This window comes from Condylostylus longicornis, unplaced genomic scaffold (assembly GCF_029603195.1).
Source record: "Condylostylus longicornis isolate FDR11 unplaced genomic scaffold, ASM2960319v2 ptg000125l, whole genome shotgun sequence".
Taxonomy (NCBI): domain Eukaryota; kingdom Metazoa; phylum Arthropoda; class Insecta; order Diptera; family Dolichopodidae; genus Condylostylus; species Condylostylus longicornis.
The window spans coordinates 719777-791865 of NW_026578093.1; the positions used below are offsets into that span (position 1 = coordinate 719777).

Here is a 72089-nt window from a genome sequence, read left to right on the forward strand (position 1 = left end):
TTTTCTTCTCTTAAGGTAAAAATGAAATTTAAAAAAATACTTTACACATGCTTTCTGTTATTTCTGGTTACCAGGTAAATTAAAATATAAAGATAATGTATTTTAACTACGTACACCTGACTGCTCTTCAAGAGAACCCCGGCAAGTCCAACAAACTCTTGTTTTCTTCCCTTAATAAATTTCACCGAATAAGTTCGGACCAACAAACCACTATCTCCTTCTCTACACCGACACCAGTTCACTCAACACCTTACAAATACAACAACTTTACAGGCAAGATCAACAAACAACTCATCAACAACCTTAACCGGAAGTTCTGTTATTCTTAAAGTTTAATACTTATCATTCTCGGATTGCGAAATCTGGTTTTTCAGTTCTTTCTTGCTATTCGAATTGTTTCAAAATTGAGAGGGTCGGTTCTTTCAAATATTTAGGCTTGCTAATTGACTCAAAATTTAATTGGTCATAAAACAACTTTACCACATTGGTTTGTATTGTTCCTATAATATTTCCAAAAATATCTATTATGCTCTATTTCGCCTTAAATTATAGTTTCCCATTGTATGTTTGGGTTGGTTCATGTGTCAAAAAGGTGCGCTTAGGCTAATTTGTAGGAAGCCGCGGCTTACTGCAAGCTTTGATTTATTTGTTGATGGGCGCATATTACCACTCACAACCTTATATTATTTCAGAGTTTTGCTCATTTTTTTAATGAGGTCTGTCATATACATACATAAATATTCCTAATTACAGAAGATCTTATTTTTGTAACTTTTACTGTATAATGAAATAGTACAAATTTAAAACAGCTTGCCTCACATCGTAAGAAAAATTCGTATATTCCCTTTTTTTCTTAATAAGATTAGAATCTGGTTACGGGGCTTGAACTTTAATGTACGAGAAGATTTGGTTAGAAGAAATCTTGTATATTAAAGTTCAAAAAAATGTAGTATAATTAATTGTTGGTTACTCTTATAGTTTTCTTATGAGTCGAAAGTTATTTCTTATACTTTCTAAAAAATTGTTCATGGATTTTTTTTCATTATAGTTAGAGTTTGTAACTACTTGAAGGAGTCATCTGCGGTATGGACATATATATATATATTCTTGCTCAGCGTAAAATTCTGCGTCGATTTAGACATGTCCGTCTGTCCGTCCATCCGTCCGTCCGTCCGTCCGATCGCACGATAACTCAAAAACGAATAATGCAATCGACACCAAACTTTCATAAGTTTTTTCTTTTGTGCCAAGGACGAGTCCTATTGTTATTGGTTTAATCCGGACAACGGGTTCGGGTAGCTGCCATACAACTCAAAGAGTTTATTTTACATATTTCAAAAACTAATAAAGCTATAAATATAAAATTTTGTATACATGTGTCCAATTATATTCTACATATGCTCTGAAAATTATAATGGGATAGCTGCACCGGTTCGGGTGGCTGCCATACAACTCCAACAGCAAATTTTTTATATTCGGAAAAATAATAAAGTCAGATTCATGAAACTTGGCAGTCATGTGTCCAATTATAGGTCAAATATATTTGTGAAGTTTTAGAGGAATTGCCTGACAGGTTCGGGTACCTGCCATACAACTCCAGAAGCTAATTTTAAATATTTGGAAAAATAATTTAGTCAGATACATGAAACTTGACAGTTGTGTGTCGAGTTATAGGTCAGATATATTTCTGAATTTGGTTAAATTGTTCTACAGCTACGAGTAGCTCCCATACAAGTCCAAAAGTTTAAATATTTGGAAAAATAAAGTCAGATTCATGAAACTTGGCAGTTGTGTGTCCAGTTATAAATCTGACATGTCCGTGAAATTTCTATAGAATGGTTTCACAGGTTTGAGTAATTGCTATAAAACAACGAAAGGTGCAGGGTATAATTCAGTCGGTTTATACCGACTGAAACGTTTTTACTTGTTTTTATTTTATTTTGAATGATGAAAAGAGGAAAAAAATTAAAATAAATTATATTATGATTTTGTATTATCATTTTTTCCCATCAATATTATTATTGTTAAAATTTTATTTAGATAGTCATGTTTTAGTCGTTCGCCACGTATTATTTTATCAATGGAACGATATTTAATATTTCATTATTATAAATTTGTTAGTTTTCCTAAATATGTACATACATATGTATATATTTAGCTTGCAATATTATTGTATTTTTTAATAATGAAATAAAGATTAACTGAATTATATAATACATATATTAATACATTCAACAAAATGCGGAAAAAATAATGTAATTATTTTGATTTACCACTTGTTATTAACCTGGTGACCTAGTTAAAAATTTCCCCATGTCCGAGTGCCAGAATCTCTATTAAGGACGATCTACATTCATAAAACTAAAATTTAGATATTATCATATTTTCTACAATTTAGATTTTAAATTTTAGGTTTATGAAACATTTTAGGTTGAATTGAAAGTATAATAAACAAACACGATTATTTTTGTAGCTATTGACTGAAATACAATTAATACTGAGAAAAATAATAAAATCGAAAAATAGCTTTTGCTGCCCAAATGTAAAGCAATACCTTATTTTTTGAATTAATCATTCTTGTCAACGTAATATTGTATGATATTCCAATTGGTTTCTTAATTTATTTTTTATGGAAACCAAAAAATGAAAATTAAAAATAATAATTTACATTTCAATTATTTTTATATTTTTATATAATAATTGAAATGTAAATTATTATATAAAAATAATTTACATGTGCCTTAATAAAAAAACATATACATAAAGAACCAAATGATGAATTGTCATACAAAAATTTGTTTTAAAATGAACTAAATTTAAATGTACAAGATAATCCATTTTGAAAGACATATTCCTAAACGTCAACCCTAATAAGAAATTTTCAGGAACATCAAGAAATAAAGTTACTTCAGTAAGATTTTAACCTGTATAACAATTATGTTATCTATTTTTGAAATTGAAGAAAAAAATCAACTTAATAGATATAATTATGAATTTTAAATATTCTTATTTGCTCTAGGTGCCTAAAATTTAAAAATTTTCGAATTTCGACTACATCTGAGGCTCAAGGAAGGGTAGGACTCAGGACCACATCAAAATACTGGCCGCCGTATCAAAATACATGAATGCAGTTTCATGCACCCTATTCATATATTCAACGGTTTTATACTTATAATACACCTTTCTTTGCAATCGTAATTAATTAGTACCACTCCTACTTAACAAATTCCAAGGCTGACGGCCAGATACTGCGATGACCGAAGGATCTTCGTGGAAGTCTTATGAAGTTCAACATACTTTGTCCTATACCAGAAATGTAATTTATAAAATAAAACATGTTTTCCTTTTTTATATTTACTTCTCTTACTATGTATAATAATAAAGACATAAGTTTATTATCATCTACATTTTAAAAATCGAAATACAAAACATTTCTCAAAAATATAAAAAAAACAAAATAAAAAAATCTTTGATATATAGCTAAATGATTGTTAATGATAATTTCTTTAGCAACTTGATGATAAATACATATGAATGTATTTATAACCTAGCTCTACCGTTTTGAACATCATCAAAATCTTTTTGCGTGAATTCTTTATATATACCATCATTATGTAAAAAAAATAATTTATCTTTGATTTTATGTAAATTATATCCTTCAGTTTGTAAATCACGTTTTTTTAATTTGAATGTTCCGGTCATAGACAGCTCTGGTAATATTCTAATGAATATTGGCCTGGCATATGGTGGTAAACTACCTTTAATACCAGCTGATAGTTCTTCGATATTTAATTGATTATCGGCGTCAACAATTGCTGCCATACCGGCTCGACCTTCGACATGTGGGATCTGTAAAAACCAAAATAAACTAACGTTTGAAAATAACTGTTTTTGATATTACTTTTCTACCTCAACACCATAAACAACACAATCATGTAATCCAGCTACATTACTTATAACGGCTTCAACTTCAGATGTTGCAACATTCTCACCACGCCATCTAAATGTGTCACCAGTACGGTCTTTAAAGTAAAAGTACCCAAGAATATCTTGGACAAGAATATCTCCTGAATTGAAATACATATCACCTTTAGTGAACACATCTCGAATTATTTTTTTTTCGGAAGCTTTCTAAGTATAGGAATTAAAAAAATCATTCATGTTAGCTAAAACATATTTTTTAATAATACCTCATCTGCATATCCGTTAAATGCACTAACAGCAACTCTAGGGTTAATTCTTCCAATAAAGACACCTGCCTCACCGGGTCGGCATTGTATACACCTTCCTTTACTGTTCCTAATAGGTTCGCCACTGCCTTCATCACATTTAATCAAACTAAGCGGATAAAATGGCTTGGCAAAATTTGGGCAAAACCCGACGGCACCGACATGGTTATCCAAATTTACTGGTAGTTTACAAATAATTAAGGTTTTTGTCAATAAACACAAGCAAAATTATATTTACATAAATTGGAGTTTCCTTCTGTTGAACCATAAAATTCCGCGACGCGCGGAATATTAAACCGACCAACGAATTGTTTCCATATTTGCGGCCTTAGACCATTGCCTAAAATCACTTCAATATTATGTTTTGTATCTGTTGGCTTCGGTGGCACGGCTAACAAATATCGGCATAATTCGCCAATATATTGAGCAATATTGCAATTATATTTAATACAATCGGTCCAGTAATTCGAAGCAGAAAACTTTCGGCGAACGGTCATAGATGAACCAACACACAAAACTGCTCCAACACCTAGAACGCCACCGGCGGTGTGGTATAATGGTAATGGATTATATATATTATCTCTTGCAGTTACGCGTATCATATGTGTAAAGCCGGTGGTCATGAACATGTATCTGTAAAATATAAATAATTATTTCAAATTGGAAATAAATTTTTATTCCCATTTGATTTTTCAATTGACAAAAAAAAAGTCAAGAACCTTAAATTTGTTATCACAGCTGCTTTGGGCATACCAGTTGTACCAGATGTATATATGTAAACTAATTTGTCTCGTGGTTGTGTTTTATTAATTTCTTCATTTAAATCTGTAGTTTTATGTTCCTTTAATTCTTCTAATAAATCAATTGATCCTAATAATAAAAAAATAAGTAAGAAAAAACATTTTATGCAATGATTCAACTAAATTAGCCATACCATTATATGTTGGAAGCTTTGGATCATCCCTTTGCTTTTCATCTGTAAATTGAAATACTGGAATATTTTTAATTCCATCGTCATTTTTAATATCGTTTAAGGCTGTAATTGAGATAAATAATTTTTTTATTCCGTACGATCTTGGTTAAAACATTTACCGTCTATTAGTTCAGCGCCAACAATAATGGCTTTTGAATTTACGACTTTTATTGAATGTAATAAGGTTTCCTTACGTAAATTATGGTTTATTAAAGCTGTTACAATACCAATTTTCGACAAACCTAACCATAAAAATGGATATTCTGGACGAGTTTCACATAATAGAGCAACTGTATCTCCTCTCTTGAAGTTTTTCATTTTGAAATATGATCCCAATTTGTTACTTAAATCTTCCCCATCCTGAAATGTTACACGTACATCATCCATAACGAATGCTGTTTTTGTTGGATATCTTATAGCTGTTCTTTTATATAATTTTGCAACATTTAATTTTTTGTACTCCCATATGGCTAATTTAATATTAAAAGTAATGAATAAGGCAGCCGCACTAAAATATAATATAAAAAAATAAATATTATCATTATACCATGTAAGTACGAGGACGATTTTATAACGTTGAATTTCGTGGCTCTAAAAAGATGACTCTTATTATTACGAGCTCACTTTATGAAAGTAGAGAAAACTAATCGAAGGTTTTTTTTTAAAGGTAGAGAAAGATAATTTCGGTTCATCGCAAAACATTAATTTTAGCAAAAGAAAAATTTTAAAAAATAAATGGAAACATATAAGTTGTTTAAGGAGTTTCCTTTAGAATTATATCAATGAATCATATAAGTTGTTTAAGGAGTTTCCTTTAGAATTAGCAAATGCAGAATTTTTGAGTGGAGAAATAATGTGAAAAGACCGCAATGTGAAAGTATAGTGTTTTGATTTAATATTAACTCTATAAACTCTTATATAAATAACATGAGTTTGCGATGAAACAACGCTTGTGTGGAAATCTAATTTTTTAAATGAATTAAAAACGTTAGGAAATTATTGAAAAAAGATTCTCCAAAAACAAATTTCATTTTGGTACACTCATACAAAATGTTATTTAAAGTAGCAGAATAATTAAATCGGTCACATATTTCTACACAAAAAGAACAATATTTACGATAAATAAATACTCACCATGCATTTCTTGGTAATGTTACAACATTAGCATAAACATATTTAATACGATCACCAGTTAACAAATAACATAAAAATACTAAATGCAAAGCTAATAATATTGGGTTGTTATAAAGAACCAATAAGCTAATTAACCCATACATAACTACACCGAGGAATGTAGCATTTTTTTGTTTAAAGTTCAGTTCCAGCAACATGCTGTACTAAAATGCTAGAAGAAATATTTGAACCAACTTTCAACCTCTTAATGATTTAACTATTGCAATTAATATAACTGTTTAAATGTATCACACTATCGTTGATGCCACTGGAAAAAAAAAAATAAAAACATTAATTTAGTTAATGTATAAATAAAAAATAAATATCAATTATAATCAATGTACATAGATATGTTAATGTACTTGGGCACATAAGAGGTTCAATAATGAGTAAAATATTATCACAAATAAACACACTGAAAAGATGTTCAATATATGCCGGAAAATGCATCTTACAAAAAAAAAGTTACTAAAAAAGACACAAAATATGTCTTTTATAAAACAAGTTTCACTCATTTTTAGTATAAAAAGTAATTAAAATTTGCTATTTTTTTGCTACGAAATTTATAAAGATTACAGATTACTTTTACATAAATAGTCGCATGAAATCAACATATTGAAAGTGAATTCAAAAACAAACACCAGAATAAGGTAACATAGAATAATTCATAAAAGGTGACAAGGTTAAGTTCCGTCATGAATACACAATTTTGAATATAAGATAACATAAATTTGGAAAACTTTTTACGTTAGTGTACTATAAATAATAAAGTAAAAACAATGATTCAAGTTCAAATTTAATAGTAGACTAATACTGAATGTGTATAAATGTATAATAACAATTTAGTCTTACAGTAGTCTCCTGATAATTGCGACCTCCTGAAACATTCAATGGTATTCCACTTTTAAAATAAGGAGCAACTTTAGTTTTAATATATACATACATACATATATTTTACAGCTAAATATTCCTGGATCGATGAATTGTTCAACATGATTTTACAATTTATGGTCCAATATACTTTCCGTAAAATAAAATTAATTTTATCGCTTTGCTTTATTTTATATGTTTTTGTTTTAATTTATTTTATAAATTTTTGATTAATCAATGTCTTCCACAAATATTTTTCAACCGCAGAAAAGTTTGTGACAAAATTTGTAAGGGTAGTTTTAGGACAGTTACCAATGTATCGAAAATCCTCAACATTTATTTGAAAAGATGAAGAAGAGTAAGATTCGGCGAAAAAGTTACGCAAAAATTCAGAAATAGTTTGGGAATTATTACTTGTATTCTCGCAGAATTTTAAAAATGTTGGATAACTATCAATAATAACTAGCTTTGGTGATATCACCTGTATCAAGATTTAATATTACTCTAAATCAGTGATGAGCAACCAGCGGCCCGACAAATTTTTTTTTTGCGACTTAAAAAAACATTACGTTTGTTTCACTTATTCACTTATTTACTTATTGTTTAAAAAAAAGATTTCTCAAAGACAATATTTTTTTTGGTTAAATGTTGGCTTTTCGCAGTATGCTCAATGCGTACTCAGATATTTTGTACACTGTTTTGTTTCAACACAGTCTAAAAAATTTAATTCAATATACATACATATGTATTTCTTATACGAATTATTAACTTTAGCATGGTTTGAATCGGTTAATTTTCATCAATACAAAAAAATAATAAAATAAATTTGATAAAATTTTAAAAAAATTTAAAAACCACGTTTAAATTACGCTCAATATTGTAACATATTTTTACAGCACTTTTGGGTAGTGTCTTCGGAAGTACGTATCCTTGCGAACCGCTTTTTTCAAAAATGAAAATTATCAAAAACTCAGCTGGAAATCGACTGAATGATAAAAGGTTGGAAAGCTGTTTACGTGTCGCAGTTTCTAATGCACCGCAAATATTTCTAAACTTGTCGACAAGAAACAGTGTCAAATTTCTCATTAAAACTTTTAATACTTATTTTTATTTTTTCTTATTATAATTTTTCAATCACTATTTTTATAAATGTGTAAACTTAAACACAAGAGAATAATTATAATATCTAAGACACATTCAATAAACATTTAAAAAAAACTACAAAATGTCTTGAAATTATTTATTACTGAAATTAAATTTACTTATTACTGAAACTAGAAAATAAATCTGCTATAATTGCGGCCCGTGAAATGATTGCTTTTTCTCATTTAGCCCAATTTAAAAAAAAGGTTGTTTATCACTCCTCTAGATGGTTCATTGTTTGCAGTTTTCACAGATAGAAATATAAGCGATGTAATCGGGCGTTTATTTTCTCCATTATTTTAATTGTGACTACTATAATTTATTCTTCACATGTGAGTTAGGTATCGCCAATAGTTTTTGAGAGATGACGTTTTACATCCATGCAAAGTCAACATCTATGTGAATAAATGGTTTGGAAATGGTTATTCTGGCCACAGATAGATCACTAATACGTAATGTGTTTGAATGAGCGTTATATCGGCGATATGTGACACTCTGCTTTTTTCATTTCTTGTTTATATCCTTATGTGCTGATAACAGCACTGGTTTTTCCACTTTTTAAAAAGGGAAACGCTTTTGATGTAACAATTATAGGCTTATATAAATTTTTATGCAGAAATGCAGAAAGCAGACAAGAGTAAACAAAGGTCTGCCTTCTAAAAAATTTTTGAGAGGGCAATAAAAAGTGGTTTTGTGAGTTACTTAGAGAAACACTTCACTTCTAGAATTCAGTAATATTCCATTTAGTTTCAGGAGTAGCATGTCAATTCAGCAGGCTTCGCTTGAATTCTGTGGCGAGTTGTATACGAATACCAATTGTATATCAATTCTACATGTTCCGCTCTAGTTGCAGATATCACGAAAGCGTTTGATACAGTTCGGCATTGCTTCTTTCTAATAGAAAACAAATGATGCCCCTAAATTATTGTTCTAGGTCTGTTATGTATCTGAAAGTGGATGTGCCCCCGGGATTTTATTTTTAATTTTCATTGATTCAATTTTAAGCCTCCCTTTTAGGGATAATGTTACTGCATTTGCCGATATCGTGGCATTTTCTTATTGCTTATTAATGTGGATGATATAAATCATAATCTGGATCTTGTATACTAAAACTATCCTAAAACTAGATCATAATCTGGATCTACTTTTTTGACATTGAGCTAGTTATAAGTAATAAAACTAAAGTAATGCATTTTGGTTTTATTGGCTATTTACTTTCGGATTTTCATGTCAAATATCTCTGTCCAATTTGTGATAAATTTCCACCTTTTAATAATTTTGAAGTTTGTTCCTACGATGAGTCTAGATCTTGTAGCGATGGTTGCTCCGCAATTGAATATGCAAGTGAATTTAAATGCCTGGGTCTCTTTTTTGAATAATTGGTCACATAATTGTAATTATTCAAGAAATATTTTATGAATATTACAAGAAATCTGTACAATTTGAGGTTTCATTGTTCTGCCAAAGCATTGGGGGTGTTTTCCTATGCTATTGTTTGTTGAGGTGGATGTTATTTCAGTAAAATTTATTCTTTCGTGGTCCCCCAAAAGCGGGCTGACTCTGAGTAAAAATAGGCGTGCGCATAGTTTCACTTTTTTAACTTTAAATAATTTGCTTTAATCTGGTTCTTTAGTTTTTTTATATTTTTACCGACCGTATTGTTTAAACAATAGGTAGGTTATGTGATGGCAACAAATTTTGCATATCGAGTTTTCGGTGGGAATGCACTTCTCCATAGTAGGGAAGTGTAAGTAAACTATTTTTAGCAACCTGTCGGTCCGTCGGTCTGTCGGTCTGTGTGTGCACGCGTGTATTTCAAGTTCGGCTGAACCGATTTTGATGAAATTTTATATGTAAGTTTATTTCCACCATGGCACGGGTTGATCAAACTTTGGTATATCTCAGGCCTCGGGAACTTCACTTTTTAGCGGGACTGTTTTACATTTTTGACCATTTCAAAGAAACTATTGAACCGATTTGCTTGAAATTTCATATATAAGCTTCGCTCGACCGGCCGCGAAAATTCCTATGTTTTGGAAGAAATCAGGCATCGGCAACTAGATGTTTACTACGGGCCAAGCATACACTTTTGTGTATATAAAGAGAAATAATCAACCGATTTCATTGAAACTTAATACATAAATTCCTCGTATTGAAACAATGAACATATATATTTTTTGGAAAGATCAGAGCTCGAAAACTGATTTGCGGGCCGATTTTACATTTTTTACCATTTTGAAGAAAATATTCAATCGATTTACTTGAAATTTCATATGTGAGCTTTGCTCGATCGTCCGCGAAAATTCCTAACTTTTGAAAGAAATCAGGCATCAGCAACTGGACGTTTACTACGGGCCAAATATACATTTTTGTGTATATAAAGAGAAATATTCAACCGATTTCATTGAAATTTAATATTTGAATTCTTCATATTAAAACAATGAACATGTAAGTTTTTTGGAAAGATCAGGGCTCGACAACTGATCTGCGGGCCGATTTTACATGTTTCACCATATCTTCGGAACGAATTGATGGAATTTCTTGAAATTTGATATTTGAGTTCTGGTTGTTACCGAAACTATGGTGAGCATTTCAGGGAATTCGAGTAGCACAAAGCGAAATTCTACTAAGAGCCAAATTTACATTTTTCTAGGTATGTTAACTATAAGCTTGCTAATGTCCTAAAAATTGGAAAGAAGTATTTAACAGACATTTTTATAATATTCTCTAACACTTTCATTTAACTGGACAATACACAATGCGGTCGGTTATGTGCTGACCACATCAGGTTTTTTAAATTTTATATCATTATTGAATTTAGTCGACATTTTTCAATTGATTTCAATTACTTTTTCATCTTCAATTTCATTTTTATTTTCAAAATTTTATTTTTCTTTTTATTTCATATTACTGTTATAATGAATTTCTTTTTTTTTTTGATAAAGCTAAATATTTTTAATACGTATTAGCTAATAACATTGTTAATTAATTTTGTTTATTAATATTAAAAATATATTATTCGCAACTGGTTAAATGATAATAACAAAAACTGTTTTACAACTTATTTTGCTTTTTCTATTTATATATTTTGTGTTTCTGAAATGTTATAGTTGTAAGGTGGAAATGTTATGTGAAATGGAAAAATAATTGTGTTTGAAATTATTGTCGATATTTGCTCTTCGCAATCTTCCTCTCACTCATATAATGTTCTTGCGTTTTGAACTGGTACCATTCTTGTAATTCGGTGTTGTACATTCTATTTTAGCTACTTCACCTTGTCATAGTATTCAGTTTTGAAATACGTGTGGTCACTCCAGAACTCGTTTATTACTAAGTCGTTGATGTTGAACGGTTTCCGTAATTTGTTGAGTTTCTCTAGTCTAGATGTTCTGCGGGCTCCTTTAAAGTGAATCAGTAACTCTTCGATGTCTTTTCCAAACACCTTCTGTTTGGCAGCAGTTTCATCCAGATTTAAATTTTATGAAATTTTTTAATAGAGCCCCCACAATGTTAAAAAGTTTAAATGAGAAACTTCTTGTTGTTTGGTTCGACATTAATTAATTTATTTATTATAAATCTGACTTATTTATACGAAAATTATACTACTTAAACTAATTGTTTCCCACAGAAATAGATCAGTAAGCAATTTGATGTGTTTATAAAGTTCATAAATATCCCATATTAACTTACGTATAATACCGGTTTCAATTTTACTTAGGGTAAAATTAACAAACAAAAAGTTATAAATTGACTCCTACGGGAAATATTATGTATGGGAAAATATTTACAACGACTAACTTTAACTTTTGCAAATACATGTGTGTTAATATTAAACTACCACAAATTAAAGTTTTAGCCATTTTTTTTGGAGTTTAAATTAATGAAAAAATAATAATAATAAAAAAAACTTAGAATTGTGTTAATATTTGTTGTTACACAGCATTCATGTATAGCAAAAAACACAACACCTCTAGTATAGTTCTTTGCGGAACTTCATTACCGATAAATTCAGTGCGTGATAAATAACCATTCACATTAACTCTTTGCATTTCGCCTTTCAAGTAACTTTCGCACCAATGCTATTCAGTGTCACTTATACTTTGAATTTGGACAGCAACGCATTTATGTCTTTAATGCTCTTTTAAAAGTCAGAAAACCTGCAGTTATAGATGAATTGTTCTTTTTTTCCAACTTCCAATCATATAAAAAGAAAATAAAGACGATTTCGCAAGAACTTTCGTAATTACCCCTGAATCCATGCTGTTTGTTAATAATGTATTGCTTCATTCAAGTGTTGACAAAATTGTAAATTTACAAGCTCTTCTAAAATTTTTGTATGAGATGGTCTAAACTCATTTGTTACTTTTGGATGATTTATTTTTGGTATAAACAAAATAAAAAGCACAGGTCAAATAAGCAAAAGCATATAACCAAAGCATCACTATAGTGTCCTTCCATGGTAAAGGGAAAACCCCTAGCTTCATCGAAAAATTAATAATGTGCAACAAAATGTCTCCTAAATAATTAAAAATCTATCATTAACTTCTACCCATTCTTTATTAGCCCAATTTTTTATGCATTGCTTTAAGTATGAATTCAATAAAAATTTAAAGAGGGATTTAGCTTATTAAGGAAATTATTATTGACAAAAATTTAAAAAAACGATCGTTTTTTAAACGTACTGCTTCGAAGCAGTACATTATGTCCAGGTTTATGTTGATGATATAGTTATCATCGTTAGGGATAAGTTAAAGGGGACTCTCTGCGACAAAGTCCAGATGCACCAACGGATCGCGCAGGATTGGTGTGGCATTATTGGTTTCAGACTTAACCCGAGCAAGGATCATATTGTGGATGTATACCATGGTGGGGTTGTCGATTTTTACATATGGAGCAGTGACATGAGGGAGAATGGTGGCATTTGTAAGCTTTTAGCTAACATACCTAGAATAATGTAAATTTGGCTCTTGGTAGAGATTCGCTTTGTGCCATTCGAATTCGCTGAAAAGCTCGTCTATTAGTTTCGGTTATATCTAAAATCAAATATCAAATTTCAAAAAATTCCATGAATCCATTCCGTAGATATGGTGAAAATTGTGAAGTCGGCCCCCAGTTCGGTTTCCGAGCCCTAATCGTTCCAAAAAATTTATATGTTCATTGTTTTAACACTCCAAATTCAAATAATCAATTTCAAGAAAATTGATTGATTATTTCTTTTTATATGGGCAAAAATCTAAAATTGGCCCGGAAAAAAGTTCAGTTCGTTAGGCCTGGTATATCCCAAAAGTTGATGAATCCGTGGCATAGTCAAAACAAACTCACATATAAAATTTCATGAAAATCGGTTCAGGCGAACTTGAGATACACGTCTGTGTATCTCTTATTTATGCTTCCCTACTATGGAGAGGTACGTTCCCACCGAAAACTCGATGTGCAAAATTTGTTACCATCACATCATCTCCCTTATTGTATACAATACGGTCGGTAAAAGGATTAGTAACCTAATCTTAAAAAGCAACTAATCTTATTATGTTTTTAAACTATTTAATTAATCATGCCAAGCAACTTGTTTATCAAAAAGAATTTTTTTTTTAAAAATGAAACCTTCTGACATGATCAAGAACATCACACGTTCCGACAGCTGTAAGATTTTAAAAATTTTACTTTACAAAACTTGAAAAAAGCCTTAAACATTCAGAAAATAAAAACGTCATCATCTTCCCGCATTTTTATTTAAAAAGTATTATCCCAGACGCTTTGTATGCAAAAACTTAGATAGACCTAATAATAGACCGATTCATAATATATGGGCGGATATTAGAAAAACGAAATGTGAAACATTTTTGCACTAATAAAATTTAAAAATACTATAATAACTAAAACTGATGCCTTATGTATCTCTTTGGCCATCAAGCTCAGAGAGAAAATCAAAAATAAATTCCAAATTTATATGGAGTTTAAATGGAAAGGGAACGGAATTTATTTTTGTAAAGGACATTGATCAATATTTTTAGTTCCACCGATTCTAAATATTTTTTTAAATTTAGAATTTAAATTTCAAAAAAATCGGTTGGTAAATTCCATCTGAAAAATGGATTAAAAAAAAAATTGCAATTTTTAGCGCTGACAACCTTTCTTGTCTTCCAAATTGAAGGGTACTAAATTACAGAGTTGCAACTTCAGCTTGGAGGCCTGCTAGATATATTACATGTATGGCAAAAACTATAAAAGTTATAACTAAAAAAAAAAAGAGAATTCTAAAAAATGTTAAAATCAAAAGTGAAATTTTAATATAAGATTGCTAAGATTTTCGAAACAAATTACTTAAAAATACAAGGTAACAAATTTAAGTACGTAAGTATCTCCGTTTAAATATAAATTTAGCTCTAACGCACAATATTCTGCACGAAGAAATAAAAACTAAATTCAATTTCTTGCATTCAACACCAAATTTATTTGAAATATGTATAATAAGAATAGCTAGTTTCTGCTTTTTGGGCGATAATTGACTGCACAGACATTATTAGAAATAATAGACTTATTAATTAATTTGTTACAATATAGTTATGATCACTGTTAACTATGCTATGTTTGAACATACTAAAAAGAAGAAAATTTGTAAATTTCTCTTTATTTAGAAAAATCAAGTTATTTTATTAATTGTAAATAGGTATATTTTTGCAAAACCGAGAATAGATAATTTGATTATACGTATACATAATATTCATTATTTTAAATTTAAGTGCAGAAATTCTAAATTTACGTGTGGAACAAAAGAAAATTTTTATTTGAACACCCCAAATTAATAAGTTCGTCTGCAAACGAAAATTCTACGCTAATTAATCCAAATTAGTAAGTTCTTCCGCAAATGAATATTTCAACGCTAAATATAATCCAATATCTAATAATTCGATAATATTTTATTAATCTAATATTTAATAAAATTGTTTAATATCTAATATAAAAGATAACATTTAATATTATCTAATAAGAATAACAAACAATCTATAATTGGTATCCACCTACTTTGTTATAAATTTGGTAACATTTCAACTTTAAAGTAAACATTAAAAAGATGCCTTTCATATCAATTATATTAATACAATTTCTCTGCAATTATTAAACATACATTTGTTATAATTTTATTTGTTTTTGCCTATTTAACTTATATAAATCTATACTACCATATATAATTCATACGCAACAGAATTTGATAAGATTTCTAAAAAATCTTATCAAATTTTTTATTCTACATATAAAATTAAGTGGAAAAAATAAAAGCATTTAATGATATATGAAATTAAATTAAAAATATTATGAATAAAATAAAATTAAATTAAAAATAGATTATGAAATTAAAAATATAAAAATTTTTATTGGTTTATAATCACAATTATATATTACTTTAACAATTATTTTAACTTTCGGTAAAATTTTGAATGTAAAAATTGAATACTTTTTTCATTTTTAAATAACAGTTTAGGATTAATTTATTAAACTTTAAATTTTTAAGGTTTATTGGAATAAAATTGAATTAGAATTTTTACTATTAAATTATACTATTTATTTAATACTAATTAATTTTCAATTAAATAAACCCTTGTTTTTAAACAAGTTCTATAACCAACTAAAATGCGAATGAAAAGCAAATATTGATTTCGAATCGCAATTTTAGTTTAAACTGGAGGAAAAAAATATAAAAACTTAACTAAAACAGAAGTACATCTTATATTTATGGGAACATAACCACCACCCTATGAACATATTTTTTTTGCTTGTTTGATGTATTAACTTTGAAATTATACAAAATAATAATCATAAACATACAAAAATAAAGAAAATATATGGTTTCCATATGAAGTCTTACATTTCGAAAAATGATGATATAAATTAAAAAATGTAAAAGGCTAAAATTTCAAAAAAAATTTATTATTACGGTGTAAATAAAAGAAAATTCTTAAAAGAAAAATAAAATTTACCTAAAAATGTTTTTGCGTCATTTTGCTTATTTTTCATGTCAAATACATCATACATATACTAAATATATGAATGTATGATTCAGCGAATAAGATAGTATTATACAGAGAAAATATTTGAAGCTAATTTTAAAGAGCACATTTTGAATGAGCATATTAATCATTGTAAAGAAATTCATTTGAAGAGCACATTGAATGTACGATTAAGCAAATAAGCTATATAGAGTGTAAATCTTGGAGTGCATTTGAAGGCCATTTTTAAAGTAAGGTTATGTACTTAACGTGTTTTCCAAATTACTAAGCTTTTACTTTTGATAAAAATTTCATATCAAAATCATCCACGTTGGAATAGTTCTTCTAAATTAATTTGTGTTAAGAAAAATAAAAGAAATCACTTTCTTCTTTCGTTGTTGCCGATTCGCGTTGTGCAAATTAAATGATATTTTAAAAGAAAACATGGATGTTGATCATTCATTTTCAAAATAAAATTTAGTAAAAAGCTACCAAGAACTAGAATATTAGACTGTATGTATTTATTGCAGGATTTACCTATGTAGCGCAGATTGAAAACTTTTGAGTAAAAATAAATAATTGTTATAAATTGTTCTTGAATTTACATATTTTGTATAGCAATCATCAATTTCTTTTGAATGCTGTCAACTATTTCCGAAATTTCGAGCATGAATAGCACTTACTTTTTTATTCTACAAGTTTCAAATTACAGTTTGCACTCCAGATTAACGAAAGTATGTAGTGGGTCCGCTCCTGGTGTTAAAATTTATAATAATTTTACTTTAAGTTTAAGTTTTAATTGCATTAGTTTGGACGTCTAGATTCTCTAAATACAACGTAGAAGAGTCAAAAATGAAAAATATGTATATATACGAAAAAACAGAGGTCAAGTACATAGAATTGCTGTTTTTTGCACGTAAGTTTCCAAAATACTTTAAATAAATTAACAAGACTTTTCCTCTTTGTATGGTTTTAACTAAGACTTATTTTGAGTCAAAAATATTTATCTAATAGCATGCTGTACAATGTTTATATTTATTTTTATAATGAGCAAATTAAGTACAACCTTGACATAACAAAAACATCAAGACCCGGACACTACTTTTTTGTGAATATAAGTGGTAAAACTGCGAATCTTTTTATTACAAAATGTCATTTCTGAGTCATCTTTATTTATTTATTTTTTTTTTTTTGAAAAAAATGAATATTTTTGCCTATTTTCATTTCGAGTTTTTTATGAAAAAAATTGACTAAAACCTAATACTTTTCAACTTTAAAATTTTATCAGAAGTCTGTTTGTTTATCCAGTACAGATGTGCTGTTTCCTATTTTGTTATGACGGTGATTTAACATAGTGTTATTTATTTCGAAATATTTTAATTTACTTTAAAAGTTTATTGATTTTTAGTTTTTTTATTTCCAATTTACTTAATTATAATTTTTTATATGTTTAATTTGGTTATTCACATTAATAACGGTGTGATAGTTTTATATTATGCTTAACCGGCATTTGGGTTCAGTTATTTATACAGATAAGTTTATTTTTTACTAATATCATACATAATAGTACATGAGTTTTAGATGAATAAATCGAAATTAATAAAAACTTTTTTTTTTGAAAATGGACATCAAAGAACATAAAAAGCATAAATCAAATAAGTCCCTATCTACATATGTAAATTCATTAACAAAAATCTGATGTGGTCACATCAGATAATACATCAGTGCACATAACCGACCGTAATGTGTATTGTCTAGTTGAGTGAAAGTGTTAGAGAATATTATAAAAATGTCTGTTAAATACTTCTTTCCAATTTTTAGGACATTAGCAAGCTTATAGTTAACATACCTAGAAAAATCTAAATTTGGCTCTTAGTAGAGTTTCGCTTTGTTTCCGAATTTCCTGAAATGCTCGCTATTTAGTTTCGGTAACAACCAGAACTCAAATATCAAATTTCAAGAAATTCCATCAATTCGTTCCGTAGATGTGGTGAAAAATGTAAAAACGACCCGCAGATCAGTTTTCGAGCCCTGATCTTTCCAAAAAATTTATATGTTAATTGTTTTAGTACGGAGAATTAAAATATTAAATTTCAATGAAATCGGTTAATTATTTCTCTTTATATACACAAAAATGTATATTTGGCCCGTAGTAAACGTCCAGTTGCTGATGCCTGATTTCTTTTAAAAGTTAGGGCTTTTGGGAACGGTCGAGCAAAGTTTATATATGAAATTTCAAGAAAATCAGTTGAATATTTTCTTCAAAATGTTCAAAAATGTAAAACAGGTCCGCTAAAAAGTGCAGTTCCCGAGGCCTGATATCCCAAAAGTTGATCAATCCGTGCCATGGTGGAAATAAACTTACATATAAAATTTCTTTAAAATCGGTTCAGCAGAACTTGAGATACACGCGTACACACAGACCGACAGGTTGCTAAAAATAGTTTAAAACGCGTGTGTATCTCAAGTTTGGCTGAATCGGTTTTAATGAAATTTTGTATGTACGTTTATTAATATATGTACATATATAATATTCTGAAGCACTTTCACTTAATCAGACAATACACATTGCAGTCGGTTATGTGCTGACACATCAGATTTTTTTTATTAGTTTTGACTATTCTGCAACAATTAAGTAAATATCAATATTAGAATATTTAAACAAAATATACTTATTCAACTAATAAATAAATCAATATTTTATTTATGAAAATATATAATTAAATAATTTTGGCGCTTTCCCACATTGGATCGAAAATACGTAAAAAATAATTTAAAAATAGATGTTAAAGTTCTAGAAACAAAAATAACAAAAGAATACGATTAAAAAAAATTATATTGAACTTTTCAAACAAAAGAAACTGAAAAGCTAAAAAAATTAAATCTTTCCAAATTTTTCACGTTGGCCTATCTGTTTAAAGATACTATTTTTCTTAAAACAATATGGGCAGGTACAAATTCCACGTAGTTTTCACAGAATCTTAGTGAGCATTCACATACTGTATGAAAATCTATTTTCACAAAAAAAGTTTGACCTATTTAATTCGCTAAAATGTAGTACTATATGTGCATGTATGTACGATGTGGTACCGATCACTGTCATAGATATCACAAATATCATGAATATCTTTATCGTGTGTGTCGTTTTATTGTTTGTATACTAAACTTTTCATCATTTCTTCTCAGGAAAAATATTTTTTTGAGAAAAATATCAACAGTAGAGAATTTTCACTTTCCATTAAAAAATGATACATTTTAATAAAAAGTGTTTAGAAAAATGGTACATTTAGCGTACCATGTCAAGTAAGTGTACCATTTTACGTGCTACAAATTGAATAGTTCTCTTTTTTAAAAATACACACATATGCAAAAATATTAAGAATACTTGTCCTTATAGGAGTTAATAGTATTACAAAGTCTTAAATAAAGATGCCTGTGTAAAGGTACACTAAATCTGTTCATAGTTACTTACGTTATACATAAGTATGCTAGTTGCCTACCGACTTACATTAAATACCTCTATTCAAGGCGTAAAAACATTTGGCTTTTGTTATTTTTTTCTTTTACCAATAATGTTGTTTATATAGTTTAAATGGAAACATTGTCCCATTTCAAACGCAAAGTTAAAGAGCAAATTATAATAGTTATTTTTTCGTATTTACACAACAAAATAATTTTTTTTGCATCTTGTGAAATTTTATAAAGTGGCTTTTAGAGAAGACCTGGTAATTAGTAAACAATACGTACATATGTGGGTGTGTTTTGTTGTGTAGGTGTTACAGCTAATCTAGTCATGAGGACAAAATGTTGAAGATACATTTAAAATCGAACAAGTATTATTAAACAAAATTTGTCAACAAAATTAGTTAAGTTTATCTTTATTAACTTGCCCAGTACACACCATTAAAACTTTTGCTTAACTTCTTTCAATATTCACTACTAATTTATTAGATTTAAAATAATAATTCTTTAAACTTTCAAATTAACTTAAAAATTTTTTTTTGTTATTCAAAAGTTGAATATACATATTTCTGTCATCTGTATTTACATATTCTAGAACAAATCAAATAAGGAGAATCTATTCAGATTTTACGTAAAATTTAAACCAATTAACTAAACTAAAACATTGAAAACGTCAAAAGTACAAACAAGAATGAAAAGTAATTCGCGACATTAACGATCAGAAAAGTGACATCTTCAGTTAAAAATCTACAACGATAACTAACTTTAAAATATTTGTAATTTGTATATGCAAGAAAATTAGAATTCATATAATGGACAACAAGAACGAAGTGTCAGCGGAAGGTAAATAAACACATATTCAGCCCTATCATGAATTTCGCTCGTACCTCCGAGATCCGGAAAACTACGAATTTCATATTCCCAATTCCGAATTACTAAAATCCTATTACAAATATTCGTAATAGAGTTATCATAAATTACGTTCGTAGTAAAAATAACCCTTAAGTCTACGAAAGAAATAAGCACACGTAACCCAGCATTTACACGTACAAGTTACTTGCAAGAAAGTTGCAATACATACAAAAATTTTACTAACCCATTGAAATATTTCTACTTGCTTGTTTACTTGCAGTTCAACTTGCAAGAAAATTTTGCTGCCAGTAATTTGAGCAAGTAATTTGACATATTGAGAAATTCATAAAAAAAAAATTTGTTGTTTTGATTTTTTTTTTTTTTAATTTAAAATTTTTTAATTTTGTTTTGAAAAAATTAAACTTATGGTTTCTAAAATTTATAAACAATTAAATATATTGCTAGTTGTTTTCTTCTCAAAGACATTTTCAAAAATTAACTTGCTAAACGCCTACGTCATAATAGCAAGTAATTTGACATTTCGAAAAACTAATTGACAATTAATATTATACAAACTTGCTTGCAAGTAACTTGTATGTGTAAATGCTGGGTAACAAGCAGAGTGGTTGTTTGAAATTTTCAAGTTTACAATTTTCTCGTTTAAATTTGCGTTTTTGCAACACAGCTAAAAAAAAAAATTTTTCCCCTTTCAAAGCAGCTCAAAAACTTAAAAAAAGAGCAAAACTTCGTTTTTAAAAAACATTCTCTTTTATGAAAGTTGTTTACTCAAATAGCAACAAAAACCATAAATAAAAATTTGGCAGCTGAAATAAAATAGTGATTTTGACACTTTGAAAAATTGTGTTGCCATTGCTGATTTATAATATCTACGAAAGGAATTTGTAATCACTTTAGTCTACTTTGTAGCTAAGTTCGTAATTCGTAGAACTCTACAAGGAGATTTCACGATAATGCTGATTATGTAGTAATTTAATTGTAATTGTTATGAAACGTTTTCTATGAGATAAATTAATACGTTTATTAACTTTTTACATATTTGAAATATAAAGTTTTGCTGTAATTAATAAAAGAACTGTTTTTGTTTTTTCAATTTTGTTAATTAACAGCAAAATACATACAATATACAGTAACAAAAAAAAAAATATATTACATTAAATAATTTTTAGATTTTTAAAAGCACAATTTTTTAATTTTAAAAAAAAAAATTTTGATCTTGTGAAACTCAGTTACATTGCTTATTTGACCATCATACAGCTGCATGTGTGCGCGTTTAAATATAAAACCTATGGAATACAAATAAGCAATCAACGCAATCAAACAGTTGCAAAACTAAATATTACATGTCTATCCGAGCCCTTAAGCGGACTATATGCATTGTTATACATCACAAATAGCCCACAGTGTTTTGTTCGTTTTGCTTTTATTTATCCCATAGCGATTTCATCGAAAAATTCAATGCACTGTATTTCTAAAAATTCTAAATTTTAAATTAAATTTAAAATTCAACGTTTTGAGCTGGTATAAAATATCAATTAATGCCAAAATATAAACAATAATATATGTAGCCTTTTCCAGTTGCATTAAATTTCCGTTAGACGAACATTAAAATCGCCATTTGGTGACATTAAACGTCGGCAAAGTGACATCTTCAGTTAAAAATTTAAAATATTTGCGTTTCTTTTACATGTTCAGAGTTATAGATGTTTACATGGTTACTGATGGGCTTATACGCGTACTTTTTTTTATTATTCCAATGGTAATAAAAAAAGACATTTCAAATATTATAATTAAAAGCCATAATAAGCAAAACACGAGATTCGTCTGTTGTAAATCAGAAATATTATTTCCATTTACCGCCAAACAATAACGCGACTGGCCAAAGCATTTACACATTTGTTTGAGTTGAATAAGTCGTTAGTACAGTTGTGCCCAGTTTTGGCTTCCAATGCATATGTAGTATGAACATGTAAATGGAATGCAAATTATGAATACAAGCATTAAAATATATTCTCAAATATCTAAACTTCATGCGATGAACATATGAGTCAATGGAAGATAAGTATGTACATATACATATACACATTTTACTATCTTAGTTTCTATAACATTGTATATTTTTTAAGTCTAAACATTAAATAAATTGAAAATTTAATAAGTATACAAATAGAAAAAAAAAGTGATATTTTAAAAGTCTTGCGTAAATTATAGTTGCAGAAAGGCTATTATTAATGTTGTGTAAACAGTATTACATATATTGAATACTGTAATAACTATAGTATGTAATATAATTACAAAGTTATTTTAATTAAGAATTTCAAATAGAAATAGTACGTAAAGTTTTAAATTATTATGTAATTTATTTAATTGTTATGTAATTTATTCAGTTGTTAGTGTTTTTAATATTATTACGTTGTAATTAAAATAAGGACTGTTTTTTTTTATTAAAATTAAAATACCTGTTACAGCCTAATGTATTTTATACGATGTCTTGCATACATGACATTACAAAAAATCAAGGTCTGGACTCTGCTTTTTTGTGAATGTAGTAAAATTGCATATGCAGTTTTGGTGAAATGACGTTTCTGAAGAATCATTGTTTTTTTTTGGTTTTTTTAGGAAAAATGATGATATTTTCCAATTTTCATTTCGAGTTTTCTATATGAAAAGTTGATTAAAATCTGATATTTTTTTTTGCTAATTATATATTTATATAATTATTATATATTTGTATACCAATTATATATTTATATATTTATAGTTTAATTTTTATAATAAAATGAAATCTGAAGGTTTTTGAACAACATATCAAAAACTCAAATTTCAACCCAAAATTTTATCTATAATGTTGATTAAATATATATTTGAGTTTTTATATTTTTTTGTACCGCCATGTCAAACAGCATATCTGAGAGAATTGAGAGTAAAAAATGATAATACAGTGAATAAAAAAAAAACGACGCTATATTTTTTATTCTAGTTTATTCTAGGCTAGAATACATGACCTAAAATAAAGTGAATAAAATTTTATTGGATTTTAATTTAAGTTTTTAATTGTTTAATTTTAAGTTTTATAATTATGAAGTGTTTTTAAATGTGAAAATATTTCCTAATAAAACTAAAATCACATGTACATACATATATACAATAATATGTACATACATATACATATATACCTAAAAAGAGTTATATGGACTTTTAATATAGAAAGAATTCACCCATGCAATAATTTTTATGAATTATGAAGCATATAAATGTAATTAATATAGTATACACAAGAAAAATACATATACATACATATACGTATATATGTCATTATGTCAGAAGTATGCATTTTGAGCGACATACTCGTATCATACAAAATTAGTAAACTCGTCAATATTAAATGTACATTTTCTCAAATTGGACAAAATACACCAAAATCAACTAAGTACTTCGAAAAAATTCCACTATTTTTTTTGTAGCGTAGCATTCATTCAAGTCTTAAAAAATTGAAAAAAAGTTGATCTGGTGGGAAATTTATGATGTTAAAAAGGGCCCTCTAAAGATACCATAACAATACGTGCAAATTCGTCACTTGTGAACTGTCTCCCTCTCTTAGGGTACATACATATAATTACCATGTACATATAATTTGATGTTATAAATAAATTAAAAACTATAAGAAAACTAAAAATTTTTCATTATAAATATATTTATAATAGAGTAAGGAAAAAGGAACCAGTGTTTTGTGGAAATAAAAATTATAATAAGAAGAAACACAAAATAATTAAAAAAATTTAAAATTAACAGATTTGTTGCGTCAAAAAAATTAGGAATAAAAAGTTCTTTAACAAAATAAGTATTTCATATTAGGGTAGTCGAGTTCTTGTGCTAATGTGCTCGGGTGGTCATTCCTAATTTTTTTTAAAGGACAAAAAAGCGAAAGGGTGGAGGGGACTCGAATGTCTGGGGGTAGTTTTGTTCAAATTTGTTATTATATACAAAAGTATGTCTATTAATATGTGAGCCTTATTCTAGTTGTCGAAGTAGAGCGACAATAATTGTCGTTACGACTTGAATTTGATATTCTAAGCGGCGATCGCAGTGACAATCCTCGGGGAATAGCGGGAAAATGTGTTTCAGCCATATTCCAGTTGTCGTTCTGATGTGAGATATGTCTTAGTGAAACGACGTTTTTTGTCGAAAAGCATTTACAAGTGACAAGAAAGAAGGATGCACCAAAAATGCAAGTTAAAACAAAACTATTTAACAAAATCATAAAAAAATTAATTTTATGCATAAATCAAGTCATAAAATATATAATTAAATTTTTGTTTTTAGCGTGAAAGAATTTATAAATTTGAAGAATTGGAAATTTCATAACAGAGAACGCCTTTTACGGGTACTCGTTTTTCCCTCGAATATATTCAGTAAATATACAAAGGCCTCCTTTGGAAGTCTGTATTAGTTTATAAATAAATCTGTGAATAAAATCAAATGTTTGCAACTAATTTACTAGAAAAACTTTGGCAAATCCAGTGGATTAGAGCTATCGCTAATCTTAAATCTTTCGATCCTTGTTGTTTTTTTTTTAATTTTATCACTACCGGAATGAGACTAATTCGTAAACCATAAAGCAAATGACATTTTTTATTATTTAAAAATATAAATATATGCAGTGAAAAATTTTTTTAGTTTCAACTTTACTCGCCGAAATTTCTTTTCAAATGTATCAATTTCACTTGAAACGTTTCATTTTCGATTATTTCTCGCACTCACGTCACTCGACAACCAGAATACCACATTTCAAATTATGTGACAGCGACAACGGAAAATGTCACGTAAGTGACGCGACAACTAGAATAAGGCTCAGTAGTTCGACACGTTCCATTCCGTTAGTTTTCGTTTGCATTTTGCTTCCACATTCTTAAAATACTCCATTTTTATTTAGAAATAGATGGTAATAGAAATTGTGTGGGCAAGAAAGAAGCAAAATATTGTAGACAAATCAGTGTATCAAAAACATTGAACTGAAATTAAATTAAGTTAGGTAAAAATTTTGTTATTTTTATTTTGGTAACAACCAAATTTATTTTTCATTTTTAAAAAATTCGAATATATTAAAGCAAATGATATTAATTTAAAATGAAATTAGTTAAAATTTAAATTTAAATTAAAATAAAAAAAGTTAAAGGTATACTGCTTAACTCTTTCAGCTAAGGGAATTTTCTGTATACAAATATTGGTAAGTGATTGCATTAGTGTGCTGTAAACGGAGAGTCGAACTACTTATTAATAGATATACTTTGGTTAATACAGCTTTTTACCGACTGCATTGTATGCAATAAGGTAGATAATGTGATGGCACCAAATTTTTTACGCCAAGTCTTCGGTGGCAACGCACTTCTAATAGTAGGGAAGCGTAAATAAACTTATATATAATAAACTCGAATATTAAATTTCATATACTTATATTAAATTTTATGTATGAGTTTATTTTAGCTATTTCATGGATTGATCAACTTTTGGGATATATCAGTGCTCGGGAAATAGACGTTTTTGCGTACATAAAGCAAAATAATCAGCCAATTTCCCAGAAATTTAATATTTTGGGGTGTTCAAACAATGAATTACAATACAATGAGGTAATTTCTTGAATTTTCATATTTGAGTTCTGGTTGTTACCGAAACTAAGTGGTGAACTTTTTATGGAATTTGGGTGGCACGAAACGAAATTCTACTAAGAGCCAAATTTACTCTTTTTAGTTATGTTAACTAAAATCTTGCTAACTTCCTTAAAATTGAAAGCAAGTATTCAAAATGAATTTTAATAATTTTCTTTAACACTTTCACTAAACTAGCCAATACACATTGCCTTCGGTTTTATGTTGATCATAGCAGATTTTTTATAATTTGTTGCATTGCTTCTTATTAAATTATGCTCATTAAATTATAATGAATTTTGGTATTCAATCTGATAGTAACTGCATGTTAATTCAATTATTGCTTGGTCTAAGCAATTCGACTAACACAACATTTTATTATGATTTTTAAAAATCATTGCAGCCATAAGCTACAAAAATTTTTGGTCGTTGGATTTTCTATTCATTTTTTTAAGTGAAATGTACATATGTTATATATTTATAGGCACACAATATGCCTATAACTTATGTAGTCTTTGAAATAAAGCAAAAATTAATATAAAGAGGGGTTAATATAATGCTCGATTTTAAGGGTTAATTGTGTGAGTTAAGAAAAATAATTATATTTTTTAATGTCATGGAACTTCCCGTTAGCTCTTTGTGTTTATAGAAATCTGAAAAAGCTTGCGGTTTCGGAAATATAAGGTGTCAAAAATTCAAATTTTACAAATTTCAAGAGGCGATAGCTTGAGAGGGGGTGGAGATGTAAAAAAAATTTTCTTCTAACGAAATTAACTACTTTTTAATGTCTAAAAGCCCCTAAAATTTCTACAGGCTGGGGTCTAGAAGAAAAACGAAATAAAAAATTTGGAAAAAAAAAGACTTTAGATAACGGTAAATTTGAACGGCCATTTTTTTTTCTAAAGTTTAACCATAGTATGCCGCGCTAGGGGAAGCAAGCCGCTGCCTTTATGCGTTTGCAAAATTTCAAAAATGCTTATGGTTTCATTGCAACAAATAGTTAAAGAAGGCCATTTTTAGGGTTTTGGGGGGTTATAACTTCTAGAGCGGGGGAGATAGGTAAAAATTCTGTTCTACGGAAATAAGTTTCTAGTAAAGATCTATATACATACAAAATTTCAGTTTTCTATCTTCAAGGGTGTAGAAGTTTTGTAAACAGACAAAAAAATAAAAAAAAAATTTTAATGCTAATATTTTGAGAATTATAAAAAAATATTTAAATAATTTTAAAAATGATGTTGATGGAATTGATGCTATTGATGTTGATTATTTTATCATATCATAGCTTTCATTTATTTACATTTTATTTTTTAAGACTCTTCAAAAATTTTGAAAATAAGTGCTTATTTATAACCCATATAAATACTTATAGTTTCCCGTTATTTAAAACTAACCGTTACCTAAAGCTCGTTTCAAGTTTTTGATATCGGTTATAGAATAAAATAGGTTGTAGAAGTCTGAACCTTTTCTAGCTTTTATATACCAATAAAAATTTTTTTTCAACTCCATCCCCTCGTCAGTTTTTACTTCTCCAAATTTATAAAAGTCGCATTTTTAGCAGCACATATTCCCGAAACGTCAAGCTTTTTCAAATTTCTATGAATGAAAGCTAACAATAAATGATTCAAGCAACCCCTCAATTCGAGCATTATGTTAACGCCTCTAGTTTTTTAAAAACAGTATTCTCACTTAGAAAAATGCTATTTTACAAACCATTTAACGTTTCAATTAACTTTTTTAATTTTGTTAGCTACTTTTAATAAGAAATCTTTTCTATTTGTAAATAATTTATTCTGTTCATAAAAAAACAAATATCTAAGTATATGTGAGTGTCTACACATGCTATGACAAAATGTGTACATGATAACGCAGGCAGTACTTTTAATAATAAAAAAAACATAGTATTCTTTTGAATAAAATTATTTCAAGATTTTAAAAATTTTTAAATATTTGACAAATTTTTGAATTGTATATTTATTATAAGTATGTGGTGTTGTGTATTTCTAACAAAATATATCTGTATTTGTGTTTTTATTTTTCATAAATGTACGCACACATAAAAACACTTTTCATTAAAGTTTAAATTTATTAAGTTTTTTAAAAAGAGTATTGGTGTGAGTTATCAATCTGGCAATTATTATAATCTAGATTTCTTGTAAAACTATAAGTAAAATGAGAATCATAAAGAATACCCAAAATTTACACAAAAAAAATATTTCAATCGACATACTTTGAAAACATAAAACATTAAGAATTGTTTTTGTATTTTTTATCTGATTCAAAATTTGGAAAATAATTTCAGCTTGGAGGCCTGATAGATATACATATATGGCATTAAAAGAATAATAAAATGTTCACGTTTTTTTTGTATGAATTTCTAAATCTAACAAATAGTTTGTGGTTTTATTAAATTCCAAAATATATGGAAAACTATTGCATTTAGGACGAGCAAAATAAAGTTTTACGAATCATTAACACATTGAATTAAAATTTAATTTTAATTCAATATGTTAATGATTCGATCGTTTGAGAAAAGCGTCGTCTGAGAACGAAATTTAGATTATTTAGATTATTTAGATTAGAAAATTTACAAAATAGTAAAAAAATGTCATTTTTAGGACTCCCGGGAGTGTAACTTTCAGAGGGGTGGAGATAGGTAAACATTTTATTCTAAAAGAACTATTCATTATTTTCTCTCATATTTGTTCAGAAAGTGTTATACCAGGCGCTAAGCATATAGAAACTTTTTAAAATGTTTTCAAGTTTTATAAAGGTTTCAAAAACTTTCGCCAGAGAGTTTCTTAAAAAAAAGCCGCGTGCGTCGGTAGTTTTTTCCACCTGTTTTAATTTCTCTTTAAATAAATCTAAAATTACCTTTTTCAAATTGGCAATTTTCGAAAACAATTATGCATAATCTACATTATTTATAGTAGGTAGAATTGTATAAATAATAAGCATAATAACACACATATATAAGTATTTTTACATAATATATTTCATACATATTACGTAAAGGGTATAATAACAAAATATGAAATACATATATAAGCATTATCATATAATGCGTTGTTTATTTAAATTAAGAATTATTACAACCGCATATTTTATTTCTATATGTGTTATGAGTTCATATATAGATTTAAAAATTAAATTTAACTCTATAATTAATGTTTTCAGATATGTAGTAATTTTATTTGCGAGATAGTGAGTGATGTTCTTTTATTTTTAATTTTACTATTAAAAGTATGTATACATATATGTATTCCCTGATGACTGTAGCGAATGTCAAATTGCTTCATAGAAATTATTTCGCTATTTTTCTTGATTACAGCAAATTCAAGTTAATATTTTGACGTACATACATACACAATGAAATGCAAACATAAAGAATGTAACTGTATGATATTATTTGCTCTACATTTCTAAATTGAAATTTTCAATTGAATGCTATTGTTATTTAATTAAAATTAAAATAAATATTCAGTCCGTACGCTTCACAAAATTTTTAAAGACATGCAAAAATTAAGCAAACTTACTATGTATTGATAAACAGTTCAATTTAAAAGAAGTAAGAGCAAAGTACGTTATAAATTTTTCAAATAAATATGTTATAAAATATGCAAATACAATGAACTTTTTGATGTAGCAGCTAAGTACATAGCTAGACTTATACATATGTAATATAATGATAATAAAAAAAAACAAAAAAAATGATAAGTAGCTAATTTTAAACCCGCAAAATATTGACGTCATTATGTCTATATGATTATAATCAATGCTGTCAACACTTGTCAATACCAGTGATTACAATTCTATTTAGTTCTAATAAAATGAAGATATTAAAATTAGTATTCAAATAGTTATACCTAATACATGTAATACTTTATGTGATTATTAAATAAACTTAGCTGACTAATTTATTATATTTGTTTAAATAAATTTAATCTTCCTTTAGTATTAGGTAAATGTTTAAATCCCCAATGACAAGAGTTTACTTTATACAAAAAAAGTTCACATCAATATTTCTTAAATTATAGAAAAAAAATGATCATTTACATAAGCATGCATGTACGTATCTTTCATGAAAAATAAAATGCAATAAAAAATAATATGCCTTACGTGAATGCACATATCTTATATAAAATATCAATAGCAGAGTTGTAATAAATTGAACTGCAAACAAGTAAAAACGTTTCAGTCGGCATAAACCGACCGAATGAAGGGTATCATGGCAATCTGGGTTTAAAATTTGTTTTAGAAATACCTAGCTTTGATTATTGTGTATCAACTACTCGAACCTGTCAAACAACTCTAATTAGCTTTTGCAGTTGCAGGGCAGCTACCCGAACCTGTCAAGTATTTCACCAAAACTTTATATTTTTCCGAAAATTTAATAATAGCTTTGGGAGTTACCCGAACCGGTAATGCCATTCCACCAATACTTCAGGGATATATGTGAACTATAATTGGACACACGACTGCCAAGTTTCATGAATCTGACTTTTGGAGTTGTATGGCAGCTACCTGAACCAGTGCAGCCATTTCATTAAAATTTTCAGAACATTTTTGCAAAATTTTGATATTAATATCTTTATTAGTTTTTGAAATATTTAAAGAAACCTCTTTGAGTTGTGTGACAACTACCCGAACCCATTGTCCGAATTAGCCCAATTACAATAGTAGCCGTTGGCAGAAAAGTAGCAACTTGTGAAAGTTTGGTGTCGATTGCATTGTTCGTTTTTGAGTTATCGTGCGATCGGACGGACGGACGGACATGGCTAAATCAACGAATTTTACGATGAGCAAGAATGTATATACATGTCCATACTGGAGAAAAGTAAAGCAAGTAAAAAGTAAAGCAACTAGTGAAAACATAAACGAGGATAGCATATCTCTGATTTTTTATCAACAGTAGAAAAATGCAAAGCTATTGATATTAACATTTATAAAGACTAAGTCTATCAGAAAAATTTGAAATGTTCAGAATAGCTGTAGAAACACAAAACACTTTACCAAGCTTATTTAATTCGAAAAACGAAATTTTAGAAGAACATGCTGCACATCATGAAAATGAAAAATATTTTTCATCACATCAAGTTTTATATGTGTCTAAAAAACAAGGTTTTAAAAAGTATAAGAAAAAGGTACATAAATCGAATGAATTTATAAAAAGTAAAATCAAGTGCTATAAGTGTGGTAAATACGGTCCCGTAAAATCAGAATGTTGAACTAGAAATTTCCAGAGACCTCAAAAAAATTAATTTACAACTCTTGCTTGTGAGCATGGAAATTTCACCAGTTGAAATAATGAATCTACACGCTAGATACATGATAGTGAGGCCACATCAGATATGCTCAAAGATGTTCAAAAATTCAGCAAATTAAATAAAATGAAAAATGTTATTTGTATGGAAAATGATGAAGTTGCACAAATTGACTTAAAATATACTGTTTACGCACCGAGTTTCCGTACAAACTTATTATTAGTAAATTTATTAATTTAAGTTTGTACGTAATTAGTAAATAAATAAATTTTAAATGATTTTAAGGTAATTTTTTATGCAAATGAGGTTGTTGTTTTAAATAGAAATAACATTATAATGAAAGCTTATAAAGGAAATGGTTTATTTGAAGTACATCAAAGAACGTGCATGAATCACAAAGGAAGCTGAAATTTTGAGGTTATGACATAACCTGCGTTCATTTAAACTATAAGACGTTTGTTATAAGAAATGATAAATAGAAAGAAAATTGATAGTGTAAATTTGGAACGTGTTTCTGCTATTCATTCAATGTATAAAATTTGTATTCAAGCAAAACAAATACGACTACGAGTACCATTTAAAACAGAAGTCGAAAATCAAAGGAGCTATTAGAAGTTACACATTATTATGTGTGTGGACCGATTTCAACACCACCTGAAAGAGGTGACTCAAATATATATAGTTCATATGTGTTAAAAAAAAAACACTTTTGAAATTTATAATTAAAAACACTTTTTTATTAGACTGATTTATTTTATAACACAACTGTTCGATTTCTTAGATTAATTATGACTAAATTTACAAAGCTTTTCTTATAACTAAGTTTTATTATTATTAAAAGTAAATTTGCTGGTGTCAACAAAACGTGTCTACCTTTATAATGCGACGGTTTTGTTGATAACAGGAAATTAATATAACTTTCATAATTATTTCGAAATTGGATACTTGCATTGATTTTATAAGTCTGTGAGAATTTTTTAATAAAATTTTATGTAAGAATTTTAAATAACAGGAAGTGTTGCGTCATTAGCGGTATTATTGTACGTAACTTCTCCCCCGTTAAGATTAGAATTCTCCTGAATTCTATTAATATTAAATTTTTTCTTAAATTTTTTGCATAATGCAACTATTCCAAACGAAATTATTATTGACAGTATTATAATTGTTACAATAATTAAAATATAAGAAACATTTTTATGATAATGTAAAATTTTTATTTTCTCTACATTTTTAAAATTTTCTACAACAATTTCATCAAATGTTATTTGAGTTTTAAAGTTTTTAAAGTTTTCGTTATTTTCATTTATTGGATAATAGAATCTTTCTTTTAAAATAGGTTTTACATTTGAAAAATAATGATCTAATATTTTTAATGAACAATTGTTAAAGTGAATAAGTACATTTTTATTTAAAGTCAAATTCCTATTGTCACAAGTGTGATTCAATTTAATATTTCTTGCATTCTTTATTACAATAGTTTCCTCATCAATCTCAATTATTTCTGTAATATTATTATATATAAGTTTACAATTATTTTTTAAAGTACAGTGTTTGCTCAATTTTAACTCATTTAATGTTTTTTGAGTCCTCATATTGATAATTTAAACTACCATACTCAAAAATGGTTTCTTGAACATAATCAATTTCTTTAAAAAATTTATTAGGTAAAGGGATTATTAATTTTAACTGAACTTTTTTAATTTTATTAGGAATTTTTAAAGCAAGTAACAATGAATTTTCTTGAAATTTAGTTACTCCGAATTTAATGTATTGCAATTTATAGAAATCTATATCGTAATTTTGGATTTCCTCATTTGTTAGTATATTAGGATGAAATATGCCATGTCTGGCTGAAGCTAAATTATCCTGAATTTGATTTATTTTTTCTTTTAGAAACTGAATTTTAAATTTTAATTCTATGTAAAAATTTTGTTGCATTGCGGGTTCTTCTATTTTATTTAGATTCTCTAATATTAAAGCACGGTCCTTTTCTATAGCTTGTTTTAACTGACTAAATGCTCTATTAAAGTGGTCATTTATTTTAACTTGTTTTTCATTATTATGAATTAACCTATTATTGTTGTGTGTTATGAATTCTAAATGTTTTTCTATATTCTGTCGGTCTGTGTCGTCCATTGTTCCAAAAAGCCAATTCGACGTAACTCCTACAGCATTTATTAATCCTCGTTTTGTTCTTTTATCTTTAGGTGTAATAGTATTAATTTTTATAATAAGTTGTGTTATTTCTGATTGTAATATTGTTCTGTACTGTGAATTTAAATTTTCTATTATTGTAGAGATGTTGTGTAAAATGTCATAAATTTCTTGTGTATTGATAATATGTATAATGATGTCGGTTTTTTATGACTAAATCTGATTTGTCTAAGTTTATGTTTACAAAGCCTGTTTCAGCTGTAATGCTATTAACTTCTAGTGAAGCTAAACTAGATGTTGTCAGAAGTATGACCATCGTCAATATTTTCCAAACCTGAAAATTTGGGAGGTCGTTTAATGTTGGATATATGTATATTATCAAGTTTAAATTTTTTGAATTTCGGCTGTTCTTTATGCCTAACCGCTTTATAGTTTTTTATGAAACCCGTAGACCTGGTTTCTCCATAATTTTCTCTATTTTCATTTAATTTAGTTATCTTTTTGAATTTTACAGTTTCTAAATTAGTTTTAACTTTTTCAAAATCCACTTTATGATTATGTACCTCGCTTGGAGTAAACTTAATTGTAGAATGATATCGTTCATTGTAAATTCTAATGGCTTGTTGTATTAACCTTTTAACACATTTATCTTTGTTTTGAACCCTAAGTATCCTAAATATTTCTGCGATAGAATTGTGGAATCGTTCAATGTCGCCGTTACCAGTGTGACTATTTGGTTTAGTAAGATGAAGGTCTATACCTTCGTCATTTAAAAACTCCCTTAACTGAATAGTTTTAAATTCATTATCTGCAATGATTTTATTGGGTTTACCTGCTCTACTAAAATGTCCTTCTAATTGTTCTATTATTGTAACATGAGTCCTGTCTGTTAAGTAGTATGCTGTTCCGAATTTTGAAAATTTGTCTATTATAGTCAAGAAAACATGTTTCATCATAACGTACGTATCTATGTGGATTATGTCGTTAATACCAGTAGGTGTTTCAGTGAGTCTAAATTTAGGTTTTATGGGATTCCTATCATATTTAACTTGTTGGCATATATCACATTGGTTAATTACTATTTGTATTACTTCAATCAATTTTGGGTAATATATTTTATTTTTTATTTGGTGATAAGTTTCTTGAATACCGGAATGGAAACTTTCCTTTACATGATAAAGTGCTACTTGTTTGACGGCTTCTACTTCCGTTCTTAGTTCTTGCGCTCTAAACGAACATTTAATAAATTTTATTTTCCTATTATTAGCATAAAGCTCTATTAATTTCTCTTGTACTACATTATATTTACCGTCATGTAATTCAGAGAATATACCAATTTTACCTTTATCTATATATCTTCTAAATATTTCACCTAGTCTAGAAAAATCGTGTTCGGCTATGTATATAACTCTCCTACCTAATATTATTTCAAAATCTATCGTTTTATTATTTGTTATTATAATTTGGGTTTCGTATTTGTTGACGATTTCTTCCTTAATAGGAATATGTTCTAATAACTCCTCGTCGGCTGAATGCACTGTAGCTAATGCTTCACTTTCCCCTTCGTTTTCTATATTAAATAATCCGAAATTAGATGAATGTTCTTCGTCTTTTGAGTTAGAAATTTTTGCTGTATAATTCGCGTCCATTTTATTTTCTTTTCCGATTATTGTTTCCTCGCCAACTTCTATGCGACTTAGGAAATCTGCTACCTTATTCTCTCTACCTTTCAAGTATTCTATGTTGAAATCGTACTCGCCTAGTTTAAGCAACCATCTTTGGTGCCTTGGAGACATATCTTTCCCTTTGTATTTAGTATGTAAAAATTTAATAGGTTGGTGGTCAGTTAGTATTTTAAATTTCTTTCCGTACAGATATGGTCGAAAATAGTTTACAGACCAAATTATTGCCAAGAATTCTTTATCTGTGGCAGAATAATTCTGCTCGTGGTGATTTAATGTTCTTGATGCGAAACAAACTGGATGGCCCTCCTGCGATAATACGGACCCTATTGCGTAATTTGACGCATCAGTTGTCACGACAAAAGGTTTTTCGAAATTTGGAAATCTAAGGATAGGGTGACTTGTAATTAGGGATTTTAATTTTTCAAACGCACTAATGTAATTTGGATCATTTATGTTAATTTTTGTATTCTTTTTCAGATATTTAGTTATGGGTTGCGCCACTTTGGCGTAATCGCGAACAAATTTTCTATAATAGCCGGTAAGGCCTAGGAAGCTTTTTATTTGCTTTTGAGTTTTTGGAAGTGCTAAACTTTGTATAACTTTTATTTTATTTGGGTTTGGCTTCAGTCCTTCGTTAGTAAGTATATGGCCTAAAAACTCTGTCTCTTTTTTAAGAAAATTACATTTGTCTGTCTGTATTTTAAGGTTATTTTGTTCTAATACTGAAAAAATTTCGCTTATTGCTTTGACGTGTTCTTGTATAGTTGTGCTAAATATGAGGATGTCGTCGAGATAGACAACGCAGGTTTTGTTTATATGTTCCCTGAGAATTTCGTTCATTAAGCGTTGGAACGTCGCCGGCGCATTTTTTAGCCCAAACGGCATACGGTTGAATTCGTATAAACCATGAGGTGTAACAAATGCCGTTTTCTTTCTATCTTCTTCATTTATAAGTATCTGATGGTACCCTTTGGCCAGATCGATAGTTGTAAAATATTGCGCCTTCCCTAATTTGTCCAATATAGCATCTATATGTGGTAGCGGAAATTTATCATCCACAGTGACCTCGTTGAGTTTCCTGTAGTCAACCACTATTCTGAACTTCTTTTTACCCGAATTGTCTGCTTTTTTCGGTACTACTATTAGGGGGCTGGAGTATCTTGAGTTGCTTTTCCTGATGATACCTTGGTCTTCCATTTCTTTGATCTGCCTTCTCACTTCTTCCTCATGCTGTGGGGGATACCTATATAATTTTGAATTTATAGCCTGATCGGTTGTTGTAATAATTTCGTGCTCGATGGCCGTTGTACTTGTAAGCCTATCTCCCTCTTTATAAAAAAGTTTTCGAAATTTTTTAAGTAACTTATTTACTTCGTTACGCTCTTCAGAATTTAAGTGATCTAAGTTTAAATTTAAATTATCAGGTTCTACCATTTCTAAACTGTGTATTTCTTTAAACATATAAGGATTATTTTTTAGTTTTATACATTGATTGTTTAAAATAATATTTCCTTCTTCTAAATTTATTTTCCCATTTAAATTTTTCAAAATGTCTGCTCCTATAATAAATTGATAAATACGATTTGGTAGTTCTTTTACTTTCCATCTCATCAACGCATTTGGATAAGCCTGTAACTCTAAGAATGCAGGTGTATGCACTTCGTAAGTTATAGCGTCCCTCCCGCTTATGGTGGAAAAATATATGGGTGGAATTTTAATTTTTTTAAAATCCGTAACTTTTTCGTCAATTATACTTAATGTTGACCCTGTGTCAATTAATGCTAAATATTTTTTTCTATTTATCGTAATTTCTATGATTGGTAATTCTTCCGAGGCTAATTTAAAAAAAAATCTATGTTATTCGATTGATCTTTAAAATAACATTCGGTTATGTCACTGTCTGGTTTTATTCTAGGGGCCTGTTGATGGCTATCTTTGCCCGGATCCCTACTAGAATGGCCTGATTCGCGATACCGTCTGTCATTATTTTTTGTTTCGATATTACCTATGTCCATCGGTTCTACCTGATCATTACGTTGATTATACTGGCTTACATGGTTTCTAAAATATCCTGATCTTTGATTATTATTTTGTTTGAAAAACCCTGATTGGTTATTGTTGCGATTAGTATTATAATTAAAATGATTGTTATTATTGAAATTTCGTTTAAAATTTCCTGAATTATTTTTAAAATTGAAATCATTATTATTAAAATTTTTATTCGGATAGAACACTTCATTGTTACTTCTATTAGGATTAAAATTATTATTAGTGTATCTACACTTTTGAGTATCGTAATTTTGATTATAATTTTTATTAACACGGTTATTATTACTGTTATTGCTATTTTTTTGAAAATTAATTCGATACTCTGCTCTAATGCATGTATCTTCGAACCTACGCTTACTCATAATATTTAAAATTATAGATAAGTCCCTTTCTTCATATATTTTATCAAGTAACGTGCCCTGGCACATTTCTTTAATAGTATTCACTAATATTGAATCGACATTACTTAAATCTATATAGTTATCGTTTTTATAGTATATTTTTAATTCATCTGATTTGTATTTTATTTGTTGTACTAAAATAATTAAATCGCTTACCGAATTACATTTGATGTTGTTTATTCTTCTGTAGATTTCTGCTGGTTCGATGTCCGGTTTATATCTTAATCTCAAGGCTGATTTTATTAATTCCCAGTTGTCTGGTTCCGGAATACTGATGATAGCGTCTTTCGCCTCCCCTTGGATTTTCTCAAAGTATATTGTCCTAACCATTAATTTTTTAAGTTCTGCATCTTGCACACTTGACAGATAGTACTCGATACTACTTATAAATGAATTTATAGTAACCTCTCCTTTCCCAGTAAATGTGGACATAAATCTAACTTCTCGCATAATTTTCTCCTTTGCGATGTTTGCCGCTTCTCTCTCCTGGTAATGTTGTACAGCTGCTGTTAGTTGAATAATTTGCTGATTTTTTGTTTCGATTTCCTTGACAAGTTGTTGTTCCTGAGCCATAATTACTTTTTTTCTGTGATTATCGAACGATGCGTTCCTTTTCATCAACTAATTTATATCACTATATTTTTTTTTTTTCAGTGTTTTTAATTTTATGGAAAAAAAATTTTAGCTTTTAATTTCCAATTTTTTTTTTTTTTTTTTTTTTTTAGTGTTAAAAAAATTATTATTATTATTGTTTTTTTTTTTTTTTTTTTTTAAAAAATTGTTCGGTTCGTATCACTGGATTGTATTTTTTTATTTAGTAAAAAAAATTTTGCTATTTTTTTCTTTTTTTTTTACAATCCTACCGTTTCTGCGCCACTCAAATATATATAGTTCATATGTGTTAAAAAAAAAACACTTTTGAAATTTATAATTAAAAACACTTTTTTATTAGACTGATTTATTTTATAACACAACTGTTCGATTTCTTAGATTAATTATGACTAAATTTACAAAGCTTTTCTTATAACTAAGTTTTATTATTATTAAAAGTAAATTTGCTGGTGTCAACAAAACGTGTCTACCTTTATAATGCGACGGTTTTGTTGATAACAGGAAATTAATATAACTTTCATAATTATTTCGAAATTGGATACTTGCATTGATTTTATAAGTCTGTGAGAATTTTTTAATAAAATTTTATGTAAGAATTTTAAATAACAGGAAGTGTTGCGTCATTAGCGGTATTATTGTACGTAACTGGTGCGAGGTACTTTATTACGTTCTCCGATGACTTCAGCAGTATGAAGTTAATTTTATAAAAATGAAACGTTGGAAATTTTTTAAAGCTTCAATATTAAAGTTGAAAAATACCACAATCGTAATATAAAAGCAATTCGTACCGATAACGCGAAGAAGTATGTAAACAAGCAGTTACTGGCGCAAATTATATCAGAAATCAAAGTTCCTCAACTTCCATTGATTGAGGAATTCCGTATAAGTTATGACGAGGCAGAAAAGCAGGAGTGGCACATCTAAGAACTTTTGGAATACTAGCATATGTTTTGGAAAAGCGACCAGGTACACAAAAATTTCAACCAAACTCTTAACCGTATTTTATTGTAGGATATTGTGATATTGCTCAAGCATACAGATTGTATAATCCAGAGCAACCAAAATTAACCAAGAAAAGTAGACAAGTGGAGTTCGTTAACGAAGAAAAGAATTTTGATGATAGCACATTTGAATTTATATACCAAGATGAAACAAATCAAAACACAGCCGAGAATGATAATACTGATATTTTTCCATTTAAAAACGAAATATTCGAAATTCTAAGTAATCAAATAAGTAATAACTCACAAATCGAAGTAAAACTCACAGAAAATAAGTCAATATTAAATGAGAATGAATCTAAAACGTCAACTAATTTGCCAAATTTAATATTTAAGCCGGTAAAGAAAATATTAATCAAAGGAGAAAGAGAGGGGGACCTAAAATTGTTAGAACGGGAACAAAAGGCCGTCCTAAGAAGTTGTTTGTTTTATGAAATGTGGAGAAACTCCATCCGAAACTCCATTTTCGTCAATTGATTTCCGTTGAAAGGATTCGTTCAACTCGACTTATACGGCTTTAGCAGTCAAAATTAATTTAAAATTTCACCAATTTCACGTTGTTACAGTTTATCTTATGTTTAAATGATAAAAAACTGTTTTGAAATTTAATAAAAAAAATTATAATGCAATATGTTTAAAAAACTAATGTGCATACCGGCCTAGTGGTAACCTGGGGATATCACCTCAAAAAACGCGCTCTGTTTTCCAATTAAAATTTAAAGAAAAAATTAATAGTGTTTATTTGCAAGCATTTACAAATTCCTTACCATAACCAAATGTTTAAATATATTCGATCAAAATTCGGCCCGCATAAACAAATCGAATTTAACAAGATGAAAAATTAACCTTGCGTATAATAAAAAAAGAAGTTCTATGATTGTTCCTATATGTGTTTACGATATAATTTTGGCTTATAAAGAACAAAACGTTCTTACTTTCTTCAAAGAGAAAATGAACGTCTGAGATTAAGGATCTAGGAAAATTTTTTAGGTATTCAATTAAATCAAACCAATAATAGAGAAGTTTCAATAAGAAAAAGCAAGTTCATAAATGAATTACTAAAAAAAATCCAACATTCAAAATTGCAAACCCATAAAAACACCGCTTGATTAAGATCCCCATGTTAAGTTAAAAAAAATACTTCCAAACAAGAAAAGAAATAGAGTTGACCTTGTCAACTCTGTGATACCCGTACGAATTTATTATCCTATGTGCGAATAAAGATGCCATAACTGACTATGGGACAGACTATGACTTTAAGTTGCCGTATTACCATATTAATTTATACAAAATTTCAGTGCTATGTGTTTTTCAAAATATGTGCCAAACTACTATTAAAGTTATATGGCAGCTACCAGAAGGAGCCAAGAAATTTTAACGAATTTTATCAAGCACATCGGCCCTACTAATATATTTGCTTGTGTGAAATTTCAATACCACAGATTTTATAGTTTCCTAGATATATCCAAATAACTTTTGAAGTTTTGTGGCAGGTTTCAGAAGGAGCCAAGTAATTTCAACGACTTTTATGAAACACATTGGCCCTACTAATATATTTGTTTGTGTGAAATTTTAATACCACAACTTTTATAGTTTCTGAGATATAGCCAAATAAATTTTGAAGTTGTATGGCAGCTACCACAACCGGTACCCCGATCATGTCCAATTTAAATAGAGTTCTGGCACTTACTACAATAAATCATTTGTGAAAATTTGGTTAACTTAGCTCAATTAGTTTTTGAGTTACCGTTGGGAAGGACGGACGGACGGACAGAAAAAGCTAAATCAACTCAGAATTTGACGCTGATCAAAAACATACACTTGAGTCTATATCTAAGATCGTTATTTCTTAGCGTTACAAACGGTAAGGCAAATTTAGTATACCCTTCGAAAATACTTTCGTACGGGTATAAAAAAACCGATGAAAATGCTGTTAAAAAGGTTCCATATCAAAATTTGACAGGTGGACTACTGTATTTATAGCTGAAATAACAAAACTCGCTATCGCATATTCAATTAATTTAAAATAAATCTTTATATACTCGTATCAGAAATCTTCTTAATTAATTTTAAATAAATTTTTCTATACTCGTATATTGATTTTTGAAAAATCTGGCATTTCGGGTAAGAAATCTGGTTTGTAGATAGACCTTTAAAAATCTAAAGAATCAGATAAATCTGACAATATGGGAACTACATAATTATTAGAGAGGGCAGGAGAAAGGGTTTTGTAAACAGATAAATGGATGGACGGACGGACTGACAAATACAACTAATAAGCATTTTTTTCAAAGTATGATATGAAAATATGAATATATGAAATAATTTATATAAAAAAACGAAATTTATAATTTAAGGAAATACGAAAAAAATTTGAGTAACATTCTAATTTGTAAAAAAATATTACACGAACGAGCATTTTTAACAAATACTTTGACATCTAATACCGATGAAAGAACAGTATTAGGTACTCATTTCCTTTAAAAAAATTACCAGTATTACTAAACCCAATTCTTAAAAAAATACCTGATGTGTGTTTGTTTTAAAATTTTTACTTGTTTCTTCACCTCAAAATAAGTTCTCTAATTTTTCTAATAGTGAATAAATATTCATTCGTAGAAAATTCAATATTCATTCATATTTGTATTATGTGTTTGATTATTTTAAAAATTATTGCAAATCCAAATCATAAGAACATATTATTTATGTTATGTATTTTCATAAGCCTTTTTAATTTTATAAACTACATATGTAAAACAAAACAAATTATTGTTGAAAATTAATACAAATTACATCAAGTAATCATGCTATTTCTTATTGTTATTCCACTTTTTAGATAAAAAATTAATAATAAAAGGAGTTTCTTAAAATACTCATCCCACGAGAGGTTTAGTACCAATCCTTTTTAGCACTTTTCCAAAAAATTTTTTGAAAAAAGTGCTTATTAGTTTCACTCTGTCCGTTCGTCCGTCCGTCTGGCCGTGTGTCTGTTTACAAAACTTCTACACCCTTGTAGATAGAAAGCTGAAATTTCATACGTACATAGATCTTCACAAGAAACTTATTTCCGTAGAACAAAATTTTTACCTATCTCCCATGACATTAAAAAATATAATTATTTTTCTTAACTCACACAATTAACCCTTAAAATCGAGCATTATGTTAACCCTTTTTTATGTTAATTTTTGCTTTATTTCAAAGACTGCATATATGCGTCATCCTAAATATATGCAATCCTAGAAATAGTTTCGTATATGAATGAAAATAATTTTAATAATGTGATAGGTATACATAGACTGTATTTAAAAGCAGAATTTTCACTTGTTGAAGGGAAAAGTGCTACAATACAAACCATTGGTTTAACCCAACTTTATTTAAAAAGTTTTTGTTCAGTTTATGTGTGAATTTAGGTTTTAAAGCCTTAAATTTTTAAGAGTTTTCGTGAAGTGTGACAATATTGGAAATGATCTAAAGATAAGAATGACACAAAAGAATCTTAGTGTACATAAATACATATTATGATAGACATAATAAAGTGTTATACATTTTTTATACAAAATTGAAAAAAGCTGAGTTCTCATTTTTCAAATCCTATCCGGGAATACTTCACTGTCAAAAAGCATTTCTCCCCCCTAAAACCTTTTGTAATTTTATGAGTAAGAATAGTAGAGTAAGGAGTATCTATTCCGTTTTTTCTAATGAGTTAAATAAATGTTTTGGGCAAACGAAAAGTACACTTTTTTTCAAATTTTCATTAAAAAAATAGTTTTAATTTAGTTTTCAATTCCGTTTATATTTTAACCGTTTATAGTATTATTTCAAGGAATCTGTTGAATAGACGTACTAGATTAATAATAGGCTGACAGTTGAGTCCATCTTTTTATTTTTGCCCAATGAGATTCCTCAGTCATAAAAAAAAACACATTCCGTATCATATGATGTGAAATCATTGATAACATTTGATTTTCATATGATATGTACTATGAATATCAAATATAACATTTGTATATCGATGGTGAAGCGCACAGATATGCTAAGTAACAAATTTTTGAAAATACATTTTTTTACACCAATACTAATTTCGAACGGTCCTCTTTTGTGGTATAAATTTCATTGCCATGCGTGTAATAGTTTGCGAGATTGGTGTGGGTAAAATAGGCTAAGTGCAAGGTCGAAGTAGCCAAAAAATGCCAAGTGCTTTCTTAAAATGTTTAGATTACCAAAGCAGACATATTGATGAAGCATAAATATGATAAGTACATCCGTTGCAATTGAGGTATACATATTTATACATTTATTTATGTATACCTCAATTGAACGGTATACATTTATACCGTTCATTTATGTACATATTTTACAATATTGGATTTTTCTATTTTGCTGCCGCAATACAGGTTGAAGTAAAGTAATTTTACATTTTCAAAGTATATCAAAGTATATAAATAAATTTTAAAAATTTAAGTTAATATTTTAAAAATTTTCAATTATCAAAGATATGTGATTTGTCCATGCATATATGTATATAGCGATGAACCGTATGAATGTTGTTAATTTCAGTCCTGTCATTAAACTTATTTTAGTCTTTGAATTTTAAAGGTAAGATTAAATTCCTATTTAAGCTGTTTAATGGCAACTACAATCTACTAGAAAGCTCGTTCATCAAGAGCATCGAAAATTTTAATATGTCCACAACATATGCATCCTAAACGCATATTTCTTGTTATCGCAAGTCGCGTTAACTTAAATTCATCAAACTCTAAGTATATTTTCCTTTTACTACAGAATTTTACTGAACACATTTTTTTATTGAAAAAACTATTGCTATTTTAAAATCAGAGGCTGCTTAGAACCTCTTAGAATTAGTAGAATATAAATGTTGATAAAAAAATCATATCACGTCTTAAGCTTTAAAGCATTGTTAAAACTTTTTTTATATGCTACAAAAATATTTCAAATTGAAAAAAATCATAACATAGAAATAGTAACTTGTTGTTTTTGGTTACATTTATGTATATGTATACATATAACAAATACAAATATAAATCTACACAATAAACCTACGAAAGTCAAATTTTTAAATATTGTTATTTTTAGTTATTATGCACAAAAATATTGTTAAGATTTTAGTTAGAAGAATCTAAAAAGGAGCAATTAAAAACCTTTAATTGGTTATTTCTCTTATATTCGAAAATACAAATAAAAAATAATAACAAACAAAAAGGCGGTGTGCTTGTAACCAGGGCAGTGCTTTGTTCCAGGCTGTTCATTTTTTTAAGCTACAATAAATGCTATACTACGAGGAAAAATGAAATAATGAGCATTTTTTTTTTGAAGTATTGAGTTGATTTTTCTGCATTTTTGTAAATTTGGGAAAGTTTACATTTTAATATTAACAAGTTTGTTAATGTATGATATGTTTCCCAGTGATATAATCTTATATAATATACTTAAATATAATATATCTTATATAATCACAAAAATATCTATATATTTTTCATGGGTATACTGTTACAAACCTAAATTCTAATTTGAAATCTAATAAAATTTTTATTTAATTGATTTTATTTCGTGTATTCTAGACTAAAAAATATAGTACCAATTTTGTTTTATTCAGTGTATTACCATTTTTACCGACCGTATTGTGTAAACAATAGGTAGGTTATGTGATGGCAACAAATTTTGCATATCGAGTTTTCGGTGGGAACATACTTCTCCATAGTAGGGAAGTGTAAATAAACTATTTTTAGCAACCTGTCGGTCTGTCGGTCTGTCGGTCTTTCGGTCTGTCGGTCTGTCCGTCTGTCGGTCTGTCTGTGCACGCGTGTATCTCAAGTTCGGCTGAACCGATTTTGATGAAATTTTATATGTAAGTTTGTTTCCACCATGGCACGGATCGATCAACTTTTGGTATATATCAGGCCTCGGGAACTGCACTTTTTAGCGGGCCTGTTTTACATTTTTGAACATTTTGAAGAAAATATTCAACCGATTTACTTGAAATTTTATATATAAGCTCAGCTCGACCGTCCGCAAAAGTTCGTATGTTTTGGAAGAAATCAGGCATCGGCAACTAGACGTTTACTACGGGCCAAATATACATTTTTGTGTATATAAAGAGAAATAATCAACCGATTTCATTGAAATTTAATATATGAACTCCTCGTATTAAAACAATGAACATATAAATTTTTTGGAAAGATCAGGGCTCGAAAACGGATTTGCGGGCCGATTTTACATTTTTCACCATTTTGAAGAAAATATTCAACCGATTTACTTGAAATTTCATATATAAGCTTTGCTCGATCATACGCAAAAATTATCGATCATACGCTCGATCACAAAGCGAAACTCTACTAAGAGCCAAATTTACATTTTTCTAAGTATGTTAACTATAAGCTTACTAATGTCCTAAAAATTGGAAAGAAGTATTTAAAAGACAATTTTTATAATATTCTGTAACACTTTCATTTAACTAGACAATACACAATGCGGTCGGTTATGTGCTGACCACATCAGATTTTTTTCTTTTCAATTTTGCATATCTAGTTTTCGGTGGGAACGCACTTCTCTATAGTAGGGAAGTGTAAATAAACTAAATAATTTTAGCAACCTGTCGGTCTGTGTGTGCACGCGCGTATCGCAAGTTCGACTGAACCGATTTTGATGAAATTTTATATGTAAGTTTATTTCGACTATGGCACGGATTGATTAACTTTTGGGATATAATAGGTATCGGGAACTGCACTTTTCAGCGCGCCTCTTTTGCATTTTTGATCATTATGAAGAAAATATTCAACAGATTTACTTGAAATTTAATATATAAGCTTCACTCGACCGTCCGCAAAACGTCTCAACATTTGAAGAAATCAGATGTCAGCAACTGGACGTTTACTACGGCCCAAATATACATTTTTGCGCATATACAGAGAAATAATCAACCGATTTTATTGAAATTTAATATTTAAATTTTTCGTATTAAAACAATGAACATATAAATTTGTTTTAAATATCAGGGGTCGGAAACTGTTCTGAGGGCCGATTTTACATTTTTTTCCATATCTACGGAACGAATTGATGGAATTTCTTGAAATTTGATATTTGAGTAGAAATTTCAGGGAATTGGCCAGCATTTCAGGGAATTCGGGAAGCACAAAGCGAAAATCTTCTACGAGCCAAATTTAAATTGTTCTAGGTATATAAGCTCACCCTAAAAATTGGAATAAATTACTTAACAGGCATTTTTATAATATTCTGTAACACTTTAAGTTAACTAGACAAAACACATACCACGTCAGCTCTTTTTTTCATAGAAAACTCCAAATGAAATTAAGAAAAAACTATCATTTTTTTTCAAAAATTTGCCAAACATGCATTCACAAAAAAAGGAGGGTGCAGACTTTGATATTTTTCTTATATTAAGTTATTATAATATTGGTAATACAATATCGATATTGCATGTCTGTCAGCGGTATTACATGCATAACAATTCCCAAATGACGTTTATGCAATTTTCAAAACTAAACTTTTTGCTATACTGTGATTAATTGACACTTAAATTGTCCATTATTTTACATGTCACTGATTAATCACTATGTCAGAATTTATGTAACTTTAACGGTAAATTTTGTTTTATTAGTGAACATATATTTTGTATTATAAGTGATCAAATTCTGAAAATACCTATCAGATATAACAATATTAACTACTTCGAAAAATAAAACCGAAAGTTGACTTACATATTTTGAATATTTTGATAAATGGTTCATTAAGAATCCGGGAATTTTTTAAAAATTTCAGAATCAGAAATATTGAAAATTTTCTATAATGTGCTTAATACGTATGCTTCATTCAGCAAGTTTGGAGAAAATATAGAAAAAAAAAGTAACCACTAATTCAATTTTATTATAGATAGTATTTAAATATTGGTTTCTAATACAATTCACAATTTTTTCGCGATCAGGATTATTTTTTCCATCGAAACGGCTAAAAAAATATATCCTGCATAACAACCCTGTGTGCAAAGCGGCATAAAGCCATCACCCATATTCTGCTAACCGCATCACTGACGTAAATAAGATCTATCACGTCACATCAACTCAACTATCAACCACATTCTGTTAGTCATGTCACTGACGTGATACATTTAATTATTAAAATAAAACGTATAAACATTGTTTTAGATTTCCAAAGTACTTCGAAATTTCCAAAAATAAGTTTTAAGCTTTTACTTAAGGAAATACGAAAATAATTTGCAAATGCTTGTTTGATTATCTCGAAAAACCTTCGGCTATGTCAGCATTGTCTACCATTAGTCTTATTAGAAACTCAAATTGCTCATATTTGTAATTTTTTTTTTGTTCTGAAAATACAAAAACACCTACTATCAATATAAAAATTAGTAGAGTAAAATTTTTACTATAATATTAATTAAATAATTTTTATAATTACTTATTCCGCCGATTTTTTCTTTTATTTATACATTTAACCTAGGAAAACGCTGATGAGGCAGTCCATCAAGATGATAAGAAATGACTATCACGTCGAATGAAAAGTTTAGCAGAAAACGAAAACACACGATAATTTTGAAATTAGTTGTCATGTGGAGATTGGTCCCACTTTCGACCATCACGTTTACGACTACTATAATATATAGACGTGATTGTACCACTTCATGCGATACTACTCCCACAATATGGGTGCATGCCTTTCTAGCAGTCGGGTTGGTAGAAGTGATAAAAAAAATTTTTCAATTGGCGATACTAACAGTTGACGTGATGTCAAGAAAGGCATGAAAAACATTTTGATTACATAATATGTACGTATATACGAAGGCCTTTGGATGTATCGGGAGTGACTACTCTAATTTTATTAGAAGCTTGAATTGCTCATATCTTTTTGTTTGAAAAAGAAGCAAAATTTTATACCAAAATTATCAATATAAAAATTAATTGAATAAAATTTTATTATAAAATTATTTAAATAATTTTTATAACCAATAACTTCATGAATTTTTTCTTTTTATTCAAACATATAGACTTGAAAACCTAAGTCTGGTCTATAGAATGCAAATATTAAGATCGTAAAAAATAACTGTCAAATAGTATGATCAGTCACGTCTACGATTACCAGAATAATAACAATTAGACCATAGTATTATTTTATTGGATATTACACCAGAATAATCAGTCTTAGGTTTTGGAATTGCTTTAGAAATGTATTGTATTGAATTGAATGTTGAATTGCTTGTTGAATTGCTGAATGTTGAATTGAATATGTTCAGAAACTTTAAAATTAAATTTCTCAATACTATTTTTCAAATTACATAAGTACATATTAGGGATGTAGCTGTATACATATGAATAAATATAAATTTTAGAATTAAATAAAAAATCTTGCTAAAAGTTACGCTTTCACTTATTGTTCCTTTGCTGTAACAATAGCTTAAAAGTTATTTAACAACTTCTGAGTTATTTCTACAGAAATAAGCGTTTGAAACATTTTTCTTTTTTTTAAAAAACACCATTCCTCTAGCTTGAAAACTTTTGCTTGCAATAAAATATAAAACACTGCTTTAGCGAGAAAAATATGTATGTATGCATGTATATTGGCCCGAAAACTTTTTTCACACGTGCAAATTTTGATTACATACATATACATATACATAATATGTCAGTGTTGCAACAAATGAGTATTATGTCTTCATGAAATAATATTCATTTTTAATATAAATTCATTAAATATATAAATGTAAGTTTTTGAGTTTTATAAAACATTTTGTATTCACAGTACGATACAAAAAACAACCACACAAATTTTGTTTCTTTCTCGATCATTCGTTATTTTAAACAGTTTCAATTACTAGTTTTAAAACACATTATGTTATATAATTAATAATTCTATATATAGAGTAGACTTTACCTCTATAACGATATTATGTAATCCAAAGGAATTTTTTCACTTTCATTAAAAATTAATCAATTAGTATACATATTTAGGTACAACTGGATATAAACACGTACACACACAGGTATAAGAAGAAATTTTGTAAAGAAAAGTTTGTTTTATAAAAACAAAAGGTTGAAATTAAAAATACGAATAGAAAGATTATACGAATTCACATAATTATGTATGTATATATTCATACGTGTATAGAAACAATGTGAACGCGATCTTAAGAATTAGAACGAAACGACCAGATCACTGGTTTTACAATTACTGAAGTTCAATAATTTTAAAATTTAGTAAAAATTTTATTTTATTGCTGTTGACATTCAATTTTCATTCTGTTTTATTTTTCTTTCTTTTTAATATACTTATTGAGAACCTATTTAATTTGTATATATGTATGTAATATATATCTAGCGATGTAATCAATATATGTACATAAAATACGCTAAGCTAATATGTAAGCCTGCATATGCATATATAAGTAGATATGGATACAGAGTAGATAAAATTTGAAAATGGATTTGTACAAACGTATACATATTTGATTTTATTTAATGGATGAAAGTAAGTTTTGAGCAAAGTATATTTATTTTATAAGTAATTCGACTCATCCCAAACCGTTAGTTTTCGTTCGCTTTCCACTTCCACTATTCTGAAAATTTTCCATTCCTATTCAGAAATAGATGGTGATTAGAGTTCTGTGGGCAAGAAATAAACAAAAAATTGTAAGCAAACGAGTGTATCAACAACAGCGGGCTGAAATAAAACTAAAATTAAGTTAGGTAAAAATTTTTATTTTCATAAAAACAAAATTGGTTTTTTATAAAAGTTAGGTAAAGACATTCGAATGTATGAAAAATTTCATATTCTGTTTCTATATTTCATATTGCCCACTAGATACACAGTATCTTATAAGTATATACTCACCGTTGTGGCTTATGGTTATGGACCAGCTACTTCTGAGATTAGAACGATCAGGATTCGAACGCATTAGCTATGCTGATGACCTGGTTGCGATGGTTCAGGGTAAGTTCGAGACTACAGTGTCAGAGCGCATTCAACTAGCTCTGGATGTAGTTGAGGACTGTTGTAAGGGGGCGGATTTAAATGTGAATCCGCAAAAAGTAAAGTGTGTCCTTTTCACCAACAGGAGGGGCAATTTTTATCTCATAAGACTTTTGTAGAGCTATAGTAAGAATTCTTTAAGAATATTGCACTTATAATTTTAATCTTGTAGAACACTAAAAGACCCTAATGAGATCTTTATGAGAGCAAAAGAACGCAATTACTAGAGTTATTAATTCTTGTAATGAGAGTTAAGATCCCATTAAAAGAGTTTTTAAAGCAAATAACTCTCATACTAGTTTTGGTATACGAAAACTCTCGCCATTTATAATAGTGGTACTAGAAAGAGAAAGCAATACATTGTAGAGTAAATAATCGGTCTTCCTTCGAACTTTATAAAAAATATATCTATTCCACTTTTAATAATTATTTTTTTAACAAAAACGAAACAAAATATATATATGTTTACGTATATGATATGTAATCAATAAATATTTGTATTCAAAAATTTAATATCATACAATTATAAATATGGGAAATTAAAATAAGTTGTTTGCCATGATTATAAATCAAAAAGTTGCTGGCATTAAAATTTTATTAATAAAAGTTGATATTGTAATAATTTCTGTATAATAAATATTTTTCAAAATTCTTTCCAAGAAAAAGAATTCTCAGTCTCATTGGGGTTAAAATTTAGATAAGGAAAAATGACAATACTAAAATGGCCGTGCCTAACAACTAGACCTATATTCTTAAATTCTTTTAAGAACAAAATTCTATAAGAGTTGACATCTTGTAAAAAATACTTTATGAGAATTAAAATTTTTTATGGCTTGCTGAAAGTAGTTTTGCTATGGGAGTAGCAGAATTTTTAACACTACAAGTGCTAAGTCTTTATTATAAAAATCTTACGAGAGATGTATAAAAACAAAAAAAAGAAAAAAAAATTATGAGAGTATGGAGTGTGGTGTGAGAGTTCTATGAGAGTATGAGTACTCCCTTGCATTTGCATGTTGATGGCGTTGCGGCGACCAGAGCTGCAAGACTAAGGCCCTCAGAATACATAGAACGTGGCTCGACGGGCCATAACTCCACCCTGGAGGAAGTTGGATTGGATGGAGAACTCCTGGAGGCGTCGGACTTCTTAATCAACAAGATTAAATGCGGGAGGAACTTTCAGGTAATTATACCTGAAAGGGAATCCGTCGAGGCAATTATAGCCTCCTTGTTGGATCAGGCATCCGTGTGGTACACGGATGGCTCTAAAGGCGATCGCGGCACGGGTAGTGGTGTATACGGCCGCAACTATAGGTTCTATACGCCTTTGAGCACTAGGCTACTGGCCGTACAGGAATACCTGGAAAAGAGGAGGTCGATTATCTGGCGAAGTTGGGGGCAAATGCCTCTTTGACCATTCTATGAGGGGTATTGGCCAGATCGTGGCTGCCAGGGTGGAAAGGCGCGCTTCGGAGCTGTGGCGCACTCGTGCGGGGCTGTCACAATCCATAGACTTCTTTGGTCAACGGATCGCGGGCATTCCTGACATTGTAAGGCGTGGATTCTATCGTGGTTTGTCGCTGGGCAGGGGCCCTTTAACTCATATTTACAAACATTGGCAGATCAAGTGCGCAGCGATATAGATTCTGCGAGCGGGGCACGGAGGACTCCACTCATGTCCTGTTAGAATGTGATGGCTTGGCCCGCTTTAGATACAGATTTCCCGCGGCCTTGGACTTGGATTCTCATGAATCGTTGTGCATTTCGGACTTGTTAAAATTTTTCGGGAGCCTTAATATTGAGTTCTAATGATCTGGCGCGGGGATGCACAAAAGACCTGTATGTTCGAGGCGCTGACTAAATTCGTCCCATACGTAACGTAACAAAACATATATGGCTGCTTTAAGCCTATTTTATGCTATTTTATGTCCATATAAACGTTACTTGACTTGAAGCTGGCTTCACTCAGGTCATTAAAAAATTTGCTTACTTGACTGGAAATGTTAATATGATTTAAAATGTAAAAACTAAACCTCATTTTTGAACTCACAAACTGACAAAATACTTGTAAGTTCGAAAGTGCAGCTTGAGTTTTAACCTTATTTCAAATCAAGTTGTAAAGCTACAATTTATTGAGGTGTAGAAGTAAAGCCATTTGAAATTTTTTTATCTTTTTATAGGTTATTTTTATTATTTTTTTAAATTTTATATAAATTATAATTATTTTGTTTATAATCAATTTTTATACCCTGCACTTCGTGAAGGGTATATTAACTTTGGTATGGAGTTTGTAACTACTTGAAGGAGTCATCTGCGGTATGAACATATATATTCTTGCTCAGCGTAAAATCCTGCATCGATTTAGACATGTCCGTCCGTCCATCCGTCCGATCGCACGATCGTTCGGGTAGCTGCCATACAACTCCAAAAGCAATTTTTTTATATTCGGCAAAATAATAAAGTCAAATTCATTAAACTTGGCAGTCATGTGTCTAATTATAGGTCAAATATATTTCTGAAATTAATGGAATTGCTTGACTGGTTCGGCCACCTGCCATACAACTCCAGAAGCTAATTTTTTATATTCGGCAAAATAATAAAGTCAGGTTCATGAAACTTGGCAGTCATGTGTCCAATTATAGGTCAAATATATTTCTGAAGTTTTGGTGGAATTGCTTGACAGGTTCGAGTAGCTCCCATACAAGTCTAGAAGCTTACTTTAAATATTTGGAAAAATAATAAAGTCAAATTCATGAGACTTGGCAGTCGTGTGTCCAATTATAGGTCAGACATATTTGTAAAGTTTTGGTGCGATTGCTTGACAGGTTCGAGTAGCTCCCATACAAGTTTAAAAGCTTATTCTTAATATTTGGAAAAATAATAAAGTCAGATTCATGAAACTTGGCAGTTGTATGTCGAGTTACAACTCCAAAAGCTAATTTTAAATATTTTGAAAAATTATAAGGTCAGATTCATGAAACTTGGCAGTCGGATGTCCAATTATAGGTCAGACATGTCCGTGAAGTTTCTATAGAATGATTTCACAGGTTCGAGTAATTGCTACACAATAACGAAAGGTACAGGGTATAATTCAATCGGTTTATACCGACTGAAACATTTTTACTTGTTATATTTAATATTTTTTAAATCTATAATTTGTATGTATCATTTGTCGTCTTTAAAATGCTTTTTGTGCGCCTATAAAATGTTTAATATTTTTCCCTATACTTTGTAATAAGAAAATAATGCTTTTGTGCTCCCTTAATACATTATAAAGAAATATGTCAACATCTATCGCATACATTTTCCTTCTCCCAATAATTCCTATGTGTATAAAAATGAAAATAAGAAAATATACTGCTTATCTCTTTTAGCTAAGCGAATTTTTTTTATACGAATATTGATGCGTGATTGCATTAATATGATGTAAAAGCAGAGTCGAATTACTTATAAAATAGATATACTTTGATTTTAGTTTTAAATCAGTCTTACGTTTTTGTACAATACGAATAATTTAAAAGTCACGAGACAAAAATTAAAAAATAGCTCAGTTAAATTTTTATTTCGTTTAATTTTAATTCATTTATAAGGCTGTGTAGAATTCTCAATCAATCAATCAGAGAACTACAAAAAAAGACATATAAATTTAAAAACAAAGCAAGACCGATTTTCCGCGGCGAAATCCAGAATTCATATAAAATGTACATACACATTTCAGGTTGGAATCAAGCGAAACTATGGCGGCGAATTTAGCAGCAGACGCTAAAATACTTTAAGTCCTATTTTAACGTTGGCTGTTTTTTTTGACATCATCTGTTTTCATAAGTGTCTGAAAATTTATGCAAAATGCTGTACACGGGATTTGCGGTTTCGTTATTGCTCTGAGGTTGACAACGGAAATCAAATGAAATAAAAGAACGCATGCCAGTTTCTAAGTTATTTTTAGGCGACGTCAAACTATATGTTATGAAATAAGTACGAGTTGTCAAATAATAAATATATAATAATTTTATAGGAAAAGACATGCTCAGGTTCCTTACATCGGTTCCTTAATTTGTACCTTACATCGCAACTATTTTGTCATAGATTTATTTTAAATAGATTCTTAGTAACAAATACATATCATTTTCGAATGTATGTATGTATTATCCCAGGAATGAAGAGCAACAAAAAGAAGTACAACTCAAAAGGTAGAGCCTTTATGTAATTCGACTTGGTTATATGCAAGGCACATTTACAATACAAGGTTATATGTTTACTTTTGTTTAAAGTTTTGAAGTCGTTTTTTTATATGTTTAATCTTCTAGGGATACGATGAGTTTTTTTACATCATTATGCTATGATTCAACTCAACGAATTGGAAATACTAAATGAAAGAGACAAAGAATTAGCAATACTCGTCGACTTATTACTAAATATATATGTATAGCTACTTCTCCGGTGTCAAAAAGTACGGGGACTTCTAGAGGGGCTAAAGGCATGGGACAAAAGGCATTAGATAGGGTTTTGCCTCTAGGGTTCAAAAAAAATCAAAGTTTCAAAAATTTCGAACGAAATTCCCTGGTTAGAAAAAACTGAAAAATTAAAAAAAGGAAAAAATTTAATTTTTCCTAAAGTTTGAATGATTGGTATTCCGAAAGTACACAAAATACATAATCAAGTAAGGTGTTTATTTTAAGCCCTGTACTAGACCTTTCAGAAAATGTTTGTTTGAAGCCCCTATCTTTTTCATAACAGAAGTTATAATCAAGAAAGCTTAGATAACTAGAAATTTCGTGAAAATTCTCGTATCTCGGAAACCCTTGAGATTTCGCACCTAGTTCGGAACAAAAGTTTTACCCATTTTCGACCATTTAACTAATGGTATATGTTGTTGTATACCTTTCTGAATTACCCTGTATATATAGCTACTTCTCAGGTATCAAAAAGTACGGGTATTTCTAGAAGGGCTAGAGACATGGGACAAAAGGCATTAGATAGGGTTTTGCAAGTAAGGCCCCAGAAAAAACAAGGATTCCACCCACCCATCCTCCTCCTTCACCCCCTCACAAGATGCTTTGTGATCGTTTTTTACAAAATGGTATTTCATCCTGTAGGGGTAAATATTTTATTAATTTTGGTGGTATAAATATTGTATGTAAATTCATATTTGGATGTGTGAATTATAACAAAAAGTGAACACTTTCTTAAGAAAATTGTAAAGATTTAATAAAATCTGCATTGTTTTATAATAAGTATGTACGCTGATATTGATTTATAAGGGTAAGGTTTTTTTTATACCCTGCACTTCGTGAAGGGTATATTAACTTTGGTATGGAGTTTGTAACTACTTTAAGGAGTCATTTGCGGTATGGACATATATATATATATTCTTGCTCAGCGTAAAATTCTGCGATTTAGACATGTCCGTCCGTCCGTCCGTCTGATCGCACGATAACTCAAAAATGAATAATGCAATCGACACCAAACTTTCACAAGTTGTTTCTTTTGTGCCAAGGACGAACCCTATTGTTATTGGACTAATTCGGACAACGGGTTCGGGTAGCTGCCATACAACTCCAACAGCAAATGTGTGTCCGATTTAGATCAGATATTGTGAAGTTTTGGTGGAATTTCTTGACAGGTTCAGGTATTTGCCATACAACTCCAAAAGCTAATTTTAAATATTTGGAAAAATTATAAAGTCAGATTCATGAAACTTGGCAGTCGAATCTCCAATTATAGGTTAGACATGTCCGTGAAGTTTCTGTAGAATGATTTCACAAGTTCGAGTAATTGCTACACAATAACGAAAGGTGCAGAGTATAATTCAATCGGTTTATACCGACTGAAACGTTTTTACTTGTTTTAATTTCATTTTAAATAAAAAGAAGAAAATAATATTATCAATAAAAAAAGTTTATTTGACAAATCGCATTTTACAGGATTCGAACCTGAAACTTTTTGCATAGAAATCGTATGCCATACGCATTACCCTATATACGTTATAATTAGTGTTAACTGATTACACATTCACGTGTTTATTCGCATACATTATAAAATCCAAATACATATGTATGTATGTGCATGAATTTTAGTAGCGAATTATTTTTTGATTTTCAATTATTGCTTACAATTGATCGCTTAAGGTGCTTATTGTGAAAGGCATTTTACAATTTTATGCGACATAACTCAATGAGAGGTTCTGAAATAAATTACTCAAAAGATATTAGATTTAAGCAACTAATTATTTTCTTAATTATGTACTTTTTCGTAATTAGTTTTAAGAGTTTTTCTTATTTTAAGTTTTATCTTATAAAATAATAGGAAAAAACATATCTTTATGTATATTACGAGTGTGTTTTTGAAGAAAAAAAAGTAATCTTAAAATATCTCACTCACAGAATGGAACACAATTTCAAAACTACAGGTATAATTACTTGCAAAGCTTGCAATGCAAGCACACACGATTAGTACTTTATGGAGAGAGAGAGAGTAGTAAAAATTTTTTGAAGTGAAATTTAATGTGTAAAATTTTGCACAAAACTAGTCGTATGTGCTTGTTTTATAGCCCTGCTAGTAATGTCTTTATATCTAACAAGTCCCAATGCTCAGAGAGAAACTTGAAAGCACGACCTTATTTGATATGGGTTTTTTTAAATCGAAGTGGCTATTTTTTGAGAAGAAATATTAAAATAAATTCACACTTATTATAAAGCAGGTAAAATTTAGAAATTATATTTGAAAAATCAAAAAAATGTATTAATATTTTCATTGATAATTATTTTAAAATTTAAAAAAAAGCGGAAAAACAACAAGCACATCCTTCACCTTCAACGTTTTATATGTTACTGAAAGCATTTTATTATTTTTAAGTGAACAGCTTTTTTTTCTAATAGGGTAAGCTAACTCAAGATATGGGAAGTAACTGTAGTGTCAAGTTGAAAATATAAATAATGAAAGATAATTATTGAAAATTGATATGAATACATAGTAAAGAAAAAATTTGAAGAGGGAATTAGAAAATAATATCTAAAATACAATCAAATACTATTTGTTAAATACAAATTTTATATAAACTTCAAAATTTTACCTCTATTTTTATTGGAAAAATTATTAAAAACTTACTATCATTTATATCAATTACCTAAGAAAAAAAATATTTAAAATGTTTGGAAAACACAATCATATTTTTATGACCGGATTTGAATATTTTTTTATTTTTGAAATAAATGGTATTTTACCAAATGACTCAAAAATTCCGACTGTAAAATAACAGGTATTTTAAAATTTTTGTTCAGGTATTTTAAAATTCTTTCCGTTTAGAATGAAGGTAGGTCATACATACACATGCAGGGACATTTTATAAATAGATTGCTTTTGTTTACCTGCTAATGAAATATGAAAAAAGAGCACAGCAAAATTTTTGAAGCACTCAATATAACATGTTTGAAATAGTTTTAAAATAATTATTCAAAAACAATTTATTGGAAGTAGGTACATACATATTTATTTTTAATAACTTAAAAACTAACTGAAATTATTTGACACAATTTTATAAGTAACGTATAAATAATCGAAATGAGATAATTCAAATTGTTGAAATGTGTCAACCTATATTACTTTTAATAACATTTTTGTTAGCCGACACTACTCAACTTACCTTATTGGGAAATACAAAATGTGCATGAAAAATTATACATCCTTCCTCATTAACATTTGAAACCATACTGAAATATGAATTTCAAATTTTTTTTCAGTTTTTCTTTCCTCCTACCTTTCTTTCTTTTTCGTGCAATAGAATTTAAATGGGAAGCTTTTTAAAAAATGTGTATAATATCCTGAGATTTTTTAAAATATTAAACTCTTTTTTACGTAAAAAAAAAGAAAAAAATAATAAGAAATATGACACGATCAGTAGTATTTAAAGAAAAAAACAGGAACGAAGCCAAAAATTCGTAATATTTCGTAAAAAAAATTGAGTATTGGGACTTGTTAGATGTAAACACATTAATATTGCATATGGCAGGATGTCGTTCGTTTTTATTTGTATTGGATTTACTATATCGTTTAATTTTACTTGTATTGTATTTATATTAGCCACTGATTCGGTCACTTTTGTGTGTATAGAATTTAATTTATTTTACTTCTCATTTGCTTTTATCAGAAAGAAATAAGAAAAAATATAAGATGTACATCAATTACCAATGTATATGTAGTAAATTTTTTTAATAACAAAAAAAGAAAATTGGGATTTTTGAAGAAGTGGACAAATCAGCTAAGATAAGTGAAGTGATACGTTCTTTAAGATTAGTTCGTTCGCGAGCGACATATGACTAATTATGTCTGTATTTTAAGTTTACTGTTTTTTTTCTTCAAAAACACAACAGTAATATACATATAGATAAGTTTTTTTCCTAATAAATAAATAATAAGAAAAGCTTTTAAAAATAATTAAAAAGTCCATAATTAAACAAATGATTAGCTTCATTTAAGAGTTAATATTTTTTGAGTAATTTCTTTTAGAACCTTGCTTTGTGTTGTGTCGCTTAAAACCGTAAATTACTATTGATAATAAGTACTTTAAAAGATCGATAGTTACCTAATACCCTATTTGCAAAAGTTGAATGCAATAAAATAACATTTTCTTATTAAATATTATCTTAAAAATATATTGTCAAGAAATTTAATGTACATCTATGTTTTACTTATTAACACATTTTGCAGCAGATCTCGAAAAGAATACATAACTAAATGCGTATGTACATACATATTTATTATAAAACAATGCAGAGTTTATTAAATTTAACAATTTTCTTGAGGAAGTATTCCCTTCTTGTTATAACTCACACTTCCAAAAATCTATTTATTTATACACAATATTTATGATATCAAAAAAGTAAATAAAAATTACCCCAAGAAGATGTAATACCATTTTGTAAAAAGTGGTCACAAAGCATATTGGGAGAGGTGAAGAGAGAAAACGAGTGGAGTTCTTGCTTTTTCTGGGACCCGACTTGCAAACCCCTATCTAAGGCCTTTTGTAAACAAAATTGTAAAAATTTTATTGGAATTGACGTTTTTTATTTTATCCGTTAAGTAATTTAAAAAAAAATTCTCCACAAATATACAAATTTTTTAATATTTCGTTCTAATTGACAATCCTAATTTTTATAAAGTATTAACATATGATTCGTTAAACAAGTTATGAAAATTGAAAAATTTTTTTTTTTGTTTGAAAAAAAAAAACTAAAAAATATCTAATAAAGTATAATAAAAACGTAAGTAAAAAGTGGTTTGTCTTGTTTGCTTTTCTAAATTAAAAAAGTGTAGCAACAATATAAAATTAAAGGAAAAATACTGATTGTTAAATTACAGTCAATAATATTTTCCAATATTTTCTAAATAAGTGTAATCCAAATAAATATATGTAAGTGAAGAATATTTTCAGATTAAAAAAAAATTTTATATTTACATGGACGCTAGATATAAGGAAGAAAAATGTTCGTCAAAGTTTAACGAAATTTTTACATATTTCTTGTCAATGATTTCTTTGCATTTTGTACCTTTCTTTTTTACTTTCATTTATTATAATTTGGTTTGTATAATCTGAAATATAATTAACTATAATTTAATTAACATTGTTACCTATATCTTTTTTATCTTTTTTACTTTATATAATTAATGTAATCTTTAGTACACCTTAGTAATATCCCTTACCTTCCTCCCTCTTTTTTTCCGACCGCGTTGTATAAAATAAGGTAGATTATGTGTTGGGAACAAATTCTCCATAAAAGGAAAGTGTATCCATAAAAATTCTCCATGATAGTAGGGAAATGTAGAGTCCCCCTTGCGGACCTCCCAGTATGGCCCCGACATATTTCAAGGTGGGCACCTCAATTCCTTTGTTTGCAGCCGCGCTCATTATTAACCCGAAAGATGTATTGTCGAGGGCCCCCTCTTCACTTCATTGGCCACTAACGTTCTCTCTATCCCCGAGTGAGCCAATGCAAAGCAATCTCAGTAGCATTCCCGCCCGATAGGCGAATTGCTTTTCGTGCAGTGGGGAAGCTCTGCTCTCCGGGAGAGTACGCTGAGGCACAGAATAGTCTCTGATTTCCATCTATATACCGAGCCTCGACCTCCACTGCTACCAGGTCCCTTGTAATAGGCACAATACGTATTTATATATCTGTTCTTGTGATTGTGTGTTTCAAATAGTAGATTGCATGTAGCAACTCACGTAAACAAATACTTAGTTAATCATGCGAATTACAGTATAAAGCAACGTCAAGAACATTTCGTCGACAATTTCTTCATGCCTCTGAAGCTCGGTTGGTAGAGCGTCCGCCTAGAAAGTGGTAGGTCACTGGTTCGAGTCCAGTTCGAGGAGAAAAGAATTTTTAATTATTCTGCCTTTAACTCGTTCCTTTGACTACGTCATCCATCTGTTCTGCAGTTGTATGAAGAAATTTCCATTAAGTTAAGATTATTAGTGTAATAAGTACATTACTAATTAATTTCACAATTACAATGTTGTATTAGTTAAATTCATAATACCCTTGTGAAAAACTCTAAAATTGGAAGGAATTTAATAGAAGCGACAATGCAGCTCTTGGTATTTCAGATTAATGTGAGAAAACCAATTTACATTTGTTACTTTGCACGTCCTTGATTTTCATATTAATCAATAATTTATATTGATTTCCAGTAATCTATATTCTTAGGGTGAATTTTCGAACGTACTAGAAGTTCTAGAACTGAATAAATGAAAACCCCCATACGATATTTAAAATCGACTTTTTCATATACTTACAGTATTGAATTTTTTATAAAATATATTGTTTTGGAATAAATAAATATGTAAAGCTTAGTTAGTTAATATGGAAGTATACATCAGTACACCATCTCCTGTAGTGAGTAATAACCAAAATATTAATTAAAATTTGTTAAAAAGAGCATAGTTTTGGAGTCATTTTGTATCCGAAATTCAAAAAATGAAACGTCACTGCAACTGCAACAAATTCAAAATATTTTTATTTAATTTAAAAAAAAATTAATTTATTTAAAAAAAAAATTCTGTTTAATCAAAGTGCTCCTTCCTTCAGTATTCCTAAATCGTTGGAAGAAGCATCTTTATTTCCATCTCGCTTCACTCTTTAAAAAACATTTCTTGAAAAACAAACACAGTGAAGCCAAAAACTTCAGGTAAGTTTCTTTGTTAGCATTGCCAAATTGAAATTGACATTTAACGCCAAAATATTTTTTTTGTGGGAAATTAAGCAACGCTAGCACAAAAAGTAAACAAAGAAAGTTTCGTGAGTTTTCTTTGACTTGTGAATAAAATATTATAAAATAGTCAAAAACTGTTAAAACAAAGATTATTATATGAAAAATATTTATTCAATAGCGTTAAGTTCAACCCATAATTAGTAAGTTTATTAAGTTTTTAATAATGTATAAGAGATATACTCGTTTTCGAGCTACAGTCTATTTAGAGATACCAGATTTTTTCGTGCATATAAATAAATACTCATAACTTTGGAACCATGCAACGTAAAGTATTCATAACATTTTAATTCAAAATATAAAAAGAAATAATGTGTTTAAATTTATTTAACGACAGATGCTTTACTTAATTTGTATGTAATAGCTATTATTTAAATGTGAATTGTTTTGTTTATATTTTCGTTTGAAACAAAACAAAAGTGAATGTTTTCTTTTTAAAATTAAAAACTTAATATATTTTGAATAACGATTTATCAAATAAGCTTAACTCTATTAAATAAATATTTCTCTTAATTATAAAAGTTTTTATAAAACAATAGTCTTTTTTTAACATTTTCTTTTATTTTTCTAATTATTCATTTACAAATTATACTAATTTAAAAAAAATCACAAAATTGTTTAGTTTTTGTACCAGCGTTGCTTACTTTTCTAATTAAATAAAAAACATTTGGCATTAAGATGTCCATTTCAAATTAACAATACTTGTAACAAAGAAGGAGAATTACCTGAAGTTTTTGACTTTACTGTGTTTTTTTTTTAAAGTATGATTTAGCGAATTCAAGCGAAATAGAAACAAAAATCCTCCTTCCTTTAATATTTCTAATTCGTTAATTCAACTCATTTTTGAACAAAAAATGGTAATATGTCAGTTAATTTTCGAGTAATTAAAGAGTAAGAAAGGGATAGAACTTTGAAGTCCAAAGATTAGGTATGAACACTTGTAATAATAGGCTTCTAATTACTATGTAGAACTTATACTTATAAGTTTATATTACAAAAGATTGATTTTGTAATTTTGTAATTTGGTACAAATATTATAAATTACGTATGTAAATTACTAAAACAAAATTTAACAAAATGAAAATTAGGCTGTTAATTCATACGTCCGCAACATGAATTGTCTGACTATAATTCTTATTATTTCAAGAATTGTTTATCGTTTACGAGTTTTAATAAATAATTCAGAAGGTAAAATTTCTGCGTCGTTATTATTAACTTCCTCAAAATATTTTTCTTAAACATATTTATTTGAGATATCAAAATTTATTCAACATATTTATTGCCTTATGTGCCATATTATTGGCATTATCTTAAGTTTTTCCGATGATGCCCATACGTTAAATTCATCAATATAAAAATCACCACTGACCAATTATATTTGATATACTATGTATTGGGAAATTTTTCATATTAAATTATTTTATTGCTGTTACGTACAAGTATTTACACTTAAATTTATTTAACTAAAGTATGTTAAAAACTGAATTTTAATTTGAGAAAAATCGGGTCCACAAATTCTATCTGTCTGATTAAAAATGTACAAGTTTCTACGTGCAGTTTGTACAGTTTTTTTTTTGGGTACATATAAAGTTCCCTGACCCCATACTGTAAAAAGAAACGTTTTCGCTGCGATATTTCATGTTGTATATTGTATTTCAAAAGCTTTCAGTGATGAAGTTAGTTCCATTATTTAAACATTATTTTGGCAATCTATTAAAAAATTTAAAAGCGGTTTAAAAATAGTTTTTTTTATAATATGGTCATGCATTCTACTATTTGAATATTAGAACGTTCTTTACAAAATTTCTATCGAAACAATATGTAATTATAACTCACTTTTTTATTATTTTCGCCCTGAAATGAATCGTGGCGTTTTAATATGAATCGTGCCGATCGAAATAAGATGGCTAAATTGTTATGAATTGTAATGTAAGTCATTTTTTTAAAAAGTGTGAAAATGTTACTAGCTAAGATTTTCTTGTACTAAGGTCGCATGATGTTTGAAATATTATAATTTATTAATATAGAATTAATAAAGAGAAAGAATTATTTTCTATTAAATCAATGGAAATTTCTGCATACAACTGCAGAAAACATGGATGACGTAATCAAAAGAACGAGTTAAAGGCAGAAAATTAAAAAAAAATTTTCTTCTCGAACTGGACTCGAACCACGGCTTCCAAGGCGAACGGATCTCGGACCCTTTCAGCGTTAACACGTCAGCAATTTCACTGCCCCTATTGTCTTATTATATGACTATTATATGTCTATTATATGTCTATTATATGACTGTGTCGCGGCACCCAAATGAGCATTGCTTTGTGTGCTGATACCAGTTCAACTAGTGCGAGCACACAGCAACAGCTTGGAGAAAACCTGAAGCGGATTGGAGGGCGAACCTTATCGCTCCGCTGTCTGAGAACATATAGATTTTGCGATTTTTGTGTTCTTTTTCCAAATTTACTATTAGGCAAATTCTTATTACATGTATTTGAGTTGGAAGCACTGAACGCACTCTATATTCGAAGCTACCCCGAAGTCAATCTTGAAACATACACTTGAAGAAATTTCATAAACTGCATTTTGTGCAGCCCCCAATCGAAATTATGCTACATATTCACATGGTGGTAGTTTAAACGAAAAAAAAGATTCAAAAAGAGAAAAGGAATGTAACAAAAACATGCAGAACGCTTTATAAATCGCAACACTTTCATCGTTTACACTGCTGACCAGATATCAAATAACTAGAATCAAACAAACAACAAAAAAATTTGCAAGGGCTCTACGTCATATGTTTTATTTTATCAGTAAATATGTATAGAATCTTTTTTGCCGTTATAAAATTTTGTGTAGAAATTATTTTTAATATCAATTTTTCCAAGCCAGCTTATTTAACAGCTGTGGTATGTTATGATAACAAATTTTGTTGTTCATTTTTGACGTTTCCTGAATGCAGGAGTATTTGTGGGAGTTTTTAAATTAATTTATGGGAAAACATTTAAACATTGTATTTTGTGGAAAACGTAAAAATTTAAATATTGCAAGACAGGCGTTCGAGTTGATCATTCTGTGAAATGATTGCCCTTTGTAAGGGCTTATTAGTGCCATGGTCCAATTTTATTTCCTACGGCATTATGGTCTGTAAGATATTGTTAGCCGAGCTTCCCTCATAGTGTAGACTTCCCTCATAGTATTCGACTTCGCAGCGCCACACCGCATGTGCACAGGTAACGATTTCCTAAAACTTCTGAAATCTTATAACTCCTAAAAGAATAAAGCTCCTAAAAGTTTTACCAACTCCGAGGATCTAGGATTACACTCAAATACTTAATCTAAAATACACAATGTCTGACCAAACAAAGGCTGAGTGTTAGGGTTGCCACATAATGACAGGCTCAAAGTAGGACATATAACAAAAAAACCACATAATGACAGGCTCAAAGTAGGACATATAACAAAAAAAAAAGTCAGTATTATTTGTAAATCAAATATTTTTATTGATTGTGTCTGAACTTATATTTTTTATCACTTTTTGCACATTTCAATAACTCAGTGTCATATTGTATTTTTTCATAAAATTGCAGGCAACTAATTTTTGAATTGACACTAATTAGAAGTTCTGCTCTAATAAGTTCAGAAGAACACCTGTTTCTTTCATCTGTCCACTTATTATTCATAATCGAAAAAACACGTTCAATAAACGACGATGAAGCTGGAATGCTTAAATATTATCGTTATTCGATGTTGTATTTTTTAAAATAATACTCCATTTATCGGGTAAAAAAATTGTTTAAAGTTTAAAAGTAGGACAATTTTGCTTTCATGTAGGACGTAGGACAAATTACGTGATTGTAGGACTGTCCTACCGAAAGTAGGACGCGTGGTAACTCTACTGAGTGTTTTAGTGTTAGAGTCGTTCTTATTGTTGTCACTGTTATCCGTTTTGTTGTCGTAGTTGTTCTTGATTTTGTTATAATTGTTGTTATTTTTGTTTTTAGTTCTTTATCCATGATTAAGTCCAAGGAGTAACTCATCAAAACATGGCATACCATTGGAAGATTGGAGAACGCCTGCTATTTTGAACGTCTTCATATTAATGTCTGCTGTTCTACCAAGGACGCCTTCCGTTAACTGACGCATAGATATCTGGCCGAAAATGGGAAACTAAGATACAAATGTAACTTTAATCGTTGCAATTACCTGTCTATTTTACGCCATTACTGGGTCCACCGCCATAAGGTACAATTTTACATTTCTCACTCAAAGATAAAAACATCAACTATCTAATTTAACTTAAACTATCTGAACCACTTATCTCATGTTAAATTAAATGCGACAAAAACACAATACACTAAATGTTGATTTCTAAATTTTTTTTGACATCCCATTTTTTTTTTGTCTTTTATGACGTATGCCATTAACATTTGAAAAGATGATTCTGATTGTCACTCTTAAGGTGGATTTCCGCTCAATATCAGTTTGGATATTGTCGTAAAGAAACACATATTGTCGTAACACTCCTAAATAGTGCATTATTCGGTACATTTCTTTCAACAATTTTTGGCTAATAAAAGAATTTAAACAAATTAATCAGCTCTTCGAAATTGGTGGAAGTCGATACTTTTATTTACATACATATGTACTTTCTTCTCAATTATTTAAAAATACAATTGTCTAGACATGCGGAGAGTCGGTGAAGTCCAACCTCTTACGCTAAACCTAAATGACCAGTATGTGTCATGTTAAAAAAATTTCTTTCATGTATTCAGTGCCAGCTACACATCAAATTAAATCAACGATAAAATTTGATGAGCATTTACACATTTGATTCATTTTATATAGTGTATATCAAAATTTTAACAGCAAATGTTTGTGCTATAAGCACCTAGAAAACTATGAATTGATAACACAAAATAAAAAACAAAAAAAAAAAACTCAGCTGACCATTTTAAAACTTTTTTAAAAATTTATTCTCCGCCATGTTATTTTCAAAAATCTGACAAAAAATCTGATGGTAATTGGACATTTTTCTGCTTTTGTTTTATGAGATTCAGATTAAGCTGCAGATTATATCTGATATGTAACGGGCCTTAAAATGTACAATAATACCTTACCAGGTCCAAAATATTTTCACGCTTAAAATACTTAGAAATCAATTTTTTTAATAGTTTTCCAACTTTCATAAACTTACGCTTCCTCATATTTCCGCTTTTACGCCAAAAACTTGATTCGCTCTCCGATCATAATAAGAACATATTTCCCATTTTCCTTTTTAATATGTTATACTCTTGTTTGGAATTTTAGTTTTTTGATTCAATAACTGCATTGTTTTTTAACTTTTGATATTTTCTCTTTCATTCTTTAAAACATTACTTGTTTTCCACTTAATCCCTTTTACTTTTTTAAAAGCTTTAATAAGTAATAACATAAAATCTGTTTCAAAGAGAACAACTTAGAGAAGTTTGCTTAAAATAGGGAGGCAACAAATAAAAAAAGGAAAATACAACTAAAAAGGTATTTTTTTTCTTCCAGAATGAAATCTTTGTTTCAAATAATGGGAAATTCCAGAAAAAAAAGTTCAATATGAAAAATAAACTGTAAGTTTCAATGTAAACAACAAGTTGTCCTATTAGAAATAAATCCATTATAAAGAGGTATTAAGATTGAGGGTTTTACTTTTTTGACAAGTTGTATACATTTCAATCCACTATTGGATTATATATCACTACACTTGAAATATGAAAATAAAAATATGAACGAAACTTGAGACTGAAATAAAACCGTTAATTTTTCTTGAAAGTTGACATAAAAACAAATATTTTTTATAAAAAGTAAATATTTCAGTTTATTCGAATTTTTTGGGAATTTTTTTCGCATTGCACCTTTGAAAGGTAAAGAGGAGACGTACATATGTATAATTTTTTCTTTTTGGTTTCCACCATGGATAATAATTTTAATGTTAGGTATCTTCTGAATTGCATCTACGACGTATCAGACACTTTGTATCATTTTATAAATCTTTTGAAATATCAACAAGAATTTTTGTGTTGTGCTCAGAATTTATTTGATGTTAAGCGTTTTTTCGCCCCTTTCGTGGTCCATTGTGGTAGATGACTTGATCGTGGTCCTTAGGATCTCTGGAGCTGGAGTGAGGGTCTACGCTGGTGCTGTAGCCATTGTCATCGCCAGGAGTCTTGGTGGCAAGACTTGGAGCATTAACCCTATACTGTGGCTATATACGATCCATGCTAGGCCGTTCGTCGTCTATGTGTCGCCTATGCGATGGGTGTTTTGGACTGCTCAAAAGGTGGCCCCATTTTGAGACTGCTTTTAGTGTTTGGTACACTGCTGGACCCAAAACAGACTCGAGATAGGCTCTGGCGTATAGCGAGCGCGACCGGACACTCAAAAAGGGTTTTGTGATGTTTGATTTTACTAATAAACTTATTAGGTTAGGTAAGGTTAAGTCGACGCTGCTACCGCAAGGTATACATAGGCCAGTAAGGCCCGTTGTGATACTGCCGGATCCACAAAATCCCCGCCCTCACAAGAACCAGCTCGAGCTTTTCAGAAACCGGCTAAGACCTCTAGCACTTACATTTGCCAGATCCGTAGTCCGCAAAAAGAAGAATGACCAGAGAAATCTCCGCCTCCTCCCAGCCAAAGCCAAACATAAGCAAAGGAGGTGGGTGTTTTAAAAGTGGTGCAAAAGGTTCTCTTTTTCAGGTAGAACCCCAAGATTCGCCCCATGCCTCGCGAGCTTATCTGCCCTAGAGTTTCCTTGCATTCCACTGTGTCCCGGAGCACAAACCATGTTAATTTTGAACTGATCCGCCAAATCGCTGAGAAGCGACTTGCAGTCCCGGACTGTTCTAGAAGTAGTTGTTTCTGAATCCAACGTATTTATTGCTGAATAATATCTGTTTGAAAAAACAGAAACAGAAATGGCAATAAATAGTGATAACACATATAATAATAATAATAATCAATTTATTCTATATGTCAGTAATTTATTAAGAGATGCTCAACGCATCCACGAATTCAGAGGAGGTAACGATTACGCTTTGTCATCATTTCTAAGAGAGGTTGATACTATATTACCTCTATTTAACAGTAATCCTGATCTAAAGCAATATGTCTTTCAAAGAACTATAATAAATAAGATATAAGGACCAGCCTTAGAAGTTATAAGAACATTAGGACCAGAAGCAACCTGGGATAACATGAAAGAAATCTTAGTGAACAACTTCGGCGTCAGGGAGGCTTATCATCAGCTGTACCAGGAGGGTCTATATTTAAAGGTTCAATTTGTAAGTTCAGTAAGTGAATTTTTTAATAAGTTAAAAGTTATATTAGGGAAATAAAATGAGAAGTATGAATTCGATGTAAATGAATCTATATTTTTAGGAATTTTCTTAAATATTATAAATGCAAATTTGGCGTCTATAATAATAAATAAAAACATTCAGAGCTAAAGAGAAGACTACAATACTTTAACTAGTTTAAATTTAATAAGAGAAACAAATTCCAATAATAACTATTGCAATCTGCTTGATAATAAAAATAAATTTAGTAATATTCCAAAAAATAATAAAAGTTTTAATTCAAATTCAAATTATAATCAGAGAAATTTTAATTTTCCAAATATTAATAGATATTTAGGATACTCTAACAACTCAGGACAGACTAGATTTAATTGTAACAATAATAACAACCATACTAGTAATTACAATAATAATAATAATAGTTTCCATAATTCTGGGCGAACAAGACTCAATAATAATTATAGAGCTAATCACCAAGAACCGATGAAAGTAGATCACGTTCAGGGTAAGGTAAATTTTCTTGCAACTGGGCAAAAATGAATTTACCGATAGTAGAACTAACAATAGAAAATGAAAAAATCAGATGTTTAATAGACACTGGTTCTTCAACCACTCCTTTTAGATCATAATAAACTTCCTAGATATAAGAGGTATCAGGCGTACGAATTGAAAACCACCGTTTTTTCTGATGATTTGAGGCTTCATTGTAAAAAAATCGTTACATATTCATTGTTCAAAATAATTTCCATCGCTAGCCACAACTTTTGCCCATCTTTCTGGCAGCTTCTGAATTCCTCGTCGGAAAAATTGGTTGTCTTTTGACGCGATCCACGAATCTATCCAATTTTTGGCTTCTTCGAAAGAACAAAAGCGGTATCCGGTCAGATCATGCGTTATCGATCGGAATAAGTAAAAATCGGAAGGGACGATGTCAGAGGTAGGATGTACGGCGGGTGGGGTAGGATGTCCCATTTCAAAGTTTCCAGGTATGTTTTCACTACCTTGGCAACATGTGGCCGAGCGTTGTCATGTAGAAGTATCACCTTGTCGTGTCTTTACGAGTATTGCGGGCGTTTTTCTTTCAACATTCGACTCAAACGCATTAGTTGCGTCCGGTAGAGGGCTCCGGTGATGGTTTCGCCTGGTTTCAAAAGTTCATAGTACACTACGCCGAGCTGGTCCCACCAGATACACAGCATCAGTCTTCCACGTCATATTCACCATTTTTAAACTTTTGAAACCACTCCCGACACGTTCTTTCACTAATACTACTTTCACCATAAGTTTCTACAATCACTCGACGCGCCTGAGCTGCATTTTTTTTCAAATGAAATGCAAAAAGCAACACTTCCCGCAAATGACCCTTGCTCGGCTCGAATTTTGCCATTTTCGCGCACGGACAAAACGAAGCACAGTGAAAATAGAGAAGCGAGATTTTGTAGAGTTGTTGACAGATGCCTCAGCTTGCTATGTATCGATTCTGATCGCACTTATTGACTGTTTTGCAATGCTGGCACCACCTATGAGAAAACGGCGGTTTTCAATTTGTACGCCTGACATAATATTAAGAAATCTATCCCTTTTAGCACCATAAATAGAGCTATATATGTCAATAAAAAAATACAAACAAATTTGCCTTTAGAGTTTAATGAAGATGCAGAAATGATCTGGAAACTAGTTAAATTTAACAATAAGGATTTTCATGGCATAATAGGTCAAAATCTTCTTAGGCTTCTAAAAGCAAAAATTGATATGGAAAATAAGTTCTTACAAATAAATAATAATAAAATCAAATTTTTAAATAGTTGTCCTTATTATATGCATAAATGAAGTTCACCAATTAGATTACAGATATAAATAACAATGACTGTGAAAATTTGATGAAATCTCTAAACACTGAAGAAAAGACTCATTTAAATAAATTACTAAATAACGATCTCTTCTTTAACGAGGGAGACCATTAAACTAACACTACAGAAATTCAACACCAAATCATAACAACTATTGTCAGACCGATATATTCTATAATATACAGATACCCTTAAATATATGAGACGGAAATATCGAAACAAATATCCGACATGCTTAACCAAGGAATAATAAAAGAAAGCAACTTACCTTACAATAGTCCTTTATGGATTATACCGAAAAAAGCCGACAATTCAGGACAGAAGAAGTAGAGAATTGTGATCGACTACCGTAAACTCAATGAAGTGATGGTTGACGACAAATTCCCCATTCCCAACATCGAGACTATATTAGACAAACAAGGGCTTTCATCAAATTTTTTTAAGGGAGGAAGATAAAAAGAAGATTAGTATATAAGGATGCCCTTTGGCCTGCAAAATAAAATATGTACCGTCTGTCTCGACGATATATTATAACGTTGACGATATAAAGCTGATATTTAATAAATTACGCGAATTTAATCTTAAAATTTAATTCGATAAATGCAATTTTTTTCGAAAGAAACTGAATATTTGGGCCATATTCTAACACCCGAAGGAGTAAGATCAAATCCCAAGAAGATTGAGGGTATCCGTAAATTGAAATTACCGGAAACTCAAAACAAAATAAAATCGTTTTTAGGTATTTCTGCCTACCACCGAAAATTTATTCGAGATTACGCTAAGATAGCCCAGTCCATGACTCAATACCTAAAGAAAAATGTGAAAGTGGACAGAAAAGACTCTAACAATGTAAACTCTTTTGGAAAATTAAAAAGAAATTTTTTAATGGTTACTGAAACACCCATACTTAAGTACCTTGACTTTAACAAAAAATTTATACTTGTAACATATGCCAGCCAATATGCTATTGGTGCTGTTCTCCAACAAGACAGCCACCCAGTATGTTTCACCAGTAGGACCCTCAACGAACATGAGAGGAAATACTCGGCAACCGAAAAAGAACTATTAGCAATTGTGTGGTCAACGAATTACTTTAGACCTTACCTTTACGGTGTTA

The 72089-nt window shown here is 29.2% G+C and overlaps 1 protein-coding gene across 4 annotated transcripts; it reads right to left on the reverse strand.

Annotated features, from left to right (window-relative positions):
* Positions 1–3349: 3349 nt before the first annotated feature.
* Positions 3350–49716, reverse strand: LOC129614889 (long-chain fatty acid transport protein 4). 4 transcript variants are annotated; one of them, XM_055529841.1, is made up of 9 exons: positions 49438–49716; positions 6337–6643; positions 5322–5710; positions 5164–5265; positions 4949–5099; positions 4468–4862; positions 4191–4408; positions 3910–4131; positions 3350–3849 (listed from the first exon to the last, which is right to left on the reverse strand). In XM_055529841.1, exons 2-9 carry the CDS (start codon positions 6531–6533, stop codon positions 3541–3543), a joined length of 1983 nt encoding a protein of 660 aa, XP_055385816.1. In that variant the 5' UTR covers positions 6534–6643; positions 49438–49716; the 3' UTR covers positions 3350–3540. The 4 variants fall into 4 exon arrangements, with proteins under 4 accessions (XP_055385816.1, XP_055385819.1, XP_055385820.1 ...); XM_055529844.1 differs by lacking the exon at positions 49438–49716 and adding an exon at positions 20278–20424; XM_055529845.1 differs by lacking the exon at positions 49438–49716 and adding an exon at positions 20124–20254.
* Between the last annotated feature and the right edge of the window lie 22373 nt (positions 49717–72089).

What these genes read in the sequence shown, in the direction of transcription:
- LOC129614889 (XM_055529841.1), bottom strand. Translation starts at nt 6,533, where the DNA reads ATGTTGCTGGAACTGAACTTTAAACAAAAAAATGCTACATTCCTCGGT. An exon ending in ACATTACCAAGAAATGCATG is followed by an intron (nt 5,711 to 6,336) that starts GTGAGTATTTAT and finishes ATTATATTTTAG; the next exon opens with TGCGGCTGCCTTATTCATTA. An exon ending in AGAAGGAAACTCCAATTTAT is followed by an intron (nt 4,409 to 4,467) that starts GTAAATATAATT and finishes GTAAACTACCAG; the next exon opens with TAAATTTGGATAACCATGTC.